This window comes from Scaptodrosophila lebanonensis, unplaced genomic scaffold (genome assembly GCF_003285725.1).
Source record: "Scaptodrosophila lebanonensis strain 11010-0011.00,11010-0021.00 unplaced genomic scaffold, SlebRS2 tig00000043-arrow-pilon, whole genome shotgun sequence".
Lineage (NCBI taxonomy): Eukaryota > Metazoa > Arthropoda > Insecta > Diptera > Drosophilidae > Scaptodrosophila > Scaptodrosophila lebanonensis.
This window is the reverse complement of record NW_022060545.1, coordinates 4,947,464-5,019,552: the sequence shown is the minus strand read 5'-3', so window position 1 is coordinate 5,019,552 and position 72,089 is coordinate 4,947,464. Positions and strand designations below refer to the sequence as shown.

The 72,089-nt window shown below is 37.4% G+C and overlaps 3 protein-coding genes across 6 annotated transcripts; all 3 read left to right on the top strand.

Moving 5' to 3' along the window:
- The first annotated feature begins 28,694 nt into the window (after window positions 1–28,694).
- Window positions 28,695–29,887, top strand: LOC115622967 (proteasome subunit beta type-5-like). Its single transcript, XM_030517116.1, has 2 exons — window positions 28,695–28,874; window positions 28,932–29,887. Exons 1-2 carry the CDS (start codon window positions 28,725–28,727, stop codon window positions 29,646–29,648), a joined length of 867 nt encoding a protein of 288 aa, XP_030372976.1. The 5' UTR covers window positions 28,695–28,724; the 3' UTR covers window positions 29,649–29,887.
- A 7,778-nt stretch (window positions 29,888–37,665) lies between these two features.
- On the top strand, window positions 37,666–39,348 carry LOC115622734 (gamma-glutamylcyclotransferase-like). The gene is made up of 2 exons (XM_030516774.1): window positions 37,666–38,073; window positions 38,925–39,348. The coding sequence occupies exons 1-2, from the start codon at window positions 37,697–37,699 to the stop codon at window positions 39,268–39,270; spliced, it is 723 nt and encodes a 240-aa protein (XP_030372634.1). The 5' UTR covers window positions 37,666–37,696; the 3' UTR covers window positions 39,271–39,348.
- On the top strand, window positions 39,242–41,164 carry LOC115622735 (gamma-glutamylcyclotransferase-like). 4 transcript variants are annotated; one of them, XM_030516775.1, is made up of 4 exons: window positions 39,242–39,262; window positions 40,387–40,491; window positions 40,554–40,687; window positions 40,744–41,164. In XM_030516775.1, the coding sequence occupies exons 1-4, from the start codon at window positions 39,260–39,262 to the stop codon at window positions 41,057–41,059; spliced, it is 558 nt and encodes a 185-aa protein (XP_030372635.1). In that variant the 5' UTR covers window positions 39,242–39,259; the 3' UTR covers window positions 41,060–41,164. The 4 variants fall into 4 exon arrangements, with proteins under 4 accessions (XP_030372635.1, XP_030372637.1, XP_030372636.1 ...); XM_030516777.1 differs by lacking the exon at window positions 39,242–39,262 and adding an exon at window positions 39,495–39,655; XM_030516776.1 differs by lacking the exon at window positions 39,242–39,262 and adding an exon at window positions 39,495–39,655 and having other exon boundaries at window positions 40,368–40,491.
- The last annotated feature ends 30,925 nt before the right edge of the window (window positions 41,165–72,089 follow it).

Sequence of the window (72,089 nt, the reverse complement as noted above, 5' to 3'; positions counted from 1 at the left end):
TCGCTGAGAAGGAAATTGCGCAAATTTGCGGCAAAATTGAAAAGTTCTTGAGTTCCAATTTGTATTTTTTTTTTCAATTGTTTCGCTCTTTGCGCTGCCGCTTGCCCCATCTCTTATTGTGGTTTATGCTTTATTATTTTTCATAGAGATTGTTTTTTTTTTCTCCTTTTTTGTTTTTACTCTCGCTTATTACAATACTTGGCATCTCGAATTGAAAGTTTTTCAATTTGTGCAAAAAGTGCAAATTTTGTGGCTTGCAAAAATTGTATAAACTATTTTATTTAGTTTTCTGATGCTGATGCTGAAATTTTCGAACTGTTCGATAATCCGTTTGCCAGCAAATTGCTCAAGTGAAAAGTTGTTGAGTTCTAGGGGAACAATTTAGCAGAGCGTGCTTTTAGGTGTTGTGTGCCGAACAAATGAGGAAGTGCGTGTGTGTTTGTGTGTGTGTGTGTGTGTTGGCTGCATAAATTTAATTCCAATCCATCTGTGTTCGTTATTGAATAGATTATATATTCGCTGAAAAGGGAAGGGCTCAGTAGGAGTAAAGTAAAAGACAATAGTCGCGGACCGCCGTGCGTCTGTTCGCTTTAGAGTTTTATTGGAGACTGACACTTTTGCTATACATATTCTTTATGCTTACATTCGTATGCAACAGTGACAGATAACTTGTAGATAACATAAGATTATTATCTGCTTATATTAACATGCGTGCATTGGTACTTATGTTTGTATTGATTTTCAACACCCTTCCTCAATGCAAACATGTTTTACAAAAATTTTCAAATCAAATTTAACAGCTTTGTAAAATGAACATGCTTCGCTTTAGGGAGATTTTTCGTTAAAATATCAGCTATCATTTCATTGGTTGATGTATACTGTAAAACAATTTGTTCTTCGTTTACAACCTGTCTTGCAAAATGATATCTAATATCAATATGCTTTGTTCTTTCATGGTGTACAGGATTCTTAGCTAATTGTTGAGCACTTAAATTATCGCCATGAAGAATAGTTGGAGTACTCGAGTCACCGCAGCCAATCTCCACTATAAGACGCCGTAGGTATATGGCCTCCTTACACGCAGTTGAAAGAGCCATATACTCCGCCTCCGTGCTGCTAAGTGCCACGCTGCGTTGCTTTTCAGATCGCCAGGATATGGGTCCTCCAGCCAAGTAGTATACATAGCCAGTATACGACTTGCGATCGATGCGGTCGCCACCCCAGTCTGCATCCACATAGCCGGTAAGGGGTTGTCCACACTCTTTGTAGTGCAACTTCAGGTCCACAGTTGACGCCAGGTATCGAAGCACATGTTTTACACCCACTAGGTGCTCTGCATGCGGATCTTGATTCCGTTGAGCTAACTTGGCAACGGAATGCAATATGTCTGGCCTTGTTGTAAGCGCCAGCCACATTAACTCGCCAATTGAAGACTGGTAGGATGCAATGTCAACCTTTTGACAATGCTCGCTGGTACATATCACTTGGAAACCAGCATCCAGTGGGGTCGCTGTAGGTCTACAGGTCTCGCATCCATGTTCACGCAATATGTCTTTGATGTATTGCGAATTGCTTAGCGAAATTTCGCCAAGCTCACCGTCGCGCTGCACTTCCATGCCAAGGAACAAATGCAGCTCTCCCTTGTCAACACATTCAAACGATGTTGTAATGGCTGACTTGATGTTGGCCAAGTCCTCTTTTGATCGGCATGCTATAATTATATCATCAACATAAACAAGGATTAATGATAAGTCACCTCTTCCGTTCCTTTTGTAAAGACACGGTTCATTTTCACATGCTACAAAATCTATGCCTTGTAGTACACAATCGAGCTTGGAGTTCCACTCGCGCCCCGACTGCTTCAATCCATATATTGCCTTTTTAAGCAATAAAGCCTTACTTGGATTATTGGGATCTGTGTATCCCTGTGGCTGCTTCATATAAACAGTTTCATGCAGGTCGCTATTCAAATAGGCGGTACACACATCTATCTGGTGAAGGTACAGCTTCAATTCCGCTGCTAACGCCAAAATAAACCGCACGGTTTCCAATCTGCAAACGGGTGAGAACGTCTCTACATAGTTCACGCCATACTTCTGGGAGCACCCTTTAGCAACGAGTCGTGCCTTGAAACGTTCGACTTTTCCATCAGAGTCACGTTTCAGGCTGTATACCCACTTGCAACCAACTGCTCGCTGATCTTTTGGTAAATCAGCCATCTGCCAGGTTTCGTTTGATTGTAGTGCCTGATATTCCTTTTGCATCGCCTCTTGCCAGAATACTGCATGTGTGCTACCAACGGCCTGATCATAGGATGTCGGAACCATTACGTCACTAGCAACCAATGCTCCAAGCACATTGTATTGCTTTCTTGGACGACCAGGTTTACCATTTCGAACAATTTTAGGCCGGCCTGGCCCAATCTTCACAGTATCCTCGTCAGAGTCTTCTTTTTCGACTGCACTCTCATATGCGTTGGAGCTGCTGTCGTCAGAACTGTGCTCACTGTCATCGTCGTCGATGCTTCTGTCACCATCCGTGTGAGTGACATGCTCTTGAACCTCGCATGCAGGAAAATCTACCGTAACGGTATCTTCATTGGTATGACCACCACAACGCTCATCAAATAGAATGTCTCGTTTTTCGACAATCGTCCTCGTCTCTGGGTCGTATAACCGATAGCCTTTGGCTGCTACCGAATACCCAACCATACGGTACTCATGCCCTTTGGGTTTGAATTTGCCTTTACGGGGACCCTTTGCAAGTGCAACTGCAATGGAACCAAAAACTTTTAGATGGCTAACACAGGGTTTCTTACCTGTCCACGCTTCCATTGGAGTCAGGTTGTTCAGTGCACTGGTAGGTGATCTGTTTCTTATGTATACTGCTGTGTTGACTGCTTCGGCCCACAAAGACTCGCCTAGGCCCGACTGCACCAATAAGCATCTGGACATCTCCGTTAATGTCCGGTTTGCTCTTTCCGCCACGCCGTTCTGCTGCGGAGTATAAGCCACGGTCAATTGCCTTGCAATACCATGGTGTTTCAGGAAACCGTTGAATGTTGTGTTGACAAACTCGCCTCCATTGTCGGTTCGAATACATTTGAGCTTTTTATCTGTTTGCCGTTCAACCAAGTTTTTAAATTCGACGAACTTACTGAACACTTCATCTTTCTTCCGCAAAAAATAAACAAATATACGCCTGGACTTGTCATCGATGAAGGTCAGAAAGTATTTGGATCCAGCAAGTGACTTCGTGTCGAATGGGCCGCATACATCAGCATGAACCAGTTCCAACAGCTCTTCGGCACGGTTAGTGCTTACCTTTGGGAATGGCTGTACATGTATTTTGCTTAGCATACACGTTTTGCAATTCAAGTTGTCTGGGAAAAAAACCTTTCCAATACCACGCACTAGCTCTTTGCTGATCACTTCCTTCAGACTGGTAAAATTTAAATGGCCATAACGCTTATGCCACAATGTACCATCTGATTCAGTTGCGGAATAACACCTATTTTGTTTGCCTTGAAACATATAAAGGTTCCCAACTTTATTCGCTTTCAGTATACACTCGCCGTTTTGTATAACTTTAGCAAAATGTGGCCCAAAATGTATAACATTGTTCTTTTGCACTGACCGGCTGACGGACATAAAGTTGCCATTCATTTTCGGTACATACAGTACATCTGACAACACCAAGGTACAAAGTTCTGTCTGTAACTTCACCTCTCCTCTGCCTTCGGCCTTCAGGAAACCAGCGTCAGCTAAACCGATCATTTCAGTGTGCGCAATAAATTTTGAAAATAACGTCTTATCGCAACACATATGGCTTGTTGCTCCGCTGTCCAGACACCACATGTTGTTCTCTATCTTTCCAACGTCCAACGCATTTAACAAGCTGCTCTGCTTTTCCATCTCTTTCTTTGTCGATTGCTTTTTCCCTTCACCGCGAATTTTCTCACGCTTGCACTGTGCCTTGTAGTGCCCTTTTTCGCCGCAGTTGTAGCAAACGACGATTTTTGAATTCCTTTTTGAATTCGCTTTGGAATGCGCGACGATCTGCTGCGTAGCTATAAATGCTCTTGCATTCTCGCTCTCTCCATCTGCATTGCCTCTGCGCTCTCCCTCTTCCATCAGCTTGATACATAACACATCAAATGACGGTAAATTGTCACGCGTCTCAATGGCGACGACAAAATTTTCGTATGGTTCGGGCAAGCTTGACAACAACACGATTGTTTTTAACTCATCATTTAATTCGATGCCAACTGTACACAAACCATCCAGAATTTCGTTAAATTCGTGTATGTAACTTGAAATGCTTTGGCCTTGAAACATGCGTTTGCCTAGCAATTTCTTGTACAGCGACACTTTCCGTACAGGTCCACTCGGCTGATGAACGTCCTTTAACTTTTTCCATGCCTCGTACGAAGTGTTGCAATTTTTAATGAAGCCCAATTGTGAAGCTTTTACACTTAGCGTTATAATTGCTAATGCCTTTTCATCTTTTGGCCTTGAACTCTCAGTATTACTAGGTTCAGCACCTGATGCCACACTCCACAATTCCGCGTGCACTAAGACAGATCGCATCTGTATGCTCCATGAGTCATAGTTATGCTCTTCCAATTTGTCTATTTGATATAGCGCACTCATTTTTTAAATGTTATATTTCTTGAGTCACCAAACGATTACTATTTCACAATACTTTGAACTTCTCCTATGAGCCTATATGCCCTGGGCCCATAACCTATTGAATAGATTATATATTCGCTGAAAAGGGAAGGGCTCAGTAGGAGTAAAGTAAAAGACAATAGTCGCGGACCGCCGTGCGTCTGTTCGCTTTAGAGTTTTATTGGAGACTGACACTTTTGCTATACATATTCTTTATGCTTACATTCGTATGCAACAGTGACAGATAACTTGTAGATAACATAAGATTATTATCTGCTTATATTAACATGCGTGCATTGGTACTTATGTTTGTATTGATTTTCAACATTCGTTTTAATAGAATTTTGGTGGGAACCCAGCATTAAATTATACGCCGAGTTAACTTTATTGATGCTGACATGAAGTGGCATTTAATAGAAAGCAACTGCCTCTGTCTGACGTGTTTCTATATTTGTATGTACATACATACATATGTATGTATGTGCGAGAGTATGACACCAAATGATTGATGATGGCAATGGCATGAAAAAGTGTTGTCAGAGGCATGAAAAACAACATCAAAAGCAGCCCAGGAATAAGTAGAGCATAGGAAACGACATATACAAACATGCATCATAAAAGTCAAAACAAAATGGCGCTCAAATCGATCACAAAATGGACAGAAGATGCTGTCGAGTGAATAAATGCCGAGAGCCATAACAGCAGCTTCCGTAAACAACAATTCATCGGCACACTTGCTTTTTCCTTTGCTTTTGCTTAAATATATGCTTGTGGGGATAGACCGAGCGGTTTATAGAGACCTAGGCACCACACATTTGGATGCCATTTACCAAAAAAATCGAAATCAAACTAGAAGAACTTTACTTACTTAGTTTAAAATTTGCTTTGCTTCAATGGTCTTTTTCTTTTTCCCCAATTTAGTAGGATTTGTTTTTATAATGAGATTATGAACAATCTTACAAATTTATTTGTTTATTCTCAATTTGTTCTTAATTTATTAAAATATTAAGTACAGAGAAAAATTAAACAACATAATTCGGTAGCAATAAACAAAATAGAAAATATTGTTTTCCTTTTTTTTCAACTGCGAAATTTTAGACTATTTTACTATTTTTGTTTGATATTACATATAACGAATTATATAAAATGGCTGTGGGTTGGGTTTACGCCACAAGACTTTACCTTTAATCTTTAAGAATTATTCCTAAGGCGTATTGATATTACTTTTTAAGTACTGATTGATATTCATTAATTTTATTGGAATCATATTCCAAGGTTTTATTTGCAGCTTATTGAATACTTAAATCAAGAAACAAACTGAATTTAAATTCGTACTTGAAATTTCCAATTAATAGAAAGGTAATTTCGTATGGGTTTGAAACCGCACTTTTTCTATCAGCGTAGGTCTTGTTTTAGGCGCGGCATTTTTCTATTATTGAAATATTTTAAGGATTAAATATCATTATTTTCCAGTTTTTAATTGTAAGCCCCAGACCCAAAGAATTGGACTATTTGATCGACCCGATGTGTTACGAACTTTATTTAGTAGTCTAGTCTTACTACTTTATTCGCGAGCAGCACAAAAGTTTCTTTAAAGTAACACATCTAATACTTTCCCATTTACATATTATCCAAGACATGACAATCATAATTCTTGATCCAGCAGAAATTCCGCTATATCTGCTCAAAGAACCCGGTTAAGATCACTTTTTTGGGACATTTTTTAACAGACCCCCTTTTGCTAAATTGATGAAAAGACTTGATGCGTGTTTGGTATTATCTGGCCACCCTAAAATGCATAAAATATGTTCCTCATATATTTAGTGCGGCATGCTTTTAGGAAGCGCCAAAAAAATTGTCTGGCGGTTCGACAAATGTCGTGCGCAGCACCAGCACCAGCAGTAGTGGCAGTGGCAACAATAATAGCAACAACATTGAATACGAACCTGCTGCTTTGGCCCAGTGCGGAAGTAAATTACATATACAGGCCACTGGGCTCAAAGTTATTGCTTTGCTGTTGTTGTTGTTGTTGTTGCTGTTGCTTTTGTTGCTCTGGGTGCTTGCCCGGGCGTTGTTGTTCATCAATTATATGAAGTGAAGTGCTAGGCGCGCATTCTCATGGTCGTTTTGTTGGTCGCCGCAGGGCTACAAATTGACCCGTAAATTAGCTTCGTCGGACACGCAGGGAGCTCAAGTGCCTCCAAACAAGTGGGTGTCAATGAATGTTATTGAAGAAAGAAACTGCATCCGTCGACCGAGGGATGGCAAAAAATTGTGTTTGCTTAAAGCCTCCGTCATAAAAGCCATAAAAGTTTCACTTAAATACACGGGCGGGTGACAAGGGACCCAAAGCCTCAAGCAAATACCAAGCATAGACCAAAATCTTGGCTTAAATTTCAGCACAGTGCGATAGCATCTTAATTATAAATGTGGCCAACACAGGCCGGCCTACACGTTAAAGTATATGTAAGTATTCATTTATATATATATGTATACTTGTGTAAACATTTACATCTAAATACCAACAAGTCAATGACCGCCTGGGCTCCATCAGTAACACTTTAATGCCCTGCTAACTTTTCAAATGAAAAGCCTACATAGACAATTCAGGCTCTTCGACTCCTGCCAAACCCAGCAATATTGTGTTCTATTTTAAAGGCGACAAAACAATAACAATTTCCTCTTGTGTTTTCCCTTTTTCTCGTTTCGGTTGGAACCCAGACACTTCCTGTGTATGGGTTGTTGCAAAAGCGAGAACCAGTTGGCAATTGTAGCGCCACAAACGGAAAACATTAATTACATAAAGCACACTTTTGGGCCGTTTGCAAGCAACGAACTGTTAGGCACACCTAGGCGTATACGTAATAACGTATTTGGTCGGCACAAACATTTGAGCACATTAGTCAGAAGAGGAGAGAGCACAGTGGTTCACTCTCATATCCAATTCAAAAATAGACAAAAGAGACATCCGTTAAAAATAAAGTGACAGAAAATTATGACCATTTTCCGGCTTTTGAATGTGGGTAGAATATTCAGTGTGAGCACAAATTCAAACTTTTCAAGAGCAAATTTAAAAAACGGCAACCGATAATCAGCATTCCTTTTTGTTATTAGGAGGTTCATTTAAATAAATTGAATGCAAATAAATCAAATAATGCCATTAAGATTTCATTATACCCTGTACCCAAAATGGTACAAGGGTATATTAGTTTTGTGCGAGTGCACATGGAACACACAGAAGGAGGCTTGGTAGACCCCACAAAGTATATATATTCTTGATCAGCATGACAAGCCGAGTCGATATAGCCATGTCCGTCTGTCCGTCTGTCCGTCTGTCCGTCTGTCTGTCCGTCTGTCCGTCTGTCTGTCTGTATGAACGCAAGGATCTCCGAAAGTATAAGAGCTAGAATAACCAAACTTGGTATACAGATTCTCCTGAGACCGAGAAAGGACGAGTTTGTTCATTTTTTCTGATCCACCCCCCCACTCCCCCCCTATTAACGATTTTCTATAACTTCCGTAATTCTTGGAATTTTGAACTAAAATTTGGTAGTCACATTAGGTTAGTTATTATATAACCGTATACCAAGTCTCATTATGATAGAATGATCGGAAAGAAAGTTATAGCCATATAACCAGGCCCAATGCACACATACATACATATGTACAAGTACACAAACACGCATAAGGCACGATTCTGATGTAAATGTAAATGTATGTATGCATGCATGGAATATTTTATATTTAATTTAGTTAATTAATTAAATTAATTTAGTTAATTAATTAAATTTAATTAATTAATTAATTTAATTACTTTTTTGTGGGGTGGTACAGGGTATTTAAGAGTTGAGCCTGCTCGACTTTAGCATTCCTTTCTTGTTTTAAATTGACGAGTCTACAAGGTTCTTTTTGAAACCAATTTGATGGGCAAAAAATATAGTTTATTCATAAGTAAATTATATGTAATATATATGCGCTTTTCATGAGTAAAATATTGGGTATGTATGTAACATGTATATATTTTTCTGATCAATTCTAACAAATGAACTCATAATAGCAACTCGATTAGTCAAAGTTCTCCTCCCGTCTATGACTGTTGGCATTTTGTAAGTAAGGAACTTGAAAAGTATAATAGCTGGAAGCGCTGAACGAGGCAGATCTCAGCATTGACGAAATTTACTCACATTTTTTTGAATTTTGTCCATTGTACGATAGCCGTGGAGAGCCTACTTTTGGGTGCTGCGTAATTTGAGGTTTTTGTGTGTGTCTGCGCTTCTCGCTTTTTGTTTATTTTTTATATATAGCCATAGTTATTTTTGCTGTGGTCCATTCAACGTCCTTCGCCTTTTTTATGCGCGCTTTCTAGAAAAATGCGCCTTGTTTGGTCCACTTGGTCTTTAGGCCATATTACGTTGCCTGATGAGCATTTTATTTGCTACGGTGGCCGTACATTCGCTTTGTGCTTCTGGCAGGCCGCAACTCCTGGACAACCACAAAGATTTGTCATATAACTTTTACTTTTGGGTGGGGAGGATGCGGGCGGGGGGTTTAATTGTGCACGTGTTTTCTTTAAAGCGCCGACATTGGCATTGTAAATTGAAATGTGCTTCATTCTTGGAATTTCAGTTTGCTTTTCATTTGTTGAACAAAATGAGCTTCGACAATTCTGCTCTTTGGCATCTTAATAATGTGTCGTGATTCATACGTAATGAAAAAAAGAGCGGGGGAGGGAAGCTTCAAAGCTTTAAGAAAACTTATAAGCTGCATTCAGCTTTAAACAGTAAAGAGCAGAGGGCTTCATTGCATAGAAAATGCAACATTTGATAATTTTTCGCCCTTTTGCTTCGCTTATAATTAATGAAACAGGCTCGAATTGCAGCAAAAAATAGGCATTATCGGAAGGGGAAAGAAATATAGAGCAGCTTAAGTAATACTATATATTTATCTATAATAACTTGATTATATTATTTGCACTAATGACCCAACATTTATCAGTGAGAGCCGGATTATGTAAAGATTTCCAGGAATATACAGACTAAGAGTCTTTTGTATCAATTGGCTAGAAGGCTATAAAAATAAGAATCAGCAAACCAAAGCAAGAGTATAAAAATGTTATTCTGTGAAAGAAATTAGAGGAAACCTCTAACTAGAGACGGTCAAGTATGAGACCCCTTGCTCGTATATAACTAAAATGCGAAAAGCATGTTCGGGAGAATCGAATTCGGAAGTTCATCTAGACTCAACTCCTAGAGTAGTAAGAAATTAAAAAAAAAAATTTATATTAAAACCAAAAGTCCAGCAAAATAATAATAATAAGTAATTGCAAATGTATCTATAAATTCGTTCTTTATAGAAATAGAATAAAAAGTATATTACAAAAATGATTGCGAAGAATGGAAAAATAAATACGCGGTATTCATTATAAAACAATAAAACCTTTTTCACAGATACTCGTACACATTTCATATTTTGTGTTCTTTGCTGCTCAATGGAATTTCAAATTAAAAGTGAATTTTTGAAAACCCCACTGGGTAATACAGACAGAGAGGCAGATAGACAGCCGCATAGGCCGCAAAGGCAGGTCTCAGTCCCAGAGGCGCAGCACAAAAATAAAAGGTACAGAACCATTCGCCCAAATCATTTTGACATCACGCGCTTGCCAAGCACCCAGGCAGGAAGTCGGGTTTTCCTAAATGTTCAAATGTTCAGTATGAAGCGAAAAAATAGAAGTATGCAAAAATAACAAATGCGAAAAAGAAGGCAAACGACACAACACATAAAGCTAAAGCCAAGTCGGGCAAATAGAAATGAATGGGTGTGGGGAGACGGGCGCCAAAACATACTTTCAGGCCGGCCATTAGTCATTATTGACACATTCTTTCCGCCTTTTTCCACACTGCAGACAACATTTCCTTTGTTTCTTGTCCGCCTTGCCGGCTGGCTAGCCAGCCTCTGTCGTGTTTCTCCTAAAGTGATATTGCCGCTCGAGTTAACATATTGTTAACATTTGCGTTTTATTCTTTCCTCTTTCCTTTTCTCAACCGCCGCTTTAATTTGTCGACAATCAGCCGACCCGTCGACCATCGACCGTCGACTAGACCAAGTCCAACTTAGTGGTTCAGTTAAAATAGGGAATGACGGCAGCTGGCCGCTGGACGTCAGTCGTTAACTTGGCATCGTTTGCTCGGATTACAGGTCAATGATGTATGTTGTTAATTTGGCAAACAATGGCAGCCAGGACTCCAGCAAGTGATACCTAACCATGGGAGCAGCAACAGCAGTTAAGTAAGGGCAAAAAGTTTGGTTTAGTTCTTCCGGTTCAATCCCTTGAGCATTTCATGCGAACACAGTGGATGGAGCAAAGAAGTTCATGAAGTAAAATTGTAGCATCACATTAAATCCCAAAAAACAATGGAAAGTAAAGAAAAAGCAAACAGTTAATGGATAAAGACGTTTAATAGAACAGCATTGTCATATTTCAATTGGTTCTTAGATTGGTAAGTAAGTATATGGAAAAAGGAAAGAAAAACCATATAAAAAAAAGGCATCGCATCTGGAAAAAGGTGAACAGTAAATGTAAAGGACGATATATGTTTATATATACATTTTGATCAGTTGACTACATTTTTTTTCATTTTATTTTATTTTTTTTTTTGATATATGCTAATAGAAAGTTATGCTTGTGAACTTTTCCGCTCTCTAAATTAACTTTGTTCGTACCAGTTTATACATATACTATATTTACATTTAGGTAGAGACCAGCCAGTGGCCCAAAACATTTCCGCATGGAGTCCAAATGTTTATAAAGTCAAGTTAGTCGAACCAGCCAGATAGCCAGCTATAAAGCACATCAAGTTTATTTTGAACTCAATTAAAGAAATGCCAAGCCTGCTGGCGAATCAGTCAGCCTTATTGTTGTTGTAGCTGGCCAAAATAAATAAAACGGCAAAAACAAAGTAAAAAACAAAAGCGTGTATAGCAAAAACAAAGCCGAAAAAAATGTTGCCGAGTATTGAAACAACAATCCGAATAAACAACAATACATACAGTGAAAATTGTTTAAAAAAAACAACAACAGTAAATGGAACATGAAAACAAACGAAGAAGGGTAAAAATTGTGAGCCAGCAGTTGTTCAGTTTTCAGTTAGTTTCCGATGACAGCGATAGATACAAAACTACAAATCTGAACACTAAACAAACTCTGCCTCCGCATACACCGTTCTCGTCTTTCCCACCTTCGGCAATTTGTGTAAATAGCATGAGAGGGACCAGCGGTATGGCCTCGAAAACGACCAGTGGGAGCAGTATAGGTCTGGATCCCAAAGGACCCGGCACGACAACCATTCGAATAAAATCACAGTTGCTAAGAAATCTCATTGCACAAAGGCAGCAGCAACAACAGCTACCCTAATAAGGATTTGTATAGCGGAGGAACAAGTGTAGGTGGTCGGTGAAAGGCTTGGCTTGCTCGGCATGTTGGGCATTTTAGATGTGAAAATATTTTGCATAATTAAATGTACCTTGAAATGGCAAAATAATAATTAAGATGACAGTATAATGAGAAGGGCCCCCATATCGAACCTCCCGTCGGGGCTCATTCCGTCGAGTGGGAGTGATGGCAATAGCAACGGAAATGGTAATGGAAGTGCGACTAAGCGACGCCAAATAACAATTGATTAAGATAAAAGCGGATAACGAAGCGAAAATTGTTGGCCAACTAATTGAATTTGCGAGCAATAGCGAATTGGTAGCAGAATAAAAACTTCGCTACACTGGCTGTTCTTAATTGTTGCATAAGCACTTGATGGAGAATTGTAATATCAACAACTAAATGACAATTCCGTTTTCCAGATCCCAAGAGACTAAGGAAACGAAATTACATTATAGGGTACAAAAGAGTTTAATTAAATTGCTGAAAACAAGTTGTCATTTTATTTCTAAAGTGCTGATTAATGTAGGACATACTGTGTTATAACTACATTAATCAATTGTGAGCTTATGTTTATAATATAAATTATTTTATTACTAAGTTGTTAATATTTAAATATACTTTTTTTATCTAGATTAAAATTTTGTATACCATTCAGTAAGATGAACAAGTCTATATCGACTTGCCTCGTCGTGAATTTTATATATTTACGTAAAACATAGTGTAGGTAAAAACAAATAACAACATAGCCGTTTTCGAAATAACACTTTAATATAAATGAGAGTGTAAATATAATCCATCCCTTTTAAATTGCTCTTATTCTCCACAAAGCTTCCTTGTACTGTACCTTCTTATTTGTGAATTGCTATTTACCTGTTGCTTCTTGCTTTGAAATTTATTTGATATTTACCCCACAATTGACTTGTCAGTAGCAGACAGATTGAATTTCTATTGGTAATGGGCAGCAGCTTGAGTGTACATACATAATATTTGCGAAATATTTTTGAGCTTTCCTATTAAATTCTGCTGGAAACGAAGCAAGATTTCTCTCATTTAAACCAAACCACTCCACTTTGTGCAACAAAGCCTTTGATTGTCTGGATATTTATGGAAGTATGTTGTGCAGCCTGGGCCGGACACATTTCAAGTGCTTCTTTCCATTAACAAGAGGAATTCACATATCCAGCACAAACACATTCACACCCACAATGCAATATAGATCAAACCGACTACATATAGGTCAATTTTTTTGTTGGTATATATTGAAAGTGTAAATGTTTTTTGAAGACTTGTCTGGTCAGACGCTTGTGAAAAATGCTCTGCTGCTGCTTGTTATTGACGGATTATTTATTTCATTTCAATCAAAGTTTACAAAATATTTTGACTTTTCTTTGGAAATATTTTTAATTGCAATTTTTTTTCAAAGTTCTTTAATTATTTTCGCTGTCAACGCGGTAGACCATACGCCCAACTTTGGCTTGGCAAATTATTCCGACAGCAACATTTCTGTTCTTATTTATTTACAGACTTTTTTTAGAAAAGGAAAAATAGCGATTAAAAGAGCAACATTTCTTGGAGTAAGAAATTAAGGTTACAAGTCGAAAAAAACAGTTAAATATCTACATATTTATTACTTTCTAAAATCACAATGCATTTCTTTTAAAGGAAATGATTTTTAGAATAATGAAAGCAAAAATATAATGTTTAACAAGAGAACGCTACAGTGGAGCAAGCCCGACAATGAAATACCCAGTACCCAGGGAAACTTCCGACACTGAGTTATATATTTTATATATATTTATATATTCGAAAAAATAAAATAAACTCGTCCTTTCTCGGACATAGGAGAATCTGGAGATCGTGATCTGAGATCCTTCCGTTCATCCAGACAGACAGACGGACAGACGGACGGACATGTCTTGATCGATTTCTCTCGTCATGCTGATTCAGAATACATATACTTTATGCATGTTACATACTTTGCACAAACCTAGTATACCCTTTTACCCTTAGGGTAAAAATGGTATAAAAATGCTTTTTGGAAAACCACCAAGTTATCAACCATTTTTATTTTTAAATGACATTTTATATTCGACGTTTTTGAAATGACCTTTCTGTTGGCTGGCAAATACAACTTCGCCATTAAAACTACCCCACTTCATATTCTTGGTTTTGTTCTTAAAACCCATAAGCTTTATGAAAATAACAACACAACAATTTAAAACCACATTTCAAAGCGTTACTAGTTTGGTGCTTCCAGCTACGAGTGTTAAAAATGCATCATAATATGCATAGCGCACGTGGCAGGACCGCGCCCATAACCGCCACATGGCGCCACTCGCCCATACATACAATCATTGGCATTAGCCAGTCGGCCAGGTCGGACCTTTCAACAGCGTTGGCTAAATAATAATTGAAAATGAATAGTCGAGCGGAACACGCTTAGCGCCGAGTGCATGGCAATTGAAATGTTTTGGTGGCCAATGGCAGAGCCAAATGGATCGGCCACATATAGTGGGCTCGAAATATGCATCGGGTGTGTAACGCAGAGGAGGGGACGAGCGGAGCAAAACTTTGACATGGCAATCAGAGAACCCCTTGAAAAGGACGGCTTGAACTCATTAAAATTGGAAGGGGCAGAAAAGTTGTGCACCATTTTAACAGCTATTAAAATTTACATAAAATGCAATTATATGCCACCTGAAACACAACAACAACAGCCATCAAAACACAAGCGAACCCATTAAAATGAAGGACCAGGGAAATGTTAATGCATAAATTAGCAGACATGGGAAGCCCACACCGTCAAACAACAACAGCAACAACAATTAAAAAAGTTACGCACTAAAGTTTAACATTCGGTTTTATTGTTGCAGACACACATAAAAGCCCTAGCGAGCGTCTAACGGTATCCACAAGTTTTTTAAAATGAGTTTTGATTTCAGAGGTGACATTTCGCCTTAATGGATTCTAGGCGCAATAATGCTACTACTCTGGATGATAAGATAAAGTAGATGTGGAATTAATTGATTGCCGTGTCGAATTATAGTATAAACAGAAATAAAATACAAAAATTGTGTAGTTGTTTAAAAAAAGTGAGCCAACTTCATAATTTGGCGTTTATTAATTAATATTTAGAAATGACCAATATTAGTGAAGTAATCCTGGTAGACTATTTTACTGGTATCTTTATTTCAGATCCATCCTAGGTAGCCAATTATTACATTTTTTGATAACTTTGACATAATTTAATCATGCTTCTGTATCTAAATATTTAAACTTTGGGTTCTTCGTATCATGAAAGCGATATCTATATGGACTCAATATAAGTAGATTCTGTTATTTAATATAACAGAATTGATACAATTATTGAAATACTTAGTTTTATTAACCTTATTCGGGACACAAATGAAGGAACTCTCTCTACTCGCTAAGCTTGGCTTCTTTATAATTAATCGTATTATTGTATTTACTATTCATATACAAATCAGCCAGCTTGCACATAACCCAAATGTGACTTACTTAAGCGTAGAAAAATTATTTCTATAAATTATAGGGGTTACAAATAATCGAGACATGTAGTAGAAGTCTGATATTAATATTTGTATACCAAGCGCTTTCACTATCAAGCGATTACCTCAACCTTCTAGCTAGTTCAAATATATTTAATTTGGGGAGTTAATACGTTCCTTGTTTCTCTTAGTATCGATTGCAGAAGTGATTGCATTTTCTTAATACTTGCGACAGAATTAAGATCTGCCTCTTTATATATTTCATCTACATTATAATTATATTATTTTGTTCAATAATTTCACTTTTCATTCCCATTAAATGATTTTTATATGAAAGCAGGCCTATTGTATGAATACACGAATGAAATCCCATTATGAATTTGACACTTTTTTTTACCAATATGCGTGTAAAACAGGTGTTTACAGCTGAAAAGCACTATGCACAGTTGTGATCAGCATCGATTTTACTTGTAACACTGAACAAGTGTGAAATCGAAATCTCTTGGCAATGTTTCATAGCACTTGGGATATATGTTCGCATCATGTATCATTACATTTGGGTGACAGCATAAGAAGCAAACAAAAGTGCTCAAAAGAAAAGTAAAACAGCATGTAATATGAAGCACGAGCTACAATTTTTGTGCTGACTGATTATTTTGAAGCTTTTCTGTCAGTTCTCCTTTTTGACAGCTCATGCGGCACTCCACAAGGCCATAATTACCAGGCATCACAATAACGACAGGCGTTGCGGATGGCTTGGCAGGCATTATGGAAGACGCCTGTAAGTAGGCAGCATTAACTGTAAGTTGATAGAGCGGACTGCGTCTGTGTGTGTGTGATGAGTGTGTCAAGTGTTTGCTGGAAATTAAATTTAAGCTTTAACTTTATCTTTGTTGAAACTATGCAGCGGCCATTATATCGCAGCCGGCTTTTAAGAGCCTGCTGCTAGAATTCAATTAATTACAGCGGGTGGCAAGCGTTTTATTTCGGCACGTGATAAATTCATTTAAGCTAAAGCGTTTCATGTATTCTTTTTTTTTGCATATTTCGCTTGCCTGAGCATTGCGCGAAATGAGAGGGGGAGGGAGAGGGGTCTGGTGGGTGCTTCACGCAAGGTCGTCACAGCAGTTACAACTTTATTGCCTGATGCACGTCAGCTAATTGAGTTAAAAGAAGCGGCAAACACAAAAAATTGCTACGCAATTTCATGATAGAGCCAAGGTTGGGGCCTCTACATAACTGCGAGTTCGGCCTGACTTTTAAAGACTAGCTGCCTGTGCGCTTTAAGCGTTAGGAAAACATTTGGTTAGTCGGTCTTAGCCAGGCCAAGGTTAGTCATTCACAAAGCCTTTTGTAAGCGCTCTCTTTGACTTGCCACTAATTAAAATATAGCGCTTACTTTGCGTAATCAGCGTATTAATCTCAGTTTAGCCCATGACAAGAGCAGAGACCCAAGAGCGTTGCCTTTTCATTTGTGTGCCAATAAACAAATGACCAGGATTTTCCCGGGCCAGCTTGGCCAAAGAGCAAGCGCGGTTCTTCGGCATTTATCGTTGTGGATTTTTGTCTAATTTTCCACTTGACACGAAATATTATTAATTGGTCTAGACGACGGGCGAAAACATGAAACTCTAAGCCGACATAAAGCACATGACCAGAAAAACTACAAGAACTCAGCTATTGCACGCATATCTCATTAAAAATCGTTTGCGTTAAGGCACATTTAGTTTTGACTGTTAATTTATGATGCCACCAGTTTTTCGAAGTGATTTTTATGGTTCAGCTGATCCGAGATTGGCATTCAGCATTGGCGCCAAAGTCAGGTTAAGTGTCTAGACAAGTATTTCGACTTGACTTCTCTCATACTTACTCTGCTTAATTGATGAAAAGCACTAGAGCAAGAGCAATCGTAAATGGGCAAAACGTGAAACAAATTTGGTTATAAAGCAGCAAATCACATGCCTATATAGTACATATAATAGACAAAATTTAAATAGCCGTCTATCTATAGTAATTGTTATAGCTCGGTCGAATTGAACTAAAATGATTGATGATTAGATGTATAACATACATATATAAAGATTATGAAAACATACAATCAATATGTCACACTACACGGCATTCAAGTAATTGATGTCTACAAAAAGAAACAAAGCTACTAAAAGCTTCATATTTGAAAATGGATTTTCTAAAGGAACTGATCTCTTTGACTGTATTGATGGTGATTTGTTCACCAAAGCTTAAAAGTCCGTGTTCACATCCTCCTATATAACATAGTACGTGCATTTATAAATAGTGGATTCTGTAGGAACTTGTATGACTTTTGTTTCAAAGAACTACAAACTGAGTTCATTTAATTAAATTTTTGATTAAGATGGCTCTTTCACAAATCGTATTTATTTGATTTAGAACTTTGCTTTAGCTTTTACTAATTGGTTAAGGCCAAAACCGAAAGTGTTTTTCAATTGAGTTCGAGTTAATGCCAAATCGAACACATACTTGGCAAACGAATTTTCATATGAAGGACACATTTGCTTGCAAGTTCAACTGCAACAACGATGAGGCACTTAAGAGGCAGCCACCCGCAATTTAAAATTTGGTGCGATCTAAATCGACATCAATCAATTAAAATGCCTAAGATATTGAGTACCTCTAGAGATTTTCCTTCTACCGTTGCACAAATGTAAATATGTGGCTTTAAATACTCAAGACATTGAGTCCCATTAGGTGTCGCATGCTTTTAAGTAAAATCTTATTTGGGTAATGATGATAATCTAAGCTGATATTTGAATGATTATTGCCGCAAACACTCTGTTTATTATTGGTTTTAATTGCTGTGGTGCTTATAATTTGTTCACCAGAGAGAAATTCAGCTTCGTATTGATCATTTCTTCCAAATAATATTGTGGCATTGTGGTGTTTGTGTCATCAATGATTTCTGATATACCAATAATATATACAAATTGTACGAATTACATTTATAAAAGGAAGGATCATATAAATCATTAAAAGAGCATTTTTTTTGTGGAAGAAGTAATGATTAATTCTCATCTCATTTCAAATACGAGTACATACTTATACTCCTATTCTAGGTGTTGGAAATGTAAGTCAAAAACAATATACCATTTTGTTTTTCAGTGAATACTGCTAAAATTTAAATTTGAAAACAGTCTAATACCTTATTGGAAATGGTGTTTCAAAGTCCATTGTAAAGTTGATATTTACCCATTCCAGGGTAAATCTGTCAATGAAATGTCATAGTATCAAAGTTAAGTGTTTAATATTTGCCAGACTTCCGTTCTTTTAATTATGTATGTAATTGATTCAAAATGCATTTAATATGCTTGATGATATAACATGAGTTGAACGAATGGCAGCCTTCTTAAATAGCTGTTGATGTCAGCAGTAAAAGTATTCTGGAACCTATTCTGAAACCTCACGATGCGTTTTATTCACTGCTGCACGTATCTTACCTTCGCGGTGATACTTTTGTTTAGTCGCGACACCAGTAGGGATGATGCCTGTGGACCAGGTCGTTATTACAATAATGCAAGACACACGTGCTTGCCGTACAGAAAATAAATATGAGTGATCGCTTATTATGTAAGTTTTTCGAGGAAATAACATACAGATGTATTTAATGATTGATATTAAAACAGAACTGAAATATGGAAGCTATCTGGAAATCTACATCAACTGAAGAATCGATTTAGGAGCTAGCCAAGCTGAAATTTAAAATCGTGCATTTACTTCAATCACATATTGTGTTATTAATTAATTTGTATTTCAAGTTGTAATATAATCGCCATCGACATTATATATTAAATAATAGGTGTCTGCAGAACGAAATATTTGTGCTATAAATCATAATCATTTGGGCTTTATTTCGATTTCATTTCAAGCACCTTAACTTTTACTATAAGGATAAATTCAGACATACATTACATTTTTAAAATAAAATGAGAAGTTTAAGCAAAAAGTCGTTATTTCATCTAGTTGCTTTGATAGCTATACTTTATGTGTATATAGTAACAATGGTTGTACCGATCATTTTATTATATACTTTTAGAAGGATTGATATTTGATATAGAACTGAAATGAAGGAGCAGAGGTAGTTAGCCCAAAGCAGAACTTATAATTCAGCTGCTTAGTTCAATGTCTTGTCGTTGCAACTCAATAAGTAATATATCTGAAATGTTTAAACAATGCAGCAGTTGCAATATAATCGCCAACCACATCGTGAGGAATCTTTCGAGCCAATGGCAATTGCCAGCACAGCAGGGGCGAGAAACTATTGCACCCTTTTCAGGCGGCATTTAATTTTTTTTTTTTTTTAAGCTTATTTACATTTTATAAAACCAGTGTTCTGCTATCAATATGGCAGCTTAAGCTTGTTGAATATGGCATTTTAAAGGCAATTAAATTAATGTAAATCGGAGCTCACACACACATAATAACATGCAAATATGATTTGTATTATAAGTTTCTTCAATTTACCGGCATTGCATTTCCGATTTAGGCATAAGAGTCTCGTATGATTTCTGAATTTTCCACGGCTCCTGAATTTTTTAATTAATTATCGTGCGTGTTTAGCGAACAAAGCAGGCAGGGAGGCACAAAAACAAGCACACAACTCGTTTAGCTCCAAGTTTTATGGTTTATTAATTTTGCAGCAGTCGTAGGCCGCAATAAGCCATAATAAGCATACGTGTGCATGCATATATATGTGTGTGTGTGCGCTATTACCATTATGCTGCATACTCTTAGGTAGCGCGCATGCATTGCGTTAACTTTGAATAACTCGTCGTCGTTGTTCGGCTTAGCTCGGTGGTTTGCCAGCATGTTTGGCAAGCCTTGTTCCTTAACGGCTATAGCCGCCGCCAAAGAACTCAGTAGAACAAGTTTTAGTTTATTTTGTGTATGTCTAGATACGAGTATAAAGAAAATTGTGCACACTTGCTGTGTGTACTGGTGTGAGAGTGTGTGTGCGCTTAGCTTTTATTTAAATTTTTAATTTAAGTTTGCTGCACAATTTCTATAGAATGTGTGCGCTGCCAAGGACATTAAAATAAATCGCATTTATGTGAAATATACAAAAATAGGTAAAAATAAAACAGCACTGCACACTGAAACTGTGCAACTTGTTTGTGCTTTTCATGCATTTAATAAACCATTGGTTGGTACAACTTTGTTGAGTTTGTGGATTAAAAAAAAACACGTACCATAAAAAGACACAAAACCACACATTCAATCAGAAATCGCGGACATAGTGCTTTTTTATGTATAATTTTGTTTCACGAGGCAATTAATGACAGCCAATAAGCTGGCTTATATCCTCGATCATTTCAAATACACGTATATAAATAAGATGGAAAATGCACAGTATAGAAACAAGTAAAAAAGCTAAAGTCGGGTGTCCCGACTTTGAAATACTCTGTACATATGTTTACAATAATTATACAAAATAAAAAAAAAATTAGGAAAATAAAAAAAAATTTGATATATTTTACCTCTTTTGGTATTCGAACTCACGTAAAGGGTGTATATTTGCACATTTACATAGCAATTGCGTCTGTGTGAGTGTATGTATGCCTATGCGCATCTATTCGTGTCTGTGTAAACATATGTGCAGTCAACCAAAGCACCAGCATCAACAACAGTCGCGGGCAGCGCTTGAGCAGCGCTGCAGCAGCAAATATATTTACGGCTATAACTTCTTGTTAAATCTGTCTATCATAGTGAAACTTGGCATACGGACACAATAACTAACTGGGGGTATTTGCAAAATTTTTTTTCGAAATTCCAAGAATTACGGGAGTTAGAGAAAATCGCATTTGCGGTGGAGAGGGGGGAGGGAGGGAAATTCCAAAATATACATTTTCTGCGTATTCACATAAGGCATCTTGGCCTAAAATTTTGTGTTCCTAGGTCTTATAGTCTCCGAGATATAGGCGATTATACGAATGGAAAATCGGGAAAATCCCCATAGGGGGAAGTGGGGGGGAAAATCCAAAAAATAAAACAAACTCGTATAGCGTACACACATAAGGCATCTTTGTGTAAAATTTGGTGTCTCTAGCTCTTATAGTCTCTGAGATCTAGGTGATCATACGGACGGACGGACGGACAGACGGACAGACGGACGGACAGACGGACGGACAGACAGACAGACAGGGCTAGATCGACTCGTCTCGTCATGCTGATCAAGAATATATATACTTTGTGGGGTCTGCCACGCCTCCTTCTGCCTGTTACATTTTTCAGCTCGCGAAACCTAATATACTCTTGTACATTTCATGTACAGAGTATAAAAATGGATATAGGCCGGTCGTGCAAAACTGCAGCATCAAGCGAAATATTTGCTTGGGAAAATAAATTTATTGCTGCGTTCCAAACATTTTTTATAAATATTGATTGATTATAATTTATGGGCTTAGCTTTTCAGTACAACTAAGTTGAAAGCGGTGTGCAGCTGACTGTGAAATTGTTATTCCTTTTCCCCTCTGCTGAAGAAAAAAACGATTTAAGCTCTCGCTTTTAACTATTAATTAAAAAACATATGAATTCTGATATCTCAGTTTTTTCTTTCTGTATTTTGTAAGTGTTTAATTAACTACTTGCTCGAATGAATAATGAATTACTTATTAAAGCCTTTAATTCAATTTTAATTGGATTGTGCTAACGAAGTTAGGGCGCTAATCCTAATTACATTTGTAAATTGAGGAAAGCTTTAATATTATTAGATATTAGATATTAAGTCTCAGGATAATAAGATTAATTTCAAAGTACTTAACAGCGGTCCATAATTTGTTTATGTATGAAGTAAAAAAAGATTTATACATTTGAGACATCCGTCACTAACAAAATAACTAAAGCGTTTAATACACTAAGCAACGAGGTAGTTACACTATTCATTTATATCAGTGATTCATATGTAGATGCTGCTATCTCATATGCATACACTTTTCAGTTACCGTACATAAAATAATCAAAATCACATGACCATATATTGTACATATACTATAAAAAAAAAATTTAATTAGCCGCCTGTCTACTTGTATAGTAATTGTTATAGCTCGGTCGAATTGAAGTAAAACGATTTAGATGTATAACATACATATATAAACAATATGAAAACATACATACGCATATAAAAAATATAAAAAGTCACTTCCTGATTCCAAAAGGCGGTTTTCTTGAAAGGTGCAAATTTAATTTATGCATGGGTTAATAATTTAAAAGGAAAGGACTCACAAATATAAAGAGGTAGAGGTTGTAAATTAGACAAAAAATGGCATGGTAGGCACTGTGCAAGGAGCTCAAAACTTACCTTTCCTGTTAAAATACAAATATAATATAATTAAATAAGTATAATTCGTGTTACGAAAAGGCGAGGATATGCTCGAGCTGTTGTCGTGCTTTAACTAAACCAGTTCTATCTTTCTTATTTATTAGGTTAGTTTCTCTTTTAAGCCTGTAACTAGCTTATTTTTCTATTGGCAAATTAGTTCTGACTACATTTAATAATATTTTTGATTAAAATGGCTTTTTGACAAATCGTATTTATTTGATTTATTGCTTGTTCGAGTTCGAGTTAATGCCAAATCGAACACATACTTGGCAAACGAATTTTCATATGAAGGACACATTTGCTTGCAAGTTCAACTGCAACAACGATGAGGCACTTAAGAGGCAGCCACTCGCAATTTAAAATTTGGTGCGATCTAAATCGACAACAATCAATTAAAATGCCTAAGATATTGAGTACCTCTAGAGATTGTCCTTCTACCGTTGCACAAATGTAAATGTGTGTCTTTAAGTACTCAAGACATTGAGTCCCATTAGGTGTCGCATGCTTTTAAGTAAAATCTTATTTGGATAATGATGATAATCTAAGCTGATATTTGAATGGATATTTTTATTGATTTTAATTGCTGTGGTGCTTATAATTTGTTCGCCAGAGAGAAATTCAGCTTCGTGTTGATAATTTTTTCCAAATAATATTGCTGTTTTTGTCATCAATGATTTCTGATATACCAATAATATATACAAATTGTACGAAGTACATATATAAAAGGAAGGATCATTTAAATCATTAAGAGAGCATTTTTTTGTGGAAGAAGTAATGATTAATTCTCATCTCATTTCAAATACGAGTATATACTTATACTACTATTCTAAGTGTTGGAAATGTAAGTCAAAAACAATATACCATTTTGTTTTTCAGTGAATACTGCTTAAATTTAAATTTGAAAACAGTCTAAGTACCTTATTGGAAATGGTGTTTCAAAGTCCATTGTAAAGTTGATATTTACCCATTCTAGAGTAAATCTGTCAATGAAATGTCATAGTATCAAAGCTAAGTGTTTAATATTTGTCAGACTTCCGTTCTTTTAATTATGTATGTAATTGATTCAAAATTCATTTAATATGCTTACCATGAGCTGAACGAATCGAATTTATGTGAAATATACAAAAATAGGTAAAAGTAAAAAAGCAGTGTACACTGAAACTGTGCAACTTGTTTGCGCTTTTCATGCATTTAATAAACCATTGGTTGGTACAACTTTTTTAAATTTGTGGATAAAAAAAAAAAAATTATGGTACGTGTTCCATAAAAAGCCACAAAACCACACATTCAATCAGAAATCGCGGACATAGTGCTTTTTTATGTATAGTTTTGTTTCACGAGGCAATTAATGACAGCCAATAAGCTGGCTTATATCCTCGATCATTTCAAATACACGTATATAAATAAGATGGAAAATGCACAGATGGTGTATAGAAAAAATGGATATAGGCCGGTCGTTCAAAATTGCAGCATCAAACGAAATATTTGCTTGGGAAAATAAATTTATTGCTGTGTTTCAAACATTTTTTATAAATATTGATTGCATTTTATGTTCGTATACATACAAACGTGTGTATTTTTTAAACTTTTAATTGGGTGTTGCATTATTTTCAAAATAATTCAATTATAATTTATGGGCTTAGCTTTTCAGTACAACTGAAAGCGGTGTGCAGCTGACTTTGAAATTGTTATTCCTCTTCCCCTCTGCTGAAGAAAAAACGATTTAAGCTCCTGCTTTTAACTATTAATTAAAAAACAGATGAATAGACAATTATTGTGATATCTCAGTTTTTTCTATATGTACATTGTAAGTGTTTAATTAACTACTTGCTCGAATGAATAATGAATTACTTATTAAAGGCCTTTAATTCTATTTTAATTGGTATGTGCTAACGAAAATAGGGCGCAAATGCTAATTACATTTGTTAATTGAGGAAAGCTTAGATATTTTTATAAGATATTAAGTCTCAGGATAATAAGATTAATTTCAAAATACTTGGCAGCGGTCCATAATTTGTTTAGATTTATTCATTTGAGACATCCATCCCTAACAAAATAACTAAAGCGTTTAATACACTAATCAACGAGATAGTTACGCTATTCATTTATATCAGTGATTCATAGATGTTGCTATATACCTTATAAATATACCTTTGAATGCATACATATTTCAGTTACCGTATAGGAAATAATTTTACAGTTAAACTTGTAATCGATTCATTTATATACTAAGAACTGCATCCTTTTCCCCATTAGGCCACAACGAATTTTTCGACCGCTTATCAGTTTAGTCGTAAACACAGTCCATAGGAGAACCACAGCCGATGCAATCGTGCCAAATTAAAGCTTCATCCATGTACGAGTGTTTGCTTTTTCTGCCTATTGAAGCCGGGCACTCCACCATCAGCCTGAAATTCAAACAGTAAATGAATTCCAACAAGCATGTCGGGCGCACACCCAGAACCGTCTAATGACGCCGACGGTGACGCTGACGCTGACGCCCACGTTATTATATAATTGACTTTATGATGCTTTGCTATCTTTCAGTTTATCACTTCAGTTGTCAATGAATGATTATAATAATGTCTAGTTACATGTAATACTGATGATGATGATGTTGTAGTAGATGCCTGGCCTTGGAGCAATTGTCTGTCGCATCACCATGTTAGGTGATGCTGGTGTGCAGTTCAAGAGCAGTCTCGAAGCTTGTATTATTATGTGACTGGATATCGGATGCGCAGTTTAATATAGTTTGATCATATACTTGTATGTAATGGTTTTGAGATGCAACCTTCGCTTGATGCGTTTGAAATATATGCTAATGCTGCGCATGACAGCATTGCGTATGCGTAATATTTGCATTTGTTGTCAAAATTTTAACGCTAAAATTGATGTGCGGCGAATACAGAAAAATATACCTTTCACCACATTATGGGCGTCATTTCCACATATTAGCAAGTTAAACAAATGTTAAGTTTTAATAAAATAAAAATGCTAAAGCTTGATTCAATATACTAGAGTTTGTGGGTGCTGTGTCAGTGTGAAAAAGACGCTTTGTCGTGTTTGCTTTTTATTTTGTATATTTTTGTTAACAAATTGATGAGGAAACGAACACAGTTGCCATTTCTAGCTTTTTTCAACAACAAATTTAATGCGCAATTTGGGTGTCTTAAGTATTTAAACTGTTTAAAATGCTCTTCATATTTTCGCTTTTAATCAAAAATTTCATTGCTTTTTAATTTGTCCTGAATGTAAAATTCGTCATTAGTTACATATTATTTATAATTCATCAAGGAGCACGTAATATTACATTTTAATTGGAAATGAAATTACATTAAATTAAATTCCTTAGAAATTGTATATTTTAAAAATCGTGTTACAGATTTTACAATCAGATATATACTACTTATGCGTAATAGAAATAGTTTACTTACAGATCACAGTTTGATTTATTTTATATAGCCAAAAAGAAAATGTGGACTTAGTTGCATCAATTATCATAAAAAAATATATTTAAAGATATTGTGCATCGATATTTATACAAGTATTTATTATAAAGCGCGCAGTTCCAATGCATATGCTAGTATACGTTTTGTAATTAGTCTAACTACTGATTTAAATGTAAATCTCGAATTTCGAGCTGACATTTTCGAAGTGAACTGTTTAGTTTTACAAAATCTGTGTCAGCTACTAATTAGAGCTTCTTTACAAACACACACACACACACAAATACACGCTCGTACAAGCACTTAGCAAACTAGCTAACAGCATTGCGAACACTCACACACACAGACACACACACACACACTCGAGCAGTGCTCATGTGTAACTCAATTTGACATCGTTTTGTCCGCACACCCCGCCCCCTCCCTCCCCAACCACTACAACGCGATGAGAACACCGATCTGAACACCCAGCACCCAGTCATGGCATTTGCTTTATGCAAAATTTATCAAATAAAGGTGTAAAAAGTGCGTTTATTTTCAGCATGAATATAACGGGTCTGCGAGAAAACACGTTAAAATGTTTATATATGAGTGGGCACGTATCACTGTGTCTGCCAGCGTGCATGTGTGGGTGTGTCTGTGTGTGTGTGTGTGAATATGAAATGGCGTTGATTGCTGAGCGGATGTCTGTCATGTCAGTGCTGTCATGTCTGACAGTCTGTCTGTCTGTCTGTCTGTCGCTCGTTTTTAACAATTTCAGAGCTCGCGAATATTTGACATATTTGTTGTTCTGCCAAATTTGAATATGCGAGCTTCTAAAATGCACACACATTTCCACACAAACACACACACACACTCACAGGTTTGTAAATATGTAAACTTTCTCGAACTACTGCCCGAGCTAACTATAGTTTGTTCATATCTTGAATTCTGGCACTTCCACATCTCGGGTGGATTTGTTTTGGTTTCTAATCGATTATTTTCACGCGATTTTTGCCCTCGCCGTTGGCTGAAGCAGAAATTCAATCCGTTTACTTGAAAAATGTATGTTTTGTTGATCCTTTTGGGTTTTGATATTGTGTTTACATGACGTATTTTTAATCATCTTAATGCCATATGTGTGTTGGTAGGAATATGAACGATAGAAGCGATACATACTATATATATACGTATACATAAAGAAAACAAGTAAAAAAGCTAAAGTCGGGTGTCCCGACTTTGAAATACTCTGTACATATGTTTACAATAATTATAGAAAATAAAAAAAACTTTTCCTCAGTTTCATCATATTTGAATTATTTTCTACATTTTAAAAGCTAACGATTTTTTGTCTTGATTTTAAAAAGGGTCTTTTTATTAAAGTTTTAAATTTCCACAAAAAGACATTTAAAATCAAATACTATCTAAAGAAATGTATTTCAAAATTCTATAATAAAAAATAAGATGCTGGAAAGCGGTGTATCCAAAAATGTGTATTGCTTGCTATTGTTACTAAATCATAAAGTATTTTCTTCCAAGTTCCTAATCATATGTCATGACTTTTTCTTACCCATTTTTTATTATATTTGGCCAAAACTCAAGGCACAGCTACTTGTTTTGATTGGTATTTTATCATGTCTTTTTTTTCGAAATTTAAGCTCCATTTGTTTGAGTTCGAATATCGTGTGTGGAAACTGGATCTGATACGAAGCCTGACAAAGCTTTAAACAGCATAATGCTGGCAATTAATATTTGTGTCACATACTCATAGCTACTTATGCGTATATTTGCAGTTGAAATACTTTTCGTTTTCATGTTTATTGAAACTTTATTTTGACTGGGATTAAATATTAATTAAAAATGTGTATGAAATGCAAAATTATTTGTATTTTCGTTTCGGCGCCTTTGTTGCTAGTGAGGCATGTACATTTAATTTAATTGATTGATTCATGCTTGGTTAAACATTTATTTTATTTATACAAACTGTTGATTGCTCCTAAAGAACAAATAACATAAAAACTCTTGTGTAAATGGGCAAAGATTTGCATTATGTTTGTTATGAGGAAAAAAAACCACAAATATTATTAATAAAATAGGCAAATTCAAAACTAAAAATTGCGTACATCCTGAGGTATTTAAAAAATGCAAACATACATGCAATAAAAAGGGAATACAATTTGAAATTTTATTTTATTTTCTTAAAGCCTACAAATCGTTAAAAGTTTTAACTTAAAACATTTGTATATTAGAAGTATGCTCGAAGTAAACATAGATCTCTGTCATATTTTAGTCAACATATAGAAACACAAAAAAAAAAAAAAAAAACAGTAACCTATCATGGCTATGGAAAGACTTTGCGGCTTCGATAAATTGAATTTGATGAAGAGCCATCACATGACATCCATGGAGTTCGGGGCCCATAACCTATCCTTGGCCACAAGCAACTTTACCAATCCGTATGCTCTGATGGCACCACGCTATCCGAACGTAAGAAGGAACGGATACATTGTGGCAATGCTTTTGTTTTGATTAATGTTTCCACAGCCCGACAACACCTTGCCCAAGCTGCTTCACGAGTGTCCTGAGGTGTGCAAGGAGATCGATCATGGAACCACCACCATCGGCTTTAAGTATCAGGGTGGCGTGGTTTTGTGCGCCGACTCGCGTGCCACTGCCGGCTCTTATGTGAACTCGCAGACGGTTAGGAAGATTGTGGAGCTTAACGACTATATGCTGGGCACAATGGCTGGATGTGCTGCCGATTGCACTTACTGGCATCGAGTGCTAACTTATGAGACGCGTCTCCACGAGCTCCGCTTCCGCCAACGCCTTCCTGTGGACTCCGTAGCACGCATTATGAGCAATGTTTCGTACCAATATAGGGGCATGGGTCTGAGCATGGGCATGATGCTGGCAGGCTGCGATAGCCAGGGGGTTAAGCTAATGTATGTGGACTCGGACGGCGTACGATTGGATGGCAATTGCTTTTCGGTGGGAAGCGGCTGTACCTTTGCCTTGAGCTATCTCGATACAAACTACAAATGGGAGCTAACCGATGAGGAGGCATATGACTTGGCACGTCGTGCTATTTGTCAAGCCACATACACTGACGCCTTCTCAGGTGGGACGGTACGTCTTTATCACATCACTCCTAAAGGCTGGAAGAATATATCCAACACAGACTGTAAGCAGCTGCGCGAAATATATGAGGCCGACAAAAAGGAGAAGCTCGCCGAGAAGGCTGCCCTAGAGAAGCTTTAAAAACCGTTGTTACCTTTGCATATATTTATTTGCAAATATTTATTTCGCGTTTCACAAGCCCAGTAGCATTTGAAACGATGTATAGTTGCATACCTGTTTGTTGTTTTCTATTACTAAACACTTTCCATCAATGATGGAAACCCAAAATGCCACAAATACTTACTTCTATATAACAAGCTACTAATAGCTAGACCAGATGATTTGGCGTTTATTATATTTGATATTGAATTTTCTGTTTTAATACATAATTAATTTAAATATCACAAATTTTTGTAACAAATTGTACAACCATTTCAGGTTCCATAATAATTATTTCTATTCCCCAAACCTTAATGCCTCTTTGGCTTAAAAATCCCCTCGCGTTTTGCATTTCTCGAAATTCAGATTTATTTTCAGTTATTTTTAAATAAAAATCCATACAAATTGTCGAAATACCTTAACTTATGGCTCATTATGCGAAACAATGCAGAAAGTTAAACAAAGCTTAAATAACAGCTTATGGCAAAGAACCAGGGGGTTTAATTTTTTGTTGACTGTTGCAGCTCCTGTCTAGATACGACGAAATTGGAAAAGTGATCAAACATATGAAAGATTATGGGCATAAAAAAGCGAAGCACATCAAATATGTTTGATATAAACTTTTAATGACAACCACCACGTGCTCGCAAAGCCGCGATGGCTGCCATTCAAAATGGCAACCGTACAAGCGATGGCCTCAGCTGAGAGATGAGAGCTGACGACATCGGAAGTTTGTAGAGGCGGAAAATCCATTTATCATTTGAGATGTGTGTGTGTATTTGTACATTTGTGTCCGTGTGTGTGACTGACAATGCAAAGAATGCATACAAAGGCATAACAGCAGGCGCTCGCAGACAAACTTCTATGGATAATATTTGCATGTTAAAAAAAACTAGAGCTTAACAATATTGTCACTTGCTACAAGAAATTTCTGTGCCACGAGCTTTATTTGTATTTGCACAGCACATAACATTCGCAACAGTGAATAACTCTATGCATGTACATACTTATATTCATATCCATTTTCCGTTCTGATTCCGATTCCACCCAGATTGATTATGAGTTCTTAAGTTAACAGTAAATGTGTTAAGTGTTTCTATCAGAAACCTATTTTATACGAGCCTGGAATGCGTCAAGAAATACATACAATTTGTTTTAGAAAATTTGGAAGAAAAAAAGGTTACAGATATGTATATTATACAATTATTGAGTTAGCTTAGTATCAGAATTGGGTAATACAAGTATTCTATTATTTTACTTTTCAAATTATCTAATACAAATAATCTTCGTTTTATTTTTCAGTAAATACAGTTGGCCATCAATTACTATCGAGTTCTCAAGTCAGAGACACTTATTGGTTGGCAGGATGAAAAATATTGTTAAAAATTTAAGATAAAAATAATTTTAATTTATAATTCAAAAACCTGCCTGCTGAATTACAAAAAACAGTCTTTAATCTTAAGCAAGTATTTTGCGCGTCAGTTTTGTGGCTTGCTTATTCCTAAATTTTAACATCATCAAGAGATTTTAGGACCAGATTTTTGGCATAACCTTTCGTTTCTGATTTGCGTATTTCCATAACTCGTATTTGAAAGCGGAATCTGTGATCGTATTTGTGCGCTGCTTATGTGCTGCTCATGTGTGCGTGAAACTGTGCCAAGATATGATGAGAAAAACAACAACAACAACAGCAGCAGCAGCAGCCCCAGAGTGAGGCATAGGCTCCAGAAAATGCCGATATCATATACATATTTGCATATCAAGTATCTGAATGTGTATACTATATACATGAATATTCATTTGCAGTTGCTGCCTCTGAATGATTCCGCTTCAATGCTGCGGCTGGGGCATCTCAATGCCTGCAATCAGTGGGATTAAGGCACATCGTTAACGAACTGACTGCCAGACTGATTCTTTGCCTGACGCTTGTTTTGTTTTCTCCACCCAGCCTCGAATGTTTTGACTATCTAAAGACGCGCGCCAGCGAGTTCAAAGGAATGTGAGTTTAATTGAGTGATTTACACAATTGGCAACAAGTGTTTATCTCTCCGTCTCGGTCCTTATATTTTCATGTGTGTGCCTTGTACCGCGTGCCGTGCCTGCAACAAATTCCATAAAGGGACTGAGTCATGTTCATGGGTTCAATGGGATTACGATATCTCTCGTCTCACAAAGCACTCCATAGTAAAAATCTTAAATGAGAACCACGTTATTCACCAATTCCGATTGATATTCCTGAATGTTTCCAATGACCATATGAGCGAAATACACTGCCGACAACCTAAACATAAAAACACTATTGTTGTTAAATGGACTCAAACAATTTTTTAAAACAAAGATGGGCTATACTAAAATAAAATTGTATTCAGTTTGTCAGTTGATTTCTTTGGAGTCATAATTCGTGAGCGTTGTCTGGTCACACTGCAGAATTTTAATGGAGCATTCGACCATTCGAAAAACTGATTAAAAATCCAAATTTAGTGAAAAGGTACATTTTTAAAATTGATGTTATTTTAGAAAGATCTCTCATAGCAATAACCTGCTACCATTTGTTTTAATGAACTTAAGGGCTTCGCAAATAATGGCGAAAGTCTAAGCTGTGGGATTTCTTTTCTCACATCGGCTGTTTGAGATAGTTGACGAAACAAGTCAATAATTGTGATTAATAGAACCGCTTTAGTAAATGACTCTCACGTATTAAACAAGGATTACCTGAAAGTAAATACTTGCCATATGTAACAGTTTTTATTTTTCATTTATTTGCCTACGTGATTTAAAGATGTTTCAGTTAATTGATCTCTATATTTTGTTTATAATCCTAGATTATAGAACACAAACAAGAGGTAATTACTATCCATCTGCAGTAAACTTTTCGCCAAAATTTCTTCTATTTCTCTGCAGAATCAACCGATAATAGGAGAACAATGTTTTCAGAAATATATTTGTACTAAAATTTCTTAATGAACTAATAAATTGCACACAAAAGACGTTGCACGAAGGACCACTCAAGTAAATACTTGTAGTAATTGACTCTTCTTATAGGATATGGAAAAAATTTACAATATTAATTTGTTTAGAACCTAATCAATGCCTAAAGCTACATTGAAGCGTTTGGCTTTAAATCTAGCTGCTCGTCATGCAGTTTTAATCAAAACTGGAAAAAAAGAAAGCTGCAATAGCTACAATACCAATCGCTTTTCCACGCTCCTCCTACACCTCCCAGAGACCACTCTAATCTTTGGTTAGCTTTTGCTCTGCAGCTGGTGCTGCGTTAGTTGCATGTCGAATGCAACCAAAATATTTAGCCACGAGCTGCGCAAACACAGTCCTGGCTGCCCACAACAGCAAAGGTAACAATCTAGGCAGCATGTGTAAGCGCTTTTTAAAAACATTTTGTTCGCAAATATTGAAATACATACATAGTCGTATATAGCATAGTATCGAAAGTTGTAAAAATCGTTTAAAAATATGCCAAGCTGGCCGCAAAACGCGTCTGTCATGCTGCGGCTTACCAAATGAAAAACGGACAACAGAACACGGACATCGAGGCGGAGGTGGACATTGAGACGGACATGGACAAGGATCCGGACAGGAGAGTGGGATTGAGACTGGGCGTGGATGTGCAAAAGTTGAAATTGAAAGGCAGACAATGCTCTGACAAACTGAATGGCGGTTTTTAGCGATATTTGCGAATTTATTGTTGCTGTAGTTGTGCGATTTCAGTCGTCAGTTCCACATATAAATTACAGTTTGACGCGATTTTATTGTCGCGGTTGGTCGTTTTGCGTCTTTGTTGTTGTTGTTGTTGTGGGGTTGGCGTTTTGATGGTATTTTGGCCAGTTAGCAAATATTGCACAAAATGAAAGCAACCTCGGACTTTTGCATATATAAATTGTAAATATTTTGTCACATGAGTTTCAGTCGGACTGCGACATTTAAAATCTGGGCTCTCTTTTTATACCCTGTACCCAAAGGGTACAAGGGTATATTAGTTTTGTGCGAGTGCACATGGAACACACAGAAGGAGGCTTGGTAGACCCCACAAAGTATATATATTCTTGATCAGCATGACAAGCCGAGTCGATATAGCCATGTCCGTCTGTCCGTCTGTCCGTCTGTCTGTCCGTCTGTCTGTCTGTATGAACGCAAGGATCTCCGAAAGTATAAGAGCTAGAATAACCAAACTTGGTATACAGATTCTCCTGAGACCGAGAAAGGACGAGTTTGTTAATTTTTTCTGATCCGCCCCCCCACTCCCCCCCTATTACTGATTTTCTATAACTCCCGTAATTCTTGGAATTTTGAACTAAAATTTGGTAGTCACATTAGGTTAGTAATTATATATCCGTATACCAAGTTTCATTATGATAGAATGATCGGAAAGAAAGTTATAGCCATATAACCAGGCCCAATGCACACATACATACATATGTACAAGTACACAAACACGCATAAGGCACGATTCTGATGTAAATGTAAATGTATGTATGCATGCATGGAATATTTTATATTTAATTTAGTTAATTAATTAAATTAATTTAGTTAATTAATTAAATTAAATTAATTAATGAAATAAATTAAATTAATTAATTTAATAAAATTAATTTAATTAATTTTTTGTGGGGTGGTACAGGGTATTTAAGAGTTGAGCCTGCTCGACTTTAGCATTCCTTTCTTGTTATTTGATCATCAAATGGGAGGTAGAAAGGAAAAGCGTCTTAAGGGGACTCAAGAGAAAAGAAACAGAAAATATAAATTTATTTGTTATCAAATGTTGCTTTCAAATATGTTCACCTTTTGTGTTCATTATTGCGTGACGAACAAAAATAATAAATTATCAACGAAACTTCAAAGAATTGTGAAAATGAATAATGAATAAGTGTATCAAATGAGCTTCCTAGAATCAGAAGCACTTTTTGCTTGGCTTTCAATTTTTGGTGATCAATATTATTATTTTTATCAGTGAGAAAATGAAAAGGCATCGCTACCCTAAGTGCCTTAATTTATTTATTAAGACTGCACAGTACACTTAGAAGTGTGGCTTCCCGGCAGAGCCTGCATTCATTTTGTGAAGGTGATATTTAACGATATAGTCCTCTTAATAGCTAACCAAGTTACTCAGCTAAAGAGGAAGCGCTAATCTGAGCGAGGAATAGCCAAATGGATTCTGAGTATTCCTATAAAGGTTGCTTCTTCAGTCTCAATCGCTCAGTCGCTCCAACTAAGTATTTTTATTTTTTTAAAGAAAGCATTATTCTCATAAGCTTCTATATTATTTTTATACCCTGTACCCGTAGGGTAAAAAGGGTATATTAGGTTTGTGCAAAGTATGTAACATGCAGAAGTAAGCATCTCCGACCCCATAAAGTATATATATTCTGAATCAGCATGACGAGAGAAATCGATCTAGACATGTCCGTCCGTCCGTCCGTCTGCCCGTCTGTCCGTCCGTCTGGATGAACGCGAGGATCTCAGAAACTATAAAAGCTAGAATAACCAAAGTTGGCATCCAGATTCTCCTAGGTCCGAGAAAGGACGAGTTTATTTTTTTTTTGGAATTTTCCCCCCCTTCCCCCGCTACAGAATTTCGTCAATAGCGTCCACATTTCAAATGCTACCTAAACCAAACTTTGCACACATAATTTATATATAATTGTCTACTGTTGTTCAAAATTTTATTCAATTCGGTCAATTCTCAGAAAAGTTATGAGCCAAACAAATTCTCGCCAGTACAACCTCCCCAAACTGCAGCAACAAGTTCGCTCTTCTTCTTCCTCTTTTTGCTGCTGCTATGGGCGCATATAACTCAGTGACGGAAGTTTACCTGGGTACAGGGTATTACACTGTCGGGCTTGCTCGACTGTAGCGTTCTCTCTTGTTATACCCTGTACCCGTAGGGTAAAAAGGGTATATTAGGTTTGTGCAAAGTATGTAACATGCAGAAGGATGCATCTCTGACCCCATAAAGTATATATATTCTGAATCAGCATGACGAGAGAAATCGATCTAGACATGTCCGTCCGTCCGTCCGTCTGTCCGTCCGTCTGGATGAACGCAAGGATCTCAGAAACTATAAAAGCTAGAATAACCAAAGTTGGCATCCAGATTCTCCTAGGTCCGAGAAAGGACGAGTTTATTTTATTTTTTTTTAATTTTCCCCCTCTTCCCCCGCTACAGAATTTCGTCAACAGCGTCCACATTTCAAATGCTACCTAAACCAAACTTTGCACACATAATTTATATGTAATTATCTACTGTTGTTCAAAATTTATTTATTCAATTCGGTCAATTCTAAGAAAAGTTATTAGCAAAACAAATTCTCGCCAGTACAACCCCCACAAACTACAGCAACAAGTTCGCTCTTCTTCTTCCTCTTTTTGCTGCTGCTATGGGCACATATAACTCAGTGACGGAAGTTTACCTGGGTACAGGGTATTACACTGTCGGGCTCGCTCGACTGTAGCGTTCTCTCTTGTTATACCCTGTACCCGTAGAGTAAAAAGGGTATATTAGGTTTGTGCAAAGTATGTAAAATACAGAAGGAAGCATCTCCGACCCCATAAAGTATATATATTCTTGATCAGCATGACGAGAGAAATCGATCTAGACATGTCCGTCCGTCTGGATGAACGCGAGGATCTCAGAAACTATAAAAGCTAGAATAACCAAAGTTGGCATCCAGTTTCTCCTAGGTCCGAGTAAGGACGAGTTTATTTTATTTTTTGGAATTTCCCCACCCCCCCCCCTCCCCCGGTACAGAATTTCGTCAATAACGTCCACATTTCAAATGCTACCTAAACCAAACTTTGCACACATAATTTATATATAATTGTCTACTGTTGTATAACTCAGAGACGGAAGTTTACATGGGTACAGGGTATTACACTGTCGGGCTTGCTCGACTGTAGCGTTCTCTCTTGTTATTAACATAAATTATGTATTTTTAATTACGTCACTTTTATTCCCTGTACCCGAACGATAAAAGGGGTATATGTATTAGGATTAAGCAGAGTATGATGGGAAATCTTTATCAGGAAGACTAGACAAATCGGTCTAGACATGTGCGCCCATCTGTCTTTTTGTCTGTCAGTATGGATGAACGCCATATAGACCAAACGTAGTATGTAGACTCTTTTGAGATCAGTGCATAGTAATTGACTGTCGGACTTGCTCATTTTTGCTAGATTATAAATAGATGACCTATAATTTGAGCTTGTAATCTAATTCTGGTGTCCCATTGATGTAAATGTGCAGCATAAACACTAAACTGGATGACTGGCATCATTCTAATAATGAACACCTTGAATGAAACCCGAAAATTCATAATATTTTTGTAAATTATTTCATGGTCAAATACTAAAAATAATCAATAATCACGCTACATCGTGTAATTTGTTTTATTGTGAGTAGAGTGGTCTCAATTGATAAGAATGCACAGCTTAGTCTAGCGAATGCCAACAAAAGGAAAGCAAAGTGAAAATGGAAAAAGAACGAATTGTAGACACCTTTTCAAATAAATTTATTTCATGTGTGATGATTAGTACTTTAAATAAGACTCAGAGGGTCCTTACTTTCCTCACTAGTAGAGAATGTAACATGTAATTCCTATGTAATTCCCAATATGTAATTCCTTTAATTTAAATGCTTGAATTAAAATCTAATTATGCTCTTGAACTGAGTGATAGAGAAAATGTCTCGAAGAAACTTAAATTGCAAGCAAGTGCAAGCAACTACTGTCTCTTAACAAATATACATATATTTATATTACAAAGCTAACAGTGTTTGTTAAAATTGCTGGCTCAAGCAGAATACAACAGGTTGTCTTACTTAATATAAATATAAATATGTATATTTGGAGAATATTATTTTCTAAGCATTGCAAAAATCATCACAGTTTTGGGATACTTGGATTTTAGTTAGGGTATCAAAACAAAGCAAGTGTGTTTTAGCACAGCTTCTAATACGCAGTAGCCATTTGACCAGCGCCAGAGCAACAACTGAAGCGTTGAGAAACATTTCAGAGTGGAATTATGAAGCCTACATTTTCAAAATATATCACAATGCGTCTTCAGCTGACTAATGTGTTCCAATTGCTGATCTACATGCGTCTCGCCTGCAGCTGCAGCAGCAGTAGTGCTAATACCAGATTTCAGGAGCTTCCCGAGGTTCACGGAACCAAGTTTTACTATTTTGGATATGGCAGCAATATGCTGTCCAGTCGCATACACATAAACAACCCGACGGCAGTGAAAATTGGACCGGCATTGCTGCACAACTTCCGACTGGACTTTGCGCAATTTACGCAGCGCTGGAAAGGAGCTGTGGGCACCATTGTCCCCACTCCAGATGCCGAGACGTGGGGCACTCTCTGGGAAATAGATCTCGTCAATTTGCCAGACATAGACAAGTAAGTTAAAATGCCAACCGGATCGTCATTAGATTTTAAGTTCTAAGCATGTTGGAGGCAAACCCTGAAAACTATTTAGGTTGCAAGCAGAGATGCAAATAATTTGCGCACAAAATTATTGAGCTTCCTAAGTACTTGTATGTCATGAATGAATTCACTTGCGATTGGAAAAATTTCTGTGGGACTAACATTTAGAAGTCTATTTGAAAAATATGCAAAATTTATTTGTGTAATTTATTGGTCTGCCGTAGTTTCATTCAACGATTTAGACAATATTTGGGGGTGACATACGAGCTAGAAATTCAATTACAGTTTTCAATTTTCGTACAATTAATTTAAAAATTTCCACATTCATCTTTATCACCTGATAATGAAAAGAATTTTTTGAATGGATATTGTAACAAATCTACTATATATGTTTATGGTTTCGTAACATGTCAAAACTTGGCACTAAGAACATTCAATATTTATTAATGGTAGTTAATAATAGTTACATTTTTTTTGTGTGCTTTAATCCTTATACTTGTATCTGGACAACATCCTATAGAACCGGCGAACCAATTAAATTAATTAATTTTGCTTGATGTTTTTAAAAGTCGAATGGTCCAGTCAACAAATATAAATGCATCATTCCGCCGAATTTTTGAGAGATTCATTCTGACACTCCTTTGTTTCTAGGTTTAGAACTGGTTACATTATCCATTGTGCAATTCTTCTTAGAGTCTCCTTTGTTTCTAGGTTTAGAACTGGTTACATTATCCATTGTGCAATTCTTCTTAGAGTCTAAGTGGAAATTGAGAGATTTTGTAGTCACAGTAGACTGATGGACATGCTTCTTTTTAAATTTCCAGTCAGGAAGGCGTCCACTTGGGGACTTATGTGCCATTGACTGTAAACGTGGAGCTGAGAAACAGAACAACATTGCCGGCGCGTTGCTATCACTTAGTTGAGCAGCCCGCAACAAATCTCCACAACATGGTGTGGGATCAGGTGCCGGATGCTCGTCAGCCGTCAAAGACATATTTGCAGTGTCTGGTAAAGGGCTCGATAGAGAGTGGCATTCCTAACGAATATGTGCAGTTCCTGCAGGCCATCAGACACAATGGACGAGTGGCTAAGGGCTTGGAAGAGAAGCTACAATTGGCGGCTGTTGAACTTTTGCAGCAGCAAGAGAAGAATCTATTAAATGGTGATTGAACGACCTTGACAAGACAATTGCAATTTGACTGATAAGTAGAATTAAATGAAAAGTGTTCCACATTTTAGCAAAGTTTACAACCTACCAAGAGCTTTTATTCCCCGCTGATAAGCAAAATTGTGGGAATAATTTCCACGGAGCTTTCAGTGAGAGTGCTTGCGTAGTACAAGTATATGTATAATTTTGTTTTCATTGTCAAAGTCAGCGGCACAGTTTAGTGTGTGTGTGTCGTTCGAGCTGCGCTCAGCGTGTGTGCGGGAGTTTGTAAACAAGACCAGACAAGTTTTAAAAACAACTTGTTTATTGTGCAAAATTCAATAAGTGCAATCTGTGCAATCTGTGACTATTAATTCTACATAAACGTTTGGAGTAGTGCGACAGAAGGTAAGTTTTATGAAATTCTTATCTTTTGTTTGCACATTAATAGTCATAAAACAGCTGTTTGCTTAAAAGCTGCGCCACATGTTCTCGGGCTTTTGGTTGCGAGCTTCGCTAAATTTAAACCAATTTCAATACCAGAAGCTTGTTCAAGAACTTGCTACTGCTTTTATGGTTAGGGAATTTAATACTGCTTGCGTGCAGACACTGCTTATCCTGACATCGTCAAATGCAATTGGGTTGTTAAATCGGTATGTTAATTTCCCCATTTGGGAAATTTCCTTTCAGACAAAAAGGAATATAACTGAATTTTGAATTGAAGGTAATTTCAGTAACAGACTCAATTTAAAATATAGAATTAATTGCATATATGTAGGTATGCAGTCCGGTCTGCACAAGGACTGAAAGACGAAAAGATATATGTATTAATTTGTCATCGCATCGGAGTTTTCCCAAAGCTTCACTTCTATAACACACAAGATTTTTAAATTATTATTCATAGTTTATTTTTGTTCTTTATTAAAAAAGTAGAGTAAATGTTAAAATAAGAATTGGATCCCATTCGGATGCAATGATATATAGAGTGAACCAATCAATATGGATATAAGTAAAAACTAAAATTGAAAATCCAATAAAATTCCTTTTAAGGGGAAAGCGGCTTTGTTTTAACGCTCAATAGGTACTTTGTTAAATTCACTAAAATAAGCAGATCGTCTAGATTATAGTTTTCTTTTCAGATGGCCAGCAAATTCTACTACTTTGGCTTTGGGAGCAACATGTTGGCCCAACGCATACACATACAGAATCCCACAGCTAAGCGAATAGGTGCGGGAAAATTGGATGTAAGTAAATTATTATTATAGATAAATTGTTGGTCGGATCATTGATCATTCTATTGGGGCAGGACTACCGCCTGGACTTTTTTACCGAGTCAAAGAATTGGTTGGGTGCCCCAGCCACCATCGTGCCAACACCAGGTTCGCATGTCTATGGCGCGATTTGGGAAATAGATATGTGCAACCTGAAGGACCTTGATAAGTGAGTCGTCCCGCATGTCACATGAACGCCCATTGTTACCTTTGTTTCCTTGGCAGTCAAGAGAGCGTACCTGAGGGCGTCTATATACCCATCAGCGTGCCCGTTTTCTCACTGACATGCAAAGAAAATATCGTTTGCCGTGCCTATCATTTAAGCGAGCAACCGCAAACGGATTTACGGGGCCTTGGCAGTGGCCTGATACCCTACGACCGACAACCCTCGCAAACCTACCTCAAGGTGCTGGTGAAGGGCGCTTTGGAGACCGGCGTTCCTGATGAGTATATCAAATGGCTGCGATCCATCAAGAATAACGGCAAGAAGGTGGACACATTTGAGAAAAAGCTGCAATTGGCCGAAATGACGCTCAGCTGATTTCTCCAAATCAACTGAACTTTTAATTCCAAATTAATATTTTAGAGACATGTTCCAAGGAAATAAATAATGCTGCGCATTAAATATATTTTATATAACAGACAACTTCACACTTCAATACTTCAATTTAATGGATCTTATTAATTCTTCGATATTGTTGTAATACTAGCTGAAGTCGCTGGAAATATAAAAGTAAGGCTTTCAATTTTAAACCTCAAACCCCAATCCCAAAGTTGATGCTGGTTTGTATTTCTTGGCTCATCTTGCTTAAGGAGAAAATTATATCTGACACTATAATTTTGATGATATCTTCATTTAGAAAATGTTAGCTTTCCTGTATTTACAAAGGCTGCCCTCTAAATGGTGCCTTAACTCTACTGTTGTGTGTTGTGGATCTAAAAATCCATTTCAAACGATACGAAATATTACAAATATTGATTGGAAAGGCCCTTTTCGGTATTGGAAGCTTTCATGTACCAGGGAGCAACAGTCAACAAGCGTAATGTTTTGGCTTGCAGGATTCGCATTTGCAACTATTCCTTCCTGTAAGCCCTATCGCCAGGAAGCAGCAATGCATGTATACTTTTGAAGAGCCAACTTACTTTGTCTCTCAGCGTCGCTATGTTGATTTGGTCACTTGGCACAATTGACTTTAAATATTATTTGTTAAAAAAAAATTTCTAAGTTAAATTTATTAAAACTAATCATGGGATTCTGAATTTTCTCAGGATATGTACTCTCTTTTATTGCTGTCTAATAATTGAATGCTGGAATTTTATGTAAAGACGATTACTCCGTAAGTTGTAAGACCATGGCGGACTGAGGACTGCATTTTATGACCTTTAATTCTGAAGAAGCTATAAGTTCAGCAACTCCTTGGCATGTACCCTGCTGTTCCAAGGAACCATTTGGGTCTCTTTTTCTTATAAAAGGAACTGTGTCTCCTATATACAAGAACTGGTTGGCAGAATTATTCTCGTAGTTATCGCTAGTTATCCTTAAAATGTGACTTACCTTAAGGCAAATATTTTATACAGTTTCATTTATTTTAAATAACTAACAATTAAAGTACAACAGTATAACCCATGTGTGACCCTTCTTCTTTGATTTCTTCAACCTTAGGAAAACATGAATTAGCAGCAAGAGCTAAAACGTTTCCGCCGCAAATTATTTAATATTTAGCATACTTTGCGGCAGTATTTAAAATTATTGGCAAATTGGCTTGAGCCCCAGCTGCTAAATGGTGGGAAGACTGGCTAACATTAAAAACAGTGTAGCATTTTTTAAGCGGACGAATTTAATTTTAAAAACCCCATCTTGCTGCTGGTTTATGTTCGCCTGGTACTTCAGATTTTGGATTTTAGCATTTTTAGGCGATTTTATAAATTTTAGGAAAGCCGCAGCTGCCCTCGAACTTAGTTTGCAAACTGGCATCTTTGCTACGTACTAGGCGAACATAATGCAGTAGGAAGATGATTTTTAAACAAATTTAAAAATAATTTAATCCAGGTTTCACACCATTTAGCAGCCGGACTTCAAACCAATTGTGAAGTTGGTTTGAGCCCCAGCTGCTAAAAGGTGTGAAGACTGGCTAACATTCAAAACAGTGTAGCATCTTATAGGCGCCGGATTTAATTTTTAATTTTGAAAAAAAAATTCATCTTGCAGCTGGTTTATGCTCGCCTGGTACTTCAGATTTTGGATTTTAGCATTTGTAGGCGATTTTATAAATTTTAGGAAAGCCGCAGCAGCCCTCGAACTTAGTTTGCAAACTGGCATCTTTGCTATGTACTTACTAGGCGAACATAACCCAGTAGGAAGATGATGTTAACACAAATTTAAAAATAATTTAATCCAGGTTTCACACCATTTAGCAGCCGGACTTCAAACCAATTTGTCAAGTTGGTTTGAGTCCCAGCTGCTAAAAGGTGTGAAGACTGGCTAACATTAAAAACAGTGTAGCATCTTTTAGGCGGCCGAATTTAATTTTAAATTTTGAAAAAAATTCATCTTGCAGCTGGTTTATGTTCGCCTGGTACTTCTGATTTTGGATTTTAGCATTTGTAGGCGGTTTTTAAAATTTTTGGAAAGCCGCAGCTGCCCTCGAACTTAGTTTGCAAACTGGCATCTTTGCTATGTACTAGGCGAACATAACGCAGTAGGAAGATGATTTTTAAACAAATTTAAAAATAATTTAATCCGGGTTTCACACCATTTAGCAGCCGGACTTCAAACCAATTTGTCAAGTTGGTTTGAGCCCCAGCTGCTAAAAGGTGTGAAGACTGGCTAACATTAAAAACAGCGTAGCATCTTTTAGGCGGCCGAATTTAATTTTAAATTTTGAAAAAAATTCATCTTGCAGCTGGTTTATGCTCGCCTGGTACTTCAGATTTTGGATTTTAGCATTTGTAGGCGGTTTTTAAAATTTTTGGGAAGCCGCAGCTGCCCTCGAACTTAGTTTGCAAACTGGCATCTTTGCTATGTACTAGGCGAACATAATGCAGCAGGAAGATGATTTTAAAACAAATTTAAAAATAATTTAATCCAGGTTTCACACCATTTAGCAGCCGGACTTCAAACCAATTGTGAAGTTGGTTTGAGCCCCAGCTGCTAAAAGGTGTGAAGACTGGCTAACATTAAAAACAGCGTAGCATCTTTTAGGCGGCCGAATTTAATTTTAAATTTTGAAAAAAATTCATCTTGCAGCTGGTTTATGTTCTCCTGGTACTTCTGATTTTAGATTTTAGTATTTGTAGGCGATTTTATAAATTTTTGGAAAGCCGCAGCTGCCCTCGAACTTAGTTTGCAAACTGTCATCCTTGCTACGTACTAGGCGAACATAATGCAGTAGGAAGATGATATTAAAAAAAGATTAAACATAATTTAATCCAGGTTTCACACCATTTAGCAGCCGGACTTCAAACCAATTTGTCAAGTTGGTTTGAGCCCCAGCTGCTAAAAGGTGTGAAGACTGGCTAACATTAAAAACAGCGTAGCATCTTTTAGGTGGCCGAATTTAATTTTAAATTTTGAAAAAAATTCATCTTGCAGCTGGTTTATGTTCGCCTGGTACTTCTGATTTTAGATTTTAGTATTTGTAGGCGATTTTATAAATTTTTGGAAAGCCGCAGCTGCCCTCGAACTTAGTTTGCAAACTGGCATCTTTGCTACGTACTAGGCGAACATAATGCAGTAGGAAGATGATTTTTAAACAAATTTAAAAATAATTTAATCCAGGTTTCACACCATTTAGCAGCCGGACTTCAAACCAATTTTCAAGTTGGTTTGAGCCCCAGCTGCTAAAAGGTGTGAAGACTGGCTAACATTCAAAACAGTGTAGCATCTTTTAGGCGGCCGAATTTAATTTTAAATTTTGAAAAAAATTCATCTTGCAGCTGGTTTATGTTCGCCTGGTACTTCTGATTTTAGATTTTAGTATTTGTAGGCGATTTTATAAATTTTTGGAAAGCCGCAGCTGCCCTCGAACTTAGTTTGCAAACTGGCATCCTTGCTACGTACTAGGCGAACATAATGCAGTAGGAAGATGATATTAAAAAAAGATTAAACATAATTTAATCCAGGTTTCACACCATTTAGCAGCCGGACTTCAAACCAATTTGTCAAGTTGGTTTGAGCCCCAGCTGCTAAAAGGTGTGAAGACTGGCTAACATTCAAAACAGTGTAGCATCTTTTAGGCGGCCGAATTTAATTTTAAATTTTGAATAAAAATTCATCTTGCTGCTGGTTTATGTTCGCCTGGTACTTCTGATTTTAGATTTTAGCATTTGTAGGCGGTTTTTAAAATTTTTGGAAAGCCGCAGCTGCCCTCGAACTTAGTTTGCAAACTGGCATCTTTGCTACGTACTAGGCGAACATAATGCAGCAGGAAGATGATTTTTAAACAAATTTAAAAATAATTTAATCCAGGTTTCACACCATTTAGCAGCCGGACTTCAAACCAATTTTCAAGTTGGTTTGAGCCCCAGCTGCTAAAAGGTGTGAAGACTGGCTAACATTCAAAACAGTGTAGCATCTTTTAGGCGGCCGAATTTAATTTTAAATTATCAAAAAAATTCATCTTGCAGCTGGTTTATGTTCGCCTGCTACTTCTGATTTTGGATTTTAGCAATTGCTTGGCTATCGGCCGAGCTGAATTTTTTATTTTTTATTAGTCAGCTATATGAGTCCATCCTATACCCAATCCCTTCGCCCCCTCACCTACTTGTACCATCAATAAAAATCATTAAAAATTTATTTTTAGGCCTTTTTCTTTCTTTTATTTTTAGATTCAATAAATGCATAACTATTGATGTAATTTAATTACAAGAAAGATTTATATTTTTATAAAACAAATAATCTGCTACCTAATGTTGCAGCTTAAGCTAGTTTTACATTAAATGCGACAATTGTCGACAGGATACATTTAAGGGATAAGGGACTTAAATTTTTAAAATTATACAAAATACAATAAGAAATACAATATTTACATTATTTTCAATTAAATATAGAACATAAGCTATGCTTAAATGTATTATTTAATTTAAGCAAGAGATCCTGTCGAAAGATCCTGGTACTGGCACTTCTTTAGTCTTAGTGCGCTAGGACGTGAAATAAACAGTTTCTGAATCAATATCTCTAGTGTGCATGTGTGAGGGGCATTGCATATTGTTCTAAGGATTCAACTTGAACTTTATTTGATAAGCACCAACGGGGGACGTTTTGGCGTATTCCCACTGACTGTTATTGGATGAGCTGAACTCTTCTATTTCGTTAGTCATTGAGCCTTTGACGCAGCAAACGAGGCGGCTTGTGTTAAAGATAGAGGCGGCGTCTTCGATATCCTCTGGACTGTTAATTTGCATGTACGGGTAGATTGTTCTATCCCGTTTCAAAATGTTTAATACAAGAGCCAGGTGTATCCGATCCTTTTAAACAGACAAATAAAAAGTTTTTAATGTAAATTTATAACAAAATACATAAAGTAATTTAACAAAATAATCACCACATAGAAATGAAATGAAAACAAATTGCTTGGCAACGAAATGGTTTAGTTTCCCGAAGAGTTCGATCTGGCATGATATAGAAAACCACTTCAAGCCTGCCTTTCAAATAAATAGTGTAAAACAATCACAGCTTTCGCAATATAAAATGTGAATAAAAAAAATATCTTTGCGGTTGCAGAGTTTATGCGATTCGTTGTTTTTTGGGAATTGCGTTAAGAGGACTAAGAGAGAGAAGAGAGAGAAACACTGATAGACGGGCAGGACTTCGTTAGATTGAGGTCTGTTCGTCACTTCTCCAGTTTAATATACTCTTGAACGATTAAATTTGTGTTTCACGGAAATTTCAAATCTTCACCCAGAATATTGTTGCCAAAATCTTTTTTGCCAAATCCCCTCCCCTCACGTATCTTACTTATTGAACAGCAGCTTTGTTGGCAGGTGCCTCTTTTTGCAAAAATGAATTTAATTAATTTTAATCACTTATTTATGATGATTACCAATTTCCGCTCCTCATCTTCTTCTTGCCATCAACTCAATATGCTCGAAACGCTTTCATTGGACACTCCAGCCAGAGCACAAAAGTTTTTGGCCTCCACTCCTAAAGTGCAATTAAAGTGCAATTTACTGTTAGACGCCAAAGAAGATGCTCAAAAGTGTTTTTGTCTGAAGTCGTTTATGCATTTGCACGACCCACCTATTAATTTGTGCTTGAAAGTTTCATCCGAAATGCGAGGGGAGGCTGAGGGGAGATGCATTTCCAGCTGCATCTGCATACTGTTTGGCATAGGGCTGTGAGCTTAGTTGGCTGCCAAATAGTGTGCCAAAGTAATAATAAACATAATTTCCTGTTTGCTTGCCATCCACAGGCTAATTCAAAGACAGCAGCAAGTCAAAGGCTCTGCCGGACACTCTCAACTGGCTCTCAGCTGTACCGAGCTACGAGGCTACGGAGCTACGCCCTCAGCCATCTAGGTGTCTAAGTGCAAAAGTTCAACAAGCAGCAAAATATAATTTGGACTGACTTTAACAAAGTAAAAAGTTTTCTCCGCACCCCCACATTCACATCCACACCCTCATCCAACTGTAAGAGGTATAAAGCACAGTGGTCTTCATTTTTCTCAATTCGAAAGTCAATTTGCCAGATGAGGATACATATTTATTAAAATGAAGTATTATATCCCAAGAAAGTATTATAGAGCTTTCGGAATACTTAAGGCTTCTTCTTCCAAAACTGTTAATTACAGATTTTATGTTGTTGAGTTCTATTATTTATTATCTTCATTTTATTCCGATTAATTGCTCCGATAGCTCTTTATTTAAAGCCTGTGAAGAAGAGATTTTCTGTAAGTTTACAATTGAAATGCATGGGTTTTTGAAAAAAAAAAAATCCCCCGCTTTTGTTACATTTTAGAAACTGCCTCTTCACTCACAAACTGTAAAAACACACTTTATATCTAATTAAGAAAATAGGTTCTTATAACTAGAACTCAACCAATAATAGAAACACAAATTGATGAGCCAATTTATTGTGAATAAATGAAATAAAAAGTTCGAATATTTTAGTTTGTTACCACGAGTATTAATAAATAAATAATCCTTACTTCTTACATTGACAGTTTGACTGATTTTAAAAAATAATTGAGCTGATCATTTTCGGGACCTAAAGATGAGTTGGAGAGAACTTTATTGGTCTCGCATTTGGCTGTACTTCGAAAGCGTCAGTAGTGTGCCTGATCATTTCATTTTTCCGCCTCCTTCATTGAGACAAGTGGTAAGGTATTTTGTAAATTTTTTTGATAATTTTCTGTATCTATCGTCTGTTGTTATAACCAGTATCTCGGTATAAATCCTCTTGTTTTTTTTTTAAATTTTTTTTATTTTTAAAATTCATCTTAGTTGTCAATCTTTTTTGTTGCCCTGCTTTCGCGAGGAAGACGGAGCTTAGGGCATATATATATATATATATTACTTGTGTAAAGTTAATTCCTCAATTTGGAAATTTAAAACGCACACTTAAATGTTCGATTACCAAACAGACCACTGTGCCTGCACCTCGACGGCTTTGTTGCACTGTTGGCGCCGTGTTGTATGCTACAGTTTTGTGTAGTTGCAAGTTGTGGTCTTACTTTTGTGCAGTGTTGTAAATTAAATTTGCAAACGGTCTGGCAACTCGCAGTTGGTCTGCTGCTATACAAGGTTTATAATCGTTTGGGAATTGAAATGCAGTCGATTTTAAGTGTCTGTAAGTTTCTCTTTACAGTTCTTCGGCTGTGTTGGTCAGAAAAGTTTTCGTTAACATTTTTATTACATTTGGCGCCCAAGTTCTTTTTGCAGAGTGCGTCACTGTGTGGGAAAGTAAGTGCCATTAATTATTTAAAATGCATGGGTCATAACCATTTAGAAACATAGCCGGCTGACGGGAGCATGTAATGCGTTTTGCCTGACAAACTGACAAACTGACAAGCCACAAAACCCCTCGACAAAGTAAGCGACGCACGAATGGCAACAGCGTTGTGTATTTGCCGGTTTGGTTGTAATCATAAAACTTTACGATTTAAAAAACAAAATCACAAACGACAGGCAACTCATTGCGTGGACCTCAGCTGCTTGTGTCACATTTTGTGGGCATGAGAATTTAATTAAAATCCAAGCAATGTGCAACTGCAGCAGCCCATCCCCCATCCCCCTACTACCCCCACGCCTTTCTTCACACCACGATATGATGGCTGAAGCATCCCCCAAATTGGCGAGGCTCGACTCGGCTTGGCTTGGCTCGACTCGCACCGTTTAGTTTCAATCAAAGTTGTGCCAAAAAATTCACGCAAATTGACGCAGAAGTGACGTGGTGGCTGTGGCGCTGTCGTCAATAAAAAATATTTAGAAGTGTCATTCAGTCAGTTTGGCAGTCGGCGAGCGTAATTGAAACTCATTAGCGTGCATTTTAGTGGCCGTTTTGGACGCATTTGGAATCCTTTGTGCCTTGAACCCTTTGAAAAGTTACGCCGTGTGCTGAGATGGGGCGGTTTAAAGCTCCTCGACTGTGTTTGTCTCTGTGGGTGTGGTTGTGGGAGTGGGTGTATGTGTGTGTGTTTGCGTGTGTTGTGGTTGTGTGCGTGCGGTTTATGTGGTAAGTGTGTCATCCAATTGAGTGTAATGGGAACTTTTGTAAGCGAGGTATTTCCAAGCTTTTTTTCATTTAAATTAAATATAAAGCGTAAAGCGCAGTTGTGAGAATACCAGTTGGGAATACACGTAAAATAACAAATAAAACCAAACAAAGCACTGCTGGATGTGTACGAAAGAGTAAAGCATTTTTTGACACGAATATATCCATACATATATGTATATTATCATTGTAATTGTAATTGCACAACTCAATTCAAATTATTCCTCCAATTCTGCGTATTTTCAGATAAAACAATGGAAATTAATTTTGCAAGTAAGCCATGGAATGCCTAACTAACTGTAATTGAAATGTGCACTATACTTTCTTTTATTCCAAAAACCTAAAATTTGTGTACCCTGCGCATAAAATAATTAATTAATTTAACAAATTTTATGGTTTTCAAATTAATTGATTAAATGTACTTTTTAAAAATGGTTTCTTTACTGTGGGAGTATTTAAAAGTAGAGCCTGCTCGAACTTTCTTATTTAATAATTGAAATTCTGAAGATAGATTTATGTTTTTAAGTTTTGTAGACAGTCTGAAAAGTCGTCCAAGTGTATTACTTGGTCCTTTTAATTTGATTAACATCTAAGATTTAATGTGCTGTGAATTTTTCAGCTTTCTTTTCAAAGTTATATTTTTTGATAGCTGATCTTTTTTTTTTTAAGGAAAGCTTAAATCGGAGCATCATTAACCCGAAACCGAATAAGTTTTGCCTCAAAGGATTTCTATTATAAATTTAAAAGTAGGTGTATGGGCTGGGAAAATTGGAGAAGGCTTGAAAAGTTATGCAATGAAATAAAAAATAAATTAAATATAAGAAAAGCATATATAGTAAAATAATTCTTATAATGTTCAGTCGAGAGCTTTTTTTTTCTATGACGACGCATTGTCTCAAAGTACTCAAGATTTTGAACTATAGCCAAAACTTTAGTGTATAGTATATACGTAAGTTATCATTGTAAAATTATTTTAGCCGCAGCTCAAAGCGACCACAATTTATTTCACATATCAGCCGCAGGAACTGACAGCCACAGTTGTAACCGCAGCGAGTGCCGATAAGGGCGATTTCTGCACAATTTGAAAAGCCAACTCTCTTTTATTTTAATTGACTTGCCATAAACTATAAATTAACAACACCCAGTGCCTGTAATTATGCCACATGCGGAGTGTGCGACACATCAAACTATTTGAACGACTGAAACTCAAATGAATTCACAACCACAGACATGGCGCAAATTCAATTTACGCCGTGTGCCCATTTCCTACTACTATATTAAGTACATTTTCCGGGCCAAGTCAAGAAAGCGCGTCCATCAAGTGTAAAGAAAACTTGATGCCCAATTTGCATATACAAGTGCGTATGTAGTTCTTGGCACTTGGCAGGCGAGTTCAAAGCAAACAACTTTTTGGCAGATGAAAGTTGTGTCAAAAACTATTAATTACTGTAGACGTTTCGTCCCCCTCCCTCCACCCCAAGACATACACACAGCCGAGCGATTTTCGATTAGCGCCAAGGCAGCCAAAAGCCATTAGATTGAGTGAGCTGAACGGGCCCGACTGACTAATCTCTGGGGAGTGCTGCCGATAAAGATGAGCGCCAACCCTTCCGGTAGCCTGCAGGCTAAAAAGCCGCCTGGGCGTACAAAATAAAGAACATGCCAGGACAACTGCAGCGATGCAGACAATACGCCTGCAGAAAAATGCCAAAAATTGCAGTGAACCGACTGCCTGCCTGTAATGAAGAGATATTCGCACAATGTGATGTGCAGTATATTTCAGAGTACATAATATTTTGGTGTTGAATAGGAAAGGCAGAAAACATTGGAACAAATGTGGGAAAATGTAAATTCTTCTTCCTTAACAAAAAAAAAATAAATAAATTATAAGCAGAAGAGCCCATATGGCTATCAGGGTTAATTGCCGGCTCTGATCAAATCAATCTGTTATATGCCAAGTTTTCTAGAATTTAGCAAATTATGCAAATTATCATAAAAGCTTCATTTGTCTTAAATGCAATACTTAACATTTTTTTAAAATAATCAAAATCAAATTTTATAAATTTTAAATTTTTCCAAAGAATATTTATAATTGATCATATTATCCCAAAACTTTTTAATATTCTAAAATTTAAAAGGGCGAAATAAATTTAGATAGATATATAGTTATTATCATTTATATCTTTTTTATATTAGTGTTATAAAGTGAACGCAATAATTCTAAAATTTATTTAAAAGAAATTCCAGAGTTGAAACTATAAAAAATATGGCACTGACAGTGCATGATATTACAACAATTTTCTGCTATTTTCAAACGGAAGAATAAAGAAGACATTTAAATAGCCTTTGGTTTGAAAACCCTTGAACGTGAAAACAAAATTTCAAATAATTTGTTCTGGTAAAAATAAATAATTTTATGTAATTTTATGCAAATTATTAATTTATAATATGTATATTTTTGTTTAAATATAAAGTATTATTAATTAGTTCAACTTTAATTGTGAATGTGTGTTGAGAAATTATTTTTCACAGCCCTGTAAAGATCTACTTGTAAGATCTAAGATCCAAGACATGTTTCCCTGAATACAGATGGACGAACTTTCGTCCACAGCTTCAGAGAAAAGATCCTTAAGCTTTGATTTCATGACAATTGGTTACAAAAAAGTGCCAATTCTCGTACGTATATTTTCCAAATAACACAACTGTGCTTCGTCGCGCAACGCGCTAATCAAATTAAGCAGAATATTTGCTTTTCATATTTTGCGCAGGCACATAAGCAAATAAAAATGAAATGCACACACAAGTGAGTCTCTGCAATATACAGGAAGTGCGTCATTGGCGTTGCAACTTCCGTTGCGCCTCACAGGCAGCGGCAGAGACAGAGGCAGCGACGACTGCCAACTGGCCGCAGGCATTAATTACACTTAAATGTTGACCACATGCCAGCATTTGGCGGAGCTTGAAAGTCACAAATTTGGATGCGTTCGCCGTGAAGTGAGCTTTGAAAAGTGCATGCCGACGCCGCGGGTGCTATGCGCTCTCGGTATTTCCCTAGAGGTTATTATTGCATTTGTTGGTGTTATTGTTGTTGTTGTTGCATTTGACAAATTCTCTTGACACGCACGCCGCGGCGTCGCTGCAATGCCAACACTTAAGGCGGTTCTGGCCTTTTGGTCTGTGATTAAATCATTAAATTCATGCGCTCCACGGGTTGCACTTTTTATTAAACGACACGCTCACTCATATACATATTGGGAATCCTTGCTTCGTGGCTTTGTTTAATTTTGGGCTTTGGCTTGACCGTCAGCCACCAATGTGGCTCAACGGTGGTTGTGATCCTGCACAGATTGTCACTTGCTGATTACTTGGTTTCCGTTTTCATTAAAATGCACGCCATTGTCATCGACGCTGTTGCATCAAGCAATGCTGCACATTCGAGCTGGTTCGGGTAAATGCTTTTGGGGCATTTTTAATTAAAGGACATGCAGCAGGGCGGCTCAGATTTTGATGTCACCACCGCTGGGCTTCCGAAGTGGATGATGGGCAGCATCAGCGACACGTGCATTATGACAAATATTTTCACCAAAGTGCTTGCCGCCTTTAATGGCATTGTTGCAGAGCCATTTGCTGTGACATGCTCGACCCCTCTCCAGTTATCTGAGTGATTAGTTTTCAAATAGGCCGCTGGAAATCAACCATATTGTGGATGTACTATATGTGTAGATGAATGTGAAAAAATGCTCGAAACAAGGCGAAACACTATTTACGACTAAATTCAGGAAGTCAAAAAATGAACGACTGCTGTGGAATTTTCAGAGTACATTTATTTTACACGATTAAAATTATCTCCTTATTAATACAACAGAAACCCTAAAACTTGTATATAAAATATACAAAAATATATCAATAAATTAATTAATTTAAATCAGTCCACGTTTTTAATAATTGTGGTCGCCAAATAAACGCTAATCAAACATTCAGCAACAAAGTACATGAGGACTTTTAATCAGAATCCATGGATTCCACATGCTTTCCATTTCAAGCACTTCGTTGAAGCCGTAGCTCCTTTAATCATATTAATATATTATTATCATTATTTGTACAGCTAAAATTTATGGATACAATCAAAAATAAGTATCTCTCTTCTTTGCTTTCTCATATGAAGCGTTTTGTTGGCATAATCTTTGCGATTTGCCTTTAAACAAGCTATAAAGCAGGTATTATAAAGAGTGAAGACTATCAAGTAGAATGTGTTTTTATCTAAAAACCAGTAAATAATTAGTATTTATATATAGTTTCAAGATATACTATAATTAACTTATTTGATGTGTTTTAGCAATTTGTATCATACGTTCATACGTTCAAACGCATAGCAAACTAACTTAATTTCAAATTGTTATTTATTTATTTTATTTTGTTTAAAAGCCGCATAAGTTATTAAAAATCTAGAGCAAAAATTATAATCTTTCCATTGCTAGCCAGATTAAAGCCGCAACCTAACACTCGCCCAACACAAAACCCCCTTCAGCAGCTGTCATGCATTAAGGCGCGAATGCGCTCAAAATATATTTTGCATTTTCATTTTGGGATTTTCGGTTAAAAGCTTTTGTAACGACGGTAACGAAGCGACAGACCGACACTGTTTGGTTACGACTGACTTCCTGCCGAGCTGATTTCCGGCCAGACTGCCAGACTGCCAGGCTGCCAGGCGCCGAAGCACTGACGCGTTTTAACACTAAATAACCTTGTTAGCGTTTTTAATTAAAGGTGTAAATATTGATATTTACTCGTACACTTTCAGGCGGTGGAAGCGCGCCTTTGTAACGGAAATGCATTTCGCCAAAGTTAAATAAACTAAATGGAAATATGACCTGGCCACGACAGCATAGGGTTGTCGAGCGGCTTGCAGTTAACAGAGCTGCATATTACAACAAAATGCTGGCTATGATGAGAACAAATAGTGAAAATAATTTACGCTCTGTTAACAGTTGAATATTTTTTTACTGTTTTCAAAATCTCATTTTAATGATGAAAATAATGCTCTTAACTTGGTTACTCATAAGAATAAGAGATGCTAATTGGCATAAACATTTATTTACCATATACACCTAGTTCTGTTTTTACACGGTAGATTGGTTCTAGAAAATAGAATGCATTCCATTAGTGTTACCATCATCTCGCATCGATGTTAAGTAATTGTTGAAGTAGTAGAAAACAAAACAATTAGTGAAACTCAACGAATAAAAATAATGTTTGAAATATGAAAAAAAACCGAAAAAGAAGAAGAATATCTTTTCAATGACTTGGGGAGAGAAAAACAATCGAACATTTGGATTCACAATTATTGATCTATTGGAATGCATCAATTTGTATTGGTCACAATTTGATCAGAGTTTAAGACTGCAAAACAAATAGGTATGTATTTGTGGAGTTTGAAGCGTATTTCCTATGTAAAATCTTATGAGTAAAATAGTAGTTAATTTTGTATCGGTAGCACGCCATGTTCTGCACTCTACCTCTCTACCTCTGCATAATTTAGAAATTTCATGGCGGTAGTCAACTCTGTCCAATGACCTGGGCTATCACATCAGCATTGCAGTGCTTTTCACTCTCTGACCTCTTCGGCAGTATCATCAATAACGCACACTTGACTCACTAAATTAAATAACCATCATCAAAATCAATAGGAATGCCGGATGGGGCTCAACACGGATACATGCACGCCTACATGCACCCAGATGGCCAGGCGGCAAATTGAGTTAACTCGCCTAAAAGCAGGCAGCAGCATCTGACAATGTATGTGTGGAATGTGGGAGAGAGCGGTTGTCAAACAACTGCCGAGTCCGCAGTTAAGTTTTGTGCAAAAAATGTTAATTTTAATTACGCTGCTATCGACACCCAACAGGCCAGGCCGGATTCCCCAGGACTCTGAGAGGACGGCCGGGGGTGGCTTGTGTCCGTGCATTTGAAGCACTCGAAAGTGCAGCGCAGCGCGACTGATGCACTTTACAGCCTCGATCCGGTCCGGGGCGGTGCGGTGCGGTGCGGCAGACGATGATGCTGATGATGTTGATGTTGATGATGATGGTGTCTGCTTTTGGCAAATCAACGAGCCATGTGTGTGCGTGTGTGTCCTGCTCAGTGTCATTGTGGTCGTGTCATGTACATGTGTAAACATTAACACAACATTGTTGCTTTCGCACGTTTCATATGCACAGAGGCAGAACAGGAACCAGAACAAGAGCCAGAGCCATAGCCAGTGATAGAGCCGAGGCCGGCTTTACACTTGGTTGTGGGCGAACAATTTTGCAGCATGCTGTGGCATTAGATCCGAAAAGCTTTTTTGCCTGCCGGGCAATGGCCATGCAACAATTTGTTGCATACAACATCGCCTACACGCCCGCTCACTTTAATTGCATTACACTGCTGCTCCTTTTTTTTGCTTTTTTGTTTTTGGGAGTTGTTGGTGTGGCAGCTACTCAAAAATTTAAATTAGCGTGCAACGCCTCCTCGCAAAATTGCATTAGCGCGTCGCTTTTTAATTCACTTGTAAATATTTCATCATAATTTTTCAACATTTTAACACGCTCTGTTATCCTGCGGCTTATCGGAGCGTTGCCAGAGAGTGTCCAGCCCAGCTGGCCTGCACCGAACATTTTATTGAAAAGCAATTAAAAACTCGCGCACGCGTGTGCAACATTATTGAATTATAATGTACTATGCCATCGGAGGGAAAGTGTTGGGCAGGTAATGGTCGGCCAACTCATAAATATAAATAGCTGTATGCATATGGAAGGTATTTGAGGACACGCGACGCCGCTTCAGGTGTAAATTTAATTTAAATTACCAATGCAATTTTATTAAGTAATATATACATTTTTATAGTGAGTGTAACAACTTAAAAATTAATGCCTATTATGAAGTCATTCAACCGAATAGTAGAGGTATTACAAAAGCAAAAAAAAAAAAAAAAACAACTGTAAGGGAAATGTTGGAATATATATGTCTATATATATTTCCCCTTTTGCCTATTTAGTGATGATCTAAATAACAAACTGGAATAGGACAACACACGAGAGAGAGAGAGAGAAGGACGATCATCAGCAGCAGGAAGAAGAAGCGCGATTCTTAGGTCTCTGAGTCAAGACGAAACCTCGATTACTTGTCGAATCTGATACTAAACTTCTTGAATATCTATGTATTATTCCATATTTATATATTGGCATAATTATATACACGTACTTAGTATATTTGAAATCCAAGAACTTTGAATTTTTCCAAAATAAAAGGAATTCGCTAATTAGGTTTGTAAGAGTGGAATTTTAAAAAGTTTATAAACAGTTGATTTGAATATTTATTTAGCGTCGACACTTTGAAGAATACAATTTCGAAATATAGGTTGCCTTTATCAAGAGTACTTGATTGTAAATCAATAATTTTTTTATTTAAGAAAAAACATTTATATTTGAAGATTTTGTTCAATTCATAGCTTTTGAGATAGCACAGAAAAGTTTCTTAAAATTACTTACAAATATGGTATGCCTATTCGAATTTTAATTAATATTTATTTGACTCTAGTTCTCTGATTTCCTTTTTGCAATATTTTAAGCAGCACTTTTAATTTCCTTGTTAAATTTTACTGACCATCTGTTTATTGCGAGATTAAACTCTAGGCAATAATCCTCCTAAAAGCTTATTTTTATAACCTTCACAAGCACCACGCTAATTGCTCGAATCAAATTACGAAGCAAAAAGCTGTTTTCAATAACAACGTAGCAACAAAAAGTGCAAAAATTAAATTATAATTATAATTGGATTTTTGTTTTAAAAAAATCACACTGCACGTTCGCGTTGTGCATACGAAAATAATTAGCATAAAAAACAGCCACAACAGCATGAAAAAATATTAAATTTCAGGCAATTAAAAAAAAGAGCGCGCGCGCCAAAAAGCACGCTACGCTTTTTCCTATAATTCGCCAGAAAGGGTTGTTGTTGGGAAATCCTATCAAATTACCTTGAGCAAGTTTTATGATGCTAAGCTGAAAAGGCAACGACATCGGCAGATCGCAGACAAACAAATAAATTTGTGCATTTCGTGCCGAAGACGCTTAGTTACATAAAATTATTTGCTAAAAAGCAGCGACAGCGGCAATTGGCAGACACATTTCAATGGGCTGTTCAAATACCATACATAAAAGTCATAAAAATTGTCTTAAATGAATCGAGTTCAGCACCCCCTCACCTTCAGCCTCTCCTTCACCCTCAACCTCATCCCCTGCCTCGGTGGAAAAACAAGCCATCCCCATGCCACCTAACTCGCTTCATAATAATACGACGAACTTTTTTCTTCCTTTGCCATTTAAACTGTGAACAGAACGATAAAAATTTCGCCCTCGACACCTGTGACCACAATAAGGCGCGTTAAGCGTTGGCAGGATTTTTAATGCGGCCGCGGTCGGAAAGTTTTCAGTTTTCAGCTTTCAAATTGAGTTTAATCTGGTGCGTGGCCGAAGTTTTGGATTGGTCCGAAGGTGGAAAAAGTTCCTGTTCCTTTCTACTTTTTTGTACGTTTGCACTTTTTTTGCAGCCTTAATTAAATGCAGTACATGGGTCGGTCGCGTTCGGTACGTGCTGCTAGCTGATAATTTAATTGAAGTTGTTAACAATTTTTTAGGAGTGGAGATTTATGTAAAATAAAGGGCTCAGAAGGGCGCAGCACCTTATTAAAATTTGCTGAATTATAATTAAAGCGGCGTCGAATCTAATTGCTGGTTGACATGGGTGCGAAATAAATGCAGGGACTAGGCACCATTAATTGCATTACATTTCAGCTGATTTGAATTGGATGCCCAGACATTGCAGATTAGCAGGTGCAGCTTAAGTCCAAGTGGGTGAGTGAGTTGGGCTGCTTTGAGAAAAGGCCTTAAGTCATTTTTAAATCAAATTAAGCAACTGCGATGCAATGGAAGAAGAGAAAATAGAAGAAAATGTTATTGGATTCCATTACTTACTTTCAATCAAAAGAAGCAACAAAAAAACTCAAACTTAAAAACCTAATGATAATATTTGAACTCTTCCATAATATATGAAAATTCACATAAAATAAAACTTGATAGCAGGGGGAGGGGAGGCTATCAGGCTCCTTACAGACAGCATGGACAACAGGAATTATCGTTGAAGTTTTACAAAAGATTGGGCGAGAAATAACTTTAATGCACATATTGGCAGGCCATTCCATTCAAATCCTTAAATAACGGTGAACTTTTAATCTAATCTGCTAAAGAAAGGCCTCAGGTCATTTTCAAATTAAATTGAGCAGCTGTGATTGAATAGAAGAAGAAAAACTAGACAATGACATTGGATTATAATATTTATTTGCAAATTAGATAAGGCAACAAAGCTTTAGAAAAATAAAACATGCTTAAAATAGAAAACAACTCCAACTTAATTGTAGTTCTTATTGTTATGTTTTTAAAAACTTGGAAATATTTTAAAACTTCCGTAAATGCAAGAGCATTTACAAAAAATAAAACTTGATAGCATCTACAGAGGGAGGCCATAACAGGTCCCTTACAGATAGACAACAACAATTATCGTTGAAGTTCTAGAAAAGATTGGGCGAGAAATAACTTTAATTCACATATTGGCAGACCATTCCGTTCAAATCCTTAAATTATGCTGAACTCGCAACCTCATCCCATTTCAGTCAACGACTTGCTTTCGTTTTCAATTTGCCAACAATTTGTGTAATATTAGACTCAATCAGGAGTCAAACGCTAATAATGCAATCCGACAGACAGACAGACAGACTGGCAAGTGGAGTATCAAATTCCCGGCCAGCTACAGAAAAAAATCCAATCCAAAAAAAAAAGAAGCTCAAGCGGCACACATGCCAGTATCCGGGCTTACATCCACCACAAGCTTTCGGATCATTGCAATTATTTGAGGAATGCCAGCGACCGGGGTACAACTTTATTGAAACACGGACCAGGGCGACAAGTGGAGGAAGGCATTGGAAAGGGGAAATTGACAAAGCGAAAATTGAAACAAAATGAACAAATCGGGCAACAAATTTGCATGCGCTACAGATACATTTATGGGCCGCCAACTTATTGCCAATTCTGTTCCGCTACTGAAGTAACATACTTGTAGTTCTCTGAGGGGGTGGTGGTGGCAAGTGCTGCCGGGGTTGTTGCAAATTTATGTTTATTGGGAGAGGAATGCGGCGTTGTCATAAAAGTCGCAGCAACAAATCGAAAAAAATATATATACGAGTATACAAGTATAGTAGAGCAGAAGCTAACGAACTTATTGCCCAGAATGCAAATGCCTCTAGAAAAAATAAGGAACACGAAATGCCAGTTGGTCGCCTTGGCAGCCAGAATTTGTATGCAAATTTTCAAATATTTCACTTGTCCGCTTTTGTTTGGCTTTACATTTGCTTTATTTATGAGAGCTAATTTGTGCACGGAGTGGGCGTGGCCGCATCGGCTACAAATCAATTCCACTACATTGAAGCAAAAATCAATTGCAGACAAACAGCAATTCCTGCCAAGCGATTAGTCAGCAGGCGAGCAAAACGAGCTCGCAACTTCAAGATCCTTGGCGAATCCGTTTCAAGTGGCGCCTGCAACTCAATTAAAAGGAGCTCAGGTGTAAATTTTATTGAAAATGTTTAATTGCCAGCCCCAGCATGTGTCTCATCATTACGTGCCATTATCCTTCTAGCAATTGTTACCTAATATACCCTTAACTGAAGGGCAGGCATATTTGTGTGTTTGAAGGGTTTGCAGAGATATTGGCACTCTTATTTAATATATAATATAAATTTTCTATAACATTTTGGGATCTGTTACGATATGTTCCAATTTTTGAAGGAGTCTCTCTTGTTATTTGCAGCTAAATGCTCAGAGTTTGTTTTACTTTTATTCTAGATAAGAAATTTTAATTAATTAATATATTAACACCATCAATTACTAAGAAGCACAATTTTTCCGACATATTTAGGTATGATTTACAAAAAGAGCCCACTAATATTAATTAGGACTTAATATTTTATTTTAGTTCATATTTTAAATTCAATTTATAAGACTTCCAACTTGAAAGAATCTGTTTAAGATATTAATTGTATTCAAAAGCAATATTTGTAAGCATTTTTATTTGTTTTTCCCATATACAAATATTTGATATTAATTATTCTTGTACTGTCAACATATGTATAACATAGAATATATTTAAAAAATGAAATATTTTCATTTGTGTACTTTAATTCGAGTTCTACATAATAATAATGTTTCTCACTTATAATTTCAAATTTGATTTTAAGAATAGCAGAAGGAAATTAAGGAAAGTGTATTATGGTTTCGAGTATAATTGCCGCCGACTTAATTATTTGTTTTTGTGCGCCTGAGCTCGCTTCGTTCGCCTTTGTTGCGCCACATCCGTGTCCTTTGTCTGTCTGCCTGGCCCTCAACCTAACTACTGTTGTCTAATTTGAGCCAAAAGTTAGCCATGTGCTTACTGGCGCACAGACAGGGATTTATTTGTTTAAGCTGCGCCTGACATTGTCATGATGATTGTTGTAAATTTATGTAACCATGCCTGGGGTCGCATTTGTTGAGGTTTTTGTTTTGTTAACTGTCTGCCTGGTTGACTGAATAGCTGCTGCTGGTTGCTTTGGTTGCTTTGGTTGCTGCGGCTACAACTAGCCCCGCGGTCCTGTGGCGCTTACTGAACACATACGAGTATTGAAAATTACGCAATTAACCTAATTGGTTATAGTGCAAGAGCGTAAGAAGAGCTAGCACTGGCTTTTGTGCCCACAAACTACTTGTTCACACTCATTTAGCAACCCTTTTGCGCTCTTTAATTTCAACAATTAATAACTTTGTGTCAAACATTATCTGAGGCCAGAAGACGCGTGAGTCACGTGACCGCACGCCCGCAAAATAGATTTCCGTGATGAATTTATGACTGACATTGATGGGATGCTCTATGTTTTGTGTGAAGCATCCTCGCTTGGTGTCGAGCACTTCAAAACAGCAACAATAGGCCAACAGGCCTTATCATGTGGGCTGTTTTCTCTGCCTAGTTATTGTTGTTGTTGTTCTTGCGCTTTTTTCACGCCCGCGCCAAGCCAACTTTAAATTTTAACCCTTTTCGTCCATGCACACACACACACACATCCACACTTAAAAGGATTACACTAAGGACAGCCGCCAAGTCGTGTGTCTGTCTGCCTGTCGCTGCTGTTGATTAAACTGTGGCATCAATTTTTATAATTTATGCAAGTCGGACGCATTCGCCGCGCCTGCATGTACGAAATGGCTCTAAACAGCTTTTTGACAGCCCCGCATCAAAGGGTGGCGCACAGTAAGAAGATATTGCAGAATGCTTGTTTTAAAAAGTGTTTCTTCTAACTGAGGAGGTTTGGGTGAAGCCGTTCACAAATAAATTGGCTGAGAAGGCCATTCAGTTCAGAATGAAGGACAGACTCTGCTCACAGGAATCGCTTAAAAGCGCCCACAGAAACTATACTATTTCTTATACTTAATAGAGCAAAACGTTCGCGAACTTTTAAATAAACAGTATCAACAACAATAGCACTATCAATAAGTTTAAACATTTACTTGACAATTGCGCCAACACAGTGGGAAGATACATTATCATTAGAAAGTGTATATTTTTGCAATACTTGTATAAGCGGATTTAAAATTGTCTTTTAAATTGACTTTGAATCTGTTGCTTGAGTTTCGTTGCTCTTGTGGATCTATTTGAGTTAGCTTTTAGCAGAGAGAGAACTAAAAAATCAATAATAATACAAATAATATTTGTTTCTATTGAGAATTTGCTTAGAAAATTAATGCAAATTTGTATATATCAGATATACTGTTGTTATATTTCTAATTGGTTGCTCATTTTTCTGCAGTTTTCTCAGTTAAACTCTAAAAACACAAAAATTCTCCATTGTCCTAGTAAAAGCCTAATCATGTTTTTGCTAAATGAATCGTCTCCAATAAATTGACTTCCCAAAAAAACTGATATATGCTGCCATATAATTAGTCAGTGTACGCAGTTCCTTTACGCGAAATAATTTACCCTCGGTATGCCAGAAAATTCCCACCAATGGAGCCTCCACCATTCTACAGGGCCGGTTCCGGTTCATATTACCACAAGCGGTCGCCTGGAAATCAAAACAGAAATCAACTGGCCAGCGACTGATAGCAACGCCCACACTGCATTAACAAACAAACAAATAGAAGGACGCACACATCCACCAGGCGACAAACAATTAATGACAAATTAACATGATGGACACCCGTCACAGGACGGGACGGGACGTGACCGAGCGACCAAGGACCGGTGACCGCAACATAATAAATTTATTTGTTCAAAAATTAACCAAAAACTGTTAAAGCATTGTGCGGAGTGCGACTCAAATATTTACACTAGTCATTGTAAAACATATTTCTCAAGGACCAACAAGCCGTAGACCGGACATGGACACTATTAGTTGCTAGCGGAACGGAGCCCCCTCCCCACAAAAATCGGGGCCGGGGCCGGGGCACACGCGGATAGGTAAACAACAGGAACAAACTCTGTGGGCCATTTTCGGTAAATTTATACGCAAAATGAAAACAAAAGCACGGCCAGAATCAGTCACGTGCTTCAATGCACGTGTCCTTTTAATGACCAACGAATTGTGCGTACCATCAAGAAAGAACGAGAGAGCCACAAGGAAAAAAAGGAAAAAAAAATCAAAAAGTAACGCGAGCCATGGCCTGCTTTTGTATTGAAATCCAATTCAATGAAATTGTTGCCACGCTCGAGTTCCATTAGACAAAACCAATCACAACAACAACAACAACAGCAGCAGCAGCAGCAACATGAAAGGTGGCAGACAAGCGGAGCGCGAATGAGTTCGAGGCTGGTTGCCTGCCCCTGCTGCTTGCCACTCAATTGTTGGTCAGTTGAAATATTTCGACAATTTGCATGGGGACGACAAAGGAACATGTCAGCCGTCAATTGAACTCTTTTTCTCTCACTGCCTGCCCGCCGGCTACACTTTTTGGGCTTTTTAATTGAGGGCTGTGTGGCGACGGCGTGTGGCCAGCAATAATAACAACAACAACAACAGCAGCAACAGCAAACGCTGACAATTGACAGACGTTTACATGAGAATGGCCAGGAGAGTGGGGAAGACTGGACAGGCATTGAGTTTCCACGGCATTGAAAGCAAATGAATTGCACGATTTTCATTTGTGGGGTTTTGCTCGTAATTAATATTGAATTTATTGCTCGACATTATCGGGCACAGATAGCCAAGAGAGCGCTGAAGGGGGTTCATACAAATAAAAATATACATTTTTTTTTTTTTTTTTTTTTTTTTTTTATACATATATACAATTTATTAAACTAGTTTTCTACTACCAATATGGCAGCTTAAGCTAGTTGAAAGTTAGGGAATACAAAAGTTGTCTATAGTAAGCATCTATAGGACGCACTTATATCTATGTACATATATACAATATTTACAATGTTTTACATGAAAAATGATTATATTTTATGATATATACTATGTATTTTATACAAGGGCTCTTGTGGGGAGATCCTTTGGATGGCACTTCTTCAGTCTTCTCTTCTTAGGTTTGGACAGGAGCCGCCTCGCTAGTGCGTTGGGGTGACTGCCGAGTCGCTTCTCGTAATTGTTTGCGTGCATTTGAATGACATCGCCAACCTTGGGGACACATAAGTCTCTTTCGATGTCCCTAGTGCGCATATACCAGGGAGCGTTGCATATTTTTCTGAGTATTTTAGCTTGCGCAACTCTTATTTTGTTTAGGTTTGAAGCAGCGGCAATGCCATAAATTGGTAGCGCATACTTCCATATTGGACTTAATATGGACTTATATACTGTCACCTTACTGTGCAGGGACAGCTTGTTGCATGGTGCAAGCAGCCATGCCATCTTTCCGGCTTTCGCCATGACCGATCGCTTGACCATTGTTGTATGCTTGCTGAAGTTGAGTCTTCTGTCCAGAATTACACCAAGATATTTGTGCGAATTTGTATGACTGAGCGTGGACCCCAACATTGTGATATCTCCGCATGACGACGGCCTTGTTGTAAATGTGACATTCGCACACTTGCTGGCGTTGATACCAATGTTCCAATTCAGAGCCCACTTCTCGAAACTACTTACATACTGCTGTAAGGCTTCCGAAGCTACATCGATATCTCTGCTTCTGGTAAGCACCGCAGTGTCGTCTGCGTAAGTAGCTATTAGTGCGTCATCCTCGTATACTCCAATGATCTCTTGCGGTGCAGGCATATCAGCAGTAAATAATGTATACAGGGTAGGACCGAGAACACTGCCTTGGGGCACTCCTGCACAAATTGAGCGCCTCGTGGATTTCACTCCATCAACAGCAACTCTGAAGCTTCTGTCCCTTAGAAAGCTTTCGATGAGTTGAAACAATTGAGGAGTTAGCATGCCTTTCAATTTGCAGAGGAGACCATCATGCCACACTCTATCAAAAGCTTGTTTAATATCCATAAACACAGCCACTGAGTACATCTTTTGCTCCATGGCTTCCAGGGCGAAGTTGACCACACGGTGGAGCTGTTCCGGTGTTCCGTGACTTCTTCGAAAACCAAATTGCCATTTTGGAATTCTGCGCGTCACGGCTTCGAGCTGGAGAATCCGGTCCAGAATCACGCGTTCCATCATCTTCCCGAGGGCAGGTAGCAGACTAATCGGCCTATATCCATCTACTTCAGTATGCTGTTTCTCTGGCTTTGGAATCATCGTAATTAGCGCCATTTTCCAGCAGTTTGGAAAGTGCCTCAGCCTGAGTATGTTATTCATGAGCAAGACAATATACAGCAGAGCCCTTGTGGGGAGCAGTTTCAGCGTCCTGTTGTCTAAAAGGTCTTCTCCAGGCGCTTTTTTTTACCTTTAGATTTTTTATCTGCTGTACCACTTCTTGAAGTGTAACTGGGCTTGCAGGCAAGGCCATTTGGAATGGCATCTCCAGCCTAAGCTCGACTACCCTTCGCCTATCTGCTGTTGTAAAGTCAAAAGGCTTAAATCTTTCCTCTAGGCTGTTTGCAAAGATTTCAGCTTTCTGCTGACTGGAGTAGCTCCATCCACCTGTAGGATCCTTAATTGGAGTCTTAGGGATGACCAGCCTCTTAAATCGCCTCGTAAGCTTCCAGAGCGAGTAATTAAATGATGCATCTGGACCAGCACTTTCCAATATGTCATCAATTCTGCCTTGTCTGATTTTAGCAAGCTCTTTTTGCAGTCGATTGGACAGTCTTTTGTAGATTTGATGAATGCGAGTATCTCCAGTTCTTGCATATTCTTTCCTGACTCTTCTTTTCAGGCTTAAGAGCGCAGCAGCCGTTGGTGGTAGACTAGCTTGACTATGTTGGGTTGGCAAGCGTAAAGTTTTCGGTGCAGCAGAAGACGCAGCCAGTGAAATGTTCTTCATGAGGATTGATATCGCGTCTTCGATATCCTCTGGGCTGTTAATTTCGACGTTCAGGTTAATTCTTCTTTCGAGATCGGCTTTAAAAACATCAATACGGGAGCCAGGTGGTAGAATATATTCCCTCTTGGGATTATATTGCGGTGCATGATGTAGCGTCGCTACTACTGGAAGGTGATCCGATGCGAGCTCATATTTTGTTTCAACGGTGAGTCTGTTTAGGGCAATCCTGTTGACAATAAAGAAGTCTAGTGCAGAGGGGTTAAGCCGTGTGTTGTAAGAGTAGAAAGTTGGCTCTCCAGTAGCAAGAACTTGGCAAGTAGTACTAGCTATGGCCTCTTGCAAACACCTTCCTCGCCTGCAAGATCTGGAATTACCCCACCATTGGTGTTTTGCATTAAAATCACCGCCTACAATAAACTTATCTCCTAAGGTTGCAAGCAATAGATCAAAGTCGGCCCTGCACCAAGCTTCATTGGGAGGAAGATATAGGGAGGAGACTTTGATGCTTCCACCATTCGTCGGTATAGTTACGCTGGCCGCTTGGATGCTTGTTTTTAGAATTGGCTCATTCTGTGAATGAGCGATACTTGATCTAATGATGACTGCAGAACCACTTTTAGCGGTGCCACTAGGATGATTAGCGTAGTACTGGTCGTATCCTGGCAAATATGCGTTCAAGCCAGGACGCATATGCGTTTCGGTTATTAACATGATATCGATCGAGTTTGAACTTAGGAAAAGCCTGAGTTCATCATTGTTTTTGACCAGGCCCCGTGCGTTCCATAATCCGATTTTTAACAGCGGATTTAACATTTGGATATTAGTTTTTGTACCAAGTCACGGAAGGCTCTATTGGAATCCATATTTTCCTGTATGAGCTTATACATTTGATCCATTCTTGCGTTTAGATCTAAAATCGCCTTTTCCAGCATACTAAATTTGTTGTTTAGATGCCAATCTTCGGCGGAACTGTGTGATCGGGGCGAGTTTTGGTTTGTGGGCGCGCTGGTACGTTTTTCTCCAATTGGCCTAGCTGCATCAGCATAAGAGAAGCCACTCTTAACAGTAGAGTTTGAGATAAACTGTACTTTAGTGCCTTGGTTATTTGGGTAACTCCTATTGCTACCGATAACTAGTCCATCTTTCGGCAACCTCACAGCTGGCTTAAGTTTTTTGGCTAGATCAATTCTTACCTTGCAGCCTCTGAAGCTCGACATGTGGTCTTCGCCGCAATTAGCGCATATAAATTCCCCATTATCATTCAGGTTACATGATTTTGAGCCAGTATCATGGTCCCCCGAGCATTTACCGCAAACCGGCTTTTTAAGGCAATAGTTCCTCGTGTGCCCGAAATCTTGGCATCTGAAGCATTGTACCAGCTCTTTACTCTGTTTGGCCTTTGATATTGTAACCCTGTGTCTACCAATTTGAGTTATTTTTAGTGCCTCAGCAACGTTGGGTGCGTTCTGGAGGTTAACGTAAAACATATTTTGTCTTGTTTTGACATTATTTATGTCTTCACCATCCTCCTCATTAATTTGAATGTTACGCCAGTCCGGTTTTCTGGGGCAATATATATTCAAAACTGTAAAGCCCTTGTCGGTAAAGGTGCGCTCTATTAATTGCCTGGGTACATTGGGATGAATATCTCTGAGCACCAATCTGCAGGGTTTGTTCTCCTTCAACTGGTGGTGCCAGAATTGACAATTTTGATTGGACAATAATTTGATTATTGCACGAAACGCATTCGAATTCTTCGTATAAATACGCGAGATCCCAGATTTCGATGTGCGTATGTCGTAATCGTTAGGGGAGACAGCAGAATTGAGCGCCACCTCCAGTTTATCCAATTTGTTGACTTGTGGCACACATATAGCAGGAGGCTTAGGAATACTACTTCCCTGCTGGAAACGGCTGGCTTCATTTTGCTGGCTCGATGGATCTTCGGAATCTGGCTCTTCCATTTCCATAATGGAATCAGCTTCTTCCGAAAGGGCTGCAAATCTATTATTTTGAAGCGCTGGCGGAGAGGAGGACGCAGTTCGTTGTCCCTGGGTTGTATTGACAAGTTGGCTTATTTTTTTGAGCCGATTTTAGTGACTCGACGGCTCCTTTCCGCTTCCTATTAATACCGAGTACTGGCATTTGAAACGAGCAAAATTTGTCCAGAGTTGGATTTGCAACTAAGTTTGTGATTGAAGCCGGTGTACTCACAACGGCGGGTGTGGAGCACAAACTGCCATTTGATGTCGCTACTGTAGTATACATTGATTGAGAGTTCACCACAGAAAATGTTAGGGTACTTGTAGTCGATGTACAAGTGGTTGAGGCAATCCAGTTACTGGTTGAGATTGACGGCTTTAAGTATGGTTTTCCCATTGACATATGCAAGTCCTTGGTTATTTTTGCTCTCAGCTCCGAAGGTGATTTACCAGAAATTTTTCTCATCTCCACGTACTTCGGCAGCTTATTGACTACTTCCTCAGCTGCTCCGAGAGCGGCCGAGTCTTCATCAGCATTCATTTACGTGAGATAAGATGACTTGCAAAACAAGCAAAGAAGAAAAATTCTGGGCTGTCTCTGCTCCGATGACGTGTATACGTCAGCAGAGCAGCCCCATACAGCAGATTAATTGTTGATTGGAATCCAAGAAAATAAGGATACTAAACGATTGCCAAAAAGCCAAGGTGGAACTAGGTTTCCGGGTGGTTTTTTTTTTTTTTTAACGCACTATACGCGAAATAATTGAAAAAGAGGAATTTATTACAATTTTTCACGGAGCGCACAATAAAAAGTCGACTAGTCACTTTGACAGCTACCAGGGTTGAATGAAAAAAAAAAAAAAAAATATACATACTTACATATATGTATGTACATATGTAAGTAATACGCCCAGAACTAGGCAGGCATTATTTAGTGGCCATTAGGTGGAAGTACGTGAGAAAATAGAGCTCGCACTTGCAACTGATAGAAAACAGATTATTCAAAACAAACAGTTTTACGAAGTCTATAGTTCATTTAGATAAACACAACCCAACAAAGAAATATTGTTAATTATGCTAAGAGGAGAAAAACAGTGCAAAGTCTATCGAATTTTATAAAAATAAAGTACTGCGTAGAGCTGGAAAAAAATTCGATGGCACTATCGATGTATGGATGTTTTTGAATTTGTTCAGAATTAATTCCATACAGCTCTTACAATTGTAAATGCGAAAAATTGTCTGGCCAAAGCCCGAAGTGTGGCAGAATTTATTCAAAAAAATGTTGTGTATCATAATTACTCCGTGAAACGATTTAAAGTTTAAAATAATTAGAAAGGAAATAACGTTGTGCAGTTTTTGTATTCAAAAGGAGGACTGTTAGAAATATACTTTAAATGCTAAGAACACCAGTATATAGGAACTAGTAAGTTGTAGAATTGGCCAATTAAACTATGGGAAATAATACAATTTTATAGCACGCTTCAACTGTCTTCACTGATTGCTCTTAAATTGCTTTAATTGGTATTATTATCAAAAAATTTAAGGAGTTTTGTGATATTATAGTTTGTCTGAAGATTGCGAAGAGAGTTAGCGATTATTCATATAAAGTACATGCCATGTCCATCTCCAAGTCTTAGTGCCATATTTAAATATACTGTATATGCTAAGAACCCCAGTATCTACATAGGAACTAGTAAGTTGTAGAATTGGCCAGATAAACTATGTTTTTATATGGGAACTAACTCAATTTTATAGCATGCTTTAAGTTTTCATCTATTGCCCTTCAAGTAATGCTTTAATTGGTAGTATATACGCATTAATAACGAAAGATTAGAGAAGATTTTGTAAAATTATAGTTTGTCTCAAGATAACACTTGCTAGATTTATTTATTTCGAAGCCCATCTCTGAATCTTAGTGCCACTCATCTGACAGCTGATGCAATATGTCTATTTACCGACATGCGAGTACAAGATGTGCACAACCACCCGGAAGTTCCACCACCTTGCCAAACACTTTGTCAGTCCATAAACAATTCATTTATTACAATACTTATTCGAATACTCGTATGTACTTGCATGCTACTGTTGTGTGTCTGGATTAAGGGGCATGTGATTTAATGCTGCACGCTTGATTTAGTGGCAGCGGCTGCAAATCATCGCCCATCACTGGGAAAAGGATAAAGTCAATGAACATGCTCGCATATGAATATGAATAGGAATATGAAATTTGAATGACTCGCTGCCTACACGTCTGGAGCAACGTGTAGGCATGTGTGATAAATTATCGCTCGCTCCCCTCGATATGAGCTATACACTCGTACAAGTATGTACATATTTTTTGTCCTCGTGGCTCTGTTGCTGTGTTGGGCAAAGGCAATTGCTCATAATTGGTAGTCAAAGATAGCGTCTGGCATTTATCCGCCAGTCTGGTGGATGTGTGAGCCTTGTTTTGATATATTTCCCGGATTTGTTCGAGACAATTTTATGAGCAGAGAATTTATTTGATGTTTGGCATCAAGGTATTTCTCATCGTGCTTCATGCAATAAATTTCAATCAAGAAAATCCAGCCATAAGCATTTATGACAAAGCTGTTGGCAAAATTTATGTGAAATATTAAAAAACGTTTTGCCAAATACGAAAAATTGGCGTGCTTTTCAATTCAAAATTAAATGAGCTGGCCATAAACCACAGACACAGTTGCAGTCCCAATCACCCACAGCGCATTTCATTTTACAATGCTGCTCAATAAAAATATGCAACTAAAATATTTCCCAATATTACAAACGAACAAAGCATTTGTTCAAGCCCAATACAATGTACATAACCGAACCACCACCCTCCAGTTAAAAGGGAAAAAAAAAAAAAATTAAAAAGCGAAATTGCAAATAAAACTGCGATAAAAAATAATTTTGATATGCAGTTGACTTTGACGTTGAGCTGAACTGTTGCCAGGCATGTAAAAAATACATAATAAAAGCTATAAATGCTTTAAAAGATAAATGGCAAGAAGTAAGAGTAAGAGAGGGAGACCTGGCTCTCTGAATCGCACATACATATAATACTAAAATAAAAAATGAAAAACGTTGCTGCTATGCAATTTAAATTAAAAGCTGAGCCAACAATAAAATTAAACCATGTATTGCATTGAAGCTTTTCAGTCATAAAACATTTAATACGACATTTTTGAGCTCTGAACCAAAACGATGCCCTTACGGCAGTAAGAAACTGTTACAGGCCGAATAACAAACCACCCTCGAAATACATTTAATCATTTAAGCAACAAAACATTTTAAAGTGTTTTAGGCCATTGCTTGCTAGACATGTGCGGTTCGAACTAGCTCAAGGATTTAAAACTGACTTTGAAGTTATTGTATACCTAGCTGAAAGCATTAATTCTAAATGCTGCACTTTAATGATAACTAATGCGTTTATATTTTCAGGGAATTTTCAAATCTTCACTAAAAATGTTCTGAAGCCTTCTTTTGAAGGAGGACCTTCCATCTTAAAGCGGCACTTCTATCGACCATTGTGCAATCGTATATCTGTCAATCACAAAAATCGTGTATTAGAACTGATACTATATTTTTTGAAATAATTTTCATAATTAATTGAATAATTTATTAATAAATGCCAAGTAATTAATTGCACTATGAAGAGATATATACATTCATACTAAATAGCTTAAATTCCAGTTTCAGAATGAGGTAAGTGGTTTTCAATTTGATAGATTAATTTCAGAAAATTCTAGCTGAGAATTATAGTACGATAATAGCTAGAACTATCTATTTTTGTTTGCTGAACTAGTCTGCACCGCTCCATTGTTCACACAAAAGCCTCAAGGTGTTGCGTTCAGGCACAAAGTCCATGCAAACACATTCTTCACATTCAAGTGGCACTTTTGTCGCCTTTTATGCTTATTTGACCATTCAAAGGATCCACATGCATGTCCACACACACAAACATCTATTCACACAAAGCTGCCCTTCATACAAGTGCTGTCCAAAATCCATTCATGGCCCCTGCTTCGCCATTCATTCAAATTCGGCTGCTTTTGTGGCTCCCCCTCAGAGCATCGAGTTTTATACTAATCGCGCACTTTCTTGAAAGTTTTACGTCATTGTGTAAAGTTGCAGGTCCTTTACGAGTATGGCTAGTGCCTGGGCTGGCACATAAATTTCGCCTCGGTCTCTGCCTGAATCGCATGTGGTCAGTTGTTTTTCCCACAGTTTTCATCAGCTGGGGATGGCAAATCAAAAAGAAATTATTGTTGCCTGTGGAGAAGTGACCCTTTGTTGCTGGCTTTTGTGCGATTCCCATTTAGAAGCCACACCAGCACCTTCACGTAAGCTGGGGCTGTCAATATCAAAGACGATGTCGACGCA

Excerpts from the sequence above, each read along its gene's own strand:
- LOC115622967 (XM_030517116.1), top strand. The coding sequence starts at position 28,725 with ATGGCTATGGAAAGACTTTGCGGCTTCGATAAATTGAATTTGATGAAG. Across the intron at positions 28,875-28,931 it reads TGGCACCACGCTATCCGAAC|CCCGACAACACCTTGCCCAA; the intron begins GTAAGAAGGAAC and ends ATGTTTCCACAG.
- LOC115622734 (XM_030516774.1), top strand. The coding sequence starts at position 37,697 with ATGAAGCCTACATTTTCAAAATATATCACAATGCGTCTTCAGCTGACT. Across the intron at positions 38,074-38,924 it reads AATTTGCCAGACATAGACAA|TCAGGAAGGCGTCCACTTGG; the intron begins GTAAGTTAAAAT and ends TTAAATTTCCAG.
- LOC115622735 (XM_030516775.1), top strand. Across the intron at positions 40,492-40,553 it reads TAGGTGCGGGAAAATTGGAT|GACTACCGCCTGGACTTTTT; the intron begins GTAAGTAAATTA and ends CTATTGGGGCAG. Across the intron at positions 40,688-40,743 it reads AACCTGAAGGACCTTGATAA|TCAAGAGAGCGTACCTGAGG; the intron begins GTGAGTCGTCCC and ends TTTCCTTGGCAG.